The sequence below is a fragment of the Quercus lobata genome, chromosome 6 (assembly GCF_001633185.2).
Source record: "Quercus lobata isolate SW786 chromosome 6, ValleyOak3.0 Primary Assembly, whole genome shotgun sequence".
Classification (NCBI taxonomy): domain Eukaryota; kingdom Viridiplantae; phylum Streptophyta; class Magnoliopsida; order Fagales; family Fagaceae; genus Quercus; species Quercus lobata.
In genome coordinates this window covers 43,596,403-43,668,491 of record NC_044909.1, presented here as the reverse complement: position 1 = coordinate 43,668,491, position 72,089 = coordinate 43,596,403, and the positions used below count along the sequence as shown (strand labels likewise).

The window sequence follows — 72,089 nt, the reverse complement described above, 5'->3', positions numbered from 1 at the left end:
CGGTTTGGTTTCCTGGGTGATCATATCGTGTGTTATTTATTTTCCGCTGCTTTGCATGATTTGATCTTTATTATTGTGATAACCTAGACTTGTTTAATTGGACTAAGTAACAACTTGGCCAATTACCTAGGTTTAATCAATTGTTTAAGGGGTCTAAAAACTGTCAAGTGGTATCAGAGCAGGTAACTCTTTTGTTTTTGATCCTTTGATCTTTGAGCTGATCCTTGACCCCTGTTGTCATGGAACACGGACACTCTCTAGTTATTCCTCCTCACTTTGATGGGAATAATTATGCTTACTGAAAAGTAAGGATGAAAGCCTTCCTGAAATCCATTGATGAGAGGGTGTGGAACTTCGTTGAATACGGATGGGAGAAGCCCACTACTCCTGTTAGTGAGTGGCAAACTTCTCAGAAAGAAGCAGCTTCGTTTAATAGCAAGGCTATGAATGTGATTTTTAATGCTGTTTCTATGGAGGAATTTAAGAGAATATCGAATGTTGAGATCGCTCATACTGCTTGGAATATCCTCCAGACTGTGCATGAAGGCACAAAGGTTGTCAAAATAAATAAACTGCAGTAATTGACTTTTAAATTTGAATGCATTAGGATGTCTGATGATGAATCTTTTGATGAATTCTATGCAAAACTGAATGATATTGTTAATTCTGCTTTTAACTTGGGTAAAATCTATGATCAACCTAAAATTATTAGGAAGATTCTTAAATCTTTGACTGAAGACTTTAGACCCAAGGTAACTGCCATTACTGAAAGCAAGGATGTGGACTCCATCCCTGTTGATGAACTTGTAGAATCTCTTCAATCCTGTGAGTTGGATCCACCCAAAACTTCCAAATCCAAATCAATGGCTCTTAAGTCAGTTGATGATGTTGAAAGTGGTGGATTTGATGATGAGCTCTCTGCTACAGAGATTGCCTATCTTGCCAAGAATTTTAGAAATTTTCTCAGGAATAACAATAGAAAGGCAAGAAGCACAAACATTGCTGAACCTAGAAATTTTAGGAAGTATGATCCCACTAAGGTTAATAACAATGATAAACCTAGAGAGAGAGTAGGTCAATCTTCCAATAATTCTTTGGGCTCTCAATGTTTTGGATGTCAAGGGTATGGACACTTGAAATCTGAATGTCCAACCTATTTGAAGTCTATGGGTAAGGCTATGGCTGTAACCCTTAGTGATGGTGAAGTTTCTGATCATGATTCTGATTGTGATGAGGATGGAAACTTCATTGCTTTCACTGCTACTGCTGTAGTTGATGAGAGCATATCTGTTGAAGAGAACCCTTCTGACAGGGAACTCTCTGAAGATGCAGATCTTCAAAAGGCCTATAACAAACTTTGCAAAGTTACTACAAAGGATGCTATGAGTGTTGAACTTGGCCTAAAGAAAATTGAATCTCTTGAGCTTGAAAAGAAAAATTTGCTTGTTAAATTATTTTATGCTAATGACCTTTTGAACAATGTGAAAACTGAAAACATGCATTTTCTTGATAAAGTTAAATCTTTAGAACTTGATTTATCTGTTGCTAGATCTGCCAGTTCTAAACTTGATCAAATGCTGAGTGTTCAAAAGTCATCTTCTGATAAAATTGGTTTAGGTTATGTTGATAGCATCTGTGTGTTCGCTCCCCATTCCACTAAGTTTGTTCCTTCATCTTCTTCCTCTGAACCTTCTGCGAGTGAGATAGTGAGTGAAACTGTCAAACCCCCTGTGAGTGAGGTTGCTAAACCCTTAGAAGGTTCATCATCTAGGAAGATTAGGGTTGATCTGAAAGAATCTAAGCCTAAGAAGCCTACCCTATCTAAGGACAAGACACATGATAAACCTGCATGAGTTTGTCATTTTTGTGGAAAGACTGGACACATACATCCAAATTGCTACAAGCTGCAAGCTGCAAAGAGAGCAAACAAACCAAAAGTACCTGTGCCTCAAGCACTTAATCCTATGGTACTTATTGGTGATTTGGTAAAGGCTTTAAACCTTTATTCTAATCCTGGAGTTGGAAATCATTCTCAAGTGAATAAGAACTCCAATGCTCGTGGTGCATCTAAAAAGTTTTGGATGCAAAAGACTCGACCTAACTGAGTCTTTCTGACATGGTCCTTGTGCTTCATTGCTCTACCCTTTGTGACCATTGTTCTTTATTTTTTTTTTTGTCTTTAGGATTTGCATTGCATAACATTCATGCATTTCATTCTAGGTGTTTTTTATTTTTAATTAAAATAAAAAAAAAGGGAAAAATGAAGCAAATTTTGTTTTTGCACTATTCTTCTTGGTTTTTGAGAACAAGGTTGGTCAATTTATTTTCACATAACATGTTGTTTGTACCCTGTTTAGCTTTGATGAGCTTATTTATTGCACTCTACTAGTTGAAGATTTGTAGTGCATGTTGTGTGGGAAAGATGTGTATGGTTTTTGATTACTATGTCTTAATCTTGAAGTCACATGTTTTTAAATGTTGGACTTGAACTTTTAGAGAAAGGCATAAATAACCATCTCACCACTGTTCACTAGCCAATCATGAATACCTTAGTGCATATCATAAGATTTTGTGCTCGAGAAAATGTAGCACATGCACAAAAAGAACATAAGGTGAAGCCTCGGTAAAAGTGCTGAATTCTTAAAATCTAATTGGTGTGTACTATTAGGCTTGATGCCAAACTCACATAAACTTAAAATTGGAATGTATATTATGAGGCATAAATACAAGAAACTTACATGATTGCAAGCTTATGATCTAGGAGATGTGGGAGTTATATGATGTAACTCTTTAGGTGATAGTCTCTTTTAAATTCTTTGTGATGAATTTTGTAGACTTTGTGATTGATTGCTATTCACATATCACCTCACATGTATCTCATGTTTTTGATAGTCGCACACACTACACGAGTTACTCGTTGCTAAACATTGTACATGTTATAGTGTGTGTTTATGGTCTGACCAACCAAGTTTTTGCAATCACTTTGAATTATGTGCAAACTAAATTTGTTGCTTGAAAATTTGTGGAGAATGCAAAATTTTGTTTTTGGGAATATTGGGCTTAAAATTCTTGTTTGGAAAATCATATCATCTCATACTCATGCATTTTTGTTCTTAAATTTCAATGCTTTGAGTTAAATCTTTTTGTTTTTTCAAAAAAATTTTTTTTCTAGAAAAATTTGGTGAGCCTCTGCCTGATTCGATCGGTCCATCCTGTTTTTCGACCGATCGAAATTTTTAAAATTTTAAATTTATTGAGAGAGGGAGTCTCTGTCTGTTTCGACCGGTCGAGGCTGATTTTCGACCGATCGAAACTCGTGTTTCTGGTTTTTTAAAAAGGTAGAATAGGACTTTTTTCAAAGTCACTATTCAAACTTTTTCAAGTTTCTCTCTCTCTCCGTGTTGGCTCTTGGCTCCACCATCAATTTTTGTCGTTTTCCTTCAAGATTTTTGCAAGGTTTTTGTCCTTAGAAGCCGGTAAGACCCTTTTGTCCTTCTTTTTCAAGTTTATTTCTTGATTTCATGCATTTTTCATGCATTCTCATGGCTATTTTCGGCACTTTCAAAATTATTGGGGTTTTTGATGATTCAAGTCAATTCTTGTGTAATTGATCAATGGGTTTTTGTGCCATGATGTTATATTGATGTTTCCTATAGTTTAATTTGATCAATTTGGTGGTTTTTGAAAAATTGAAAATTCTATGGTTTTGAATTTGATCCGATTTGGGGATTTTGTCAAATTGGCTCAAATTGATGAAATTGGCTCCTCCAATTGATGTAATTGTTGTTATTCTATCATGTGCAATGATCAATTCGTCAATTTTTTAAAAATTGCTCAAGTGATTTCTTTATTTGGGGTTTTTATGTTAAAAACCTTTATGTGCAAGCCAATTTTGTAATTTGAATCTCTTTGACTCAATTCACTGCATTAGCACATGCGTCATTACATTTAAATTTATTCATGCATCATATAGATTTTGTTTCTATTTTTGTTGTGCTAACTTGCAGTCTGCCCTTGGTTTTGGTTTTGTAGTTTTGTTCTTTCGCTCTGTGTTTTGATCCTTATCTTAGCACCATGCCTAGGAAAACTAGAGCTAATAGGACCACTTCCACTTCCTCTGAGTCTCCACCTAGAGTAGAGCTGTTTAAGAATGATAAGTGTAGAGAAGCCTATGACACCTTGAACTGTAGGCGTAAGATCTGGTCTGAGCAAGCTGTTGTGTTAGATGCGCTTGATCCGGCCATTAGGGCCAATTTTGAGTCTAGGGGTTAGTTGCCTCTCGTACAGATAGATCATCCACCTCCGACCGCCCTGATTAGAGAGTTCTACTCGAACTTCTCTTGCCACATCTATGATTCCAACACCCTTGTTAGGAGTTGGATACAAGGTGTAGAGTTCACCATTACCCCTCGGGTGGTGGCTGAGGCTCTTGGGGTGCCGGTTGTTCGGGATGCTGTCTATCCCTATGATGAGTCACCCTCTTTAGATGTAGTCATGTCTTACATCACTGGGTCATCTATCCAGTGGGGTTCTGATCCTCGGATCACGTCCGCTGAGCTTACCGAGACTGCCTATCTCTTCTTTCGGATTGCGTGTCATTCCTTGTGGCCTATCTCTCACTTCCACACCATCCCTTTAAAGCGATGTGTGTTTTTGTTCGCCTTTGCTTCTGGAGCGTCTATCAGTTTTCCTCACTTGTTCCTTCGTTCTTTGAACGAGGTTCATAGGAGTTCTGCCGTAGGGCATGCGCTGATTCATCCTATTTTCATTTATAGGATTCTGCTCTATTTAGGTCTAGATGGTTTTCCGTCAGGTGAGCCTGTTCATGTGATAGCTCCTATAGGTGCCACATTTCTTCGTCAGCAGGCTGCTCAGTTGAGGGTCCCTCCTTCTCGTCCTAGAGGTGCGTCATCTAGTAGTGTTCCCCCTCCTCCCTCTTCTACAGGTACAGCTGCTGCTGAGCCTTCAGGTACTGCTGCTGATGCTGATGTTGCTGTTCCTCCACCGACTGCTACGGATGATTCAGACATTCGTCGCACGTTGGATCATGTCTTGACCGTTTAGGCGGCTCTAGGACAGATTTTGGTGGACGTGCTTGATGAGATCCGTGCCTTGCGTGCGGAGTTGGCGCAGTTTAGACCACCTCCCTTTTGATGATGGATATCTTGTGTGCCCTTTGGCATTCCGTCACAAAAAGGGGGAGTACTTGTAGAGTTTTTGCTTTCAAGGGGAGATTTTTTGTTTTTGGTTGGAGCTTGTGGAGTTTTAGATTGTATCTAGGTGCTTCACTGTGTACTTAACTTTTTTAGCTCTTACCTTGTTTTTGATGGGATATTCATTTTAGGGGGAGTTTTATGTTTTTGTTGGTACTTTATTTGTTTCTTGTTTCAAACTGCTTATTGATTTATATTTATGAGTTATTCATTGATATATGTCTTTATTTGTGTGTTGTTTGAAATTAAGAAGTTATTTTGTTTACTTGTATTTTTTCCACACATGCGGTTATGCATTTTGTTTAGTGTTTCAGGAAATATATAGGTTGATTCAATTGAGCTGCTGTCTACACTTGTAACTGATGGATAGTAGTTAGGATTGAATTTTTGTTTATGAGCATTATTTTGTAAAGGGCTTTTCATGTTGTAAACTTTGAGTTTATATGTTGTGTTTTGTCACGGATTGCCAAAGGGGGAGTTTGTTAGGTTCTAAAGTTTAAGACTTTATGTATTTAGAACTCTAATTTGTATTGTTGGCAAACCATGATCAAAACAATGTGTTTAGAAGTGTTTAAAGCTAGCTCAAAGTTGTATGTCAATGTAAAGTTGGAATCGGGTGTAAAGCAGAAAGCAGTATGGCTTTCAGCCTGGCTCGATCGATCGAAGCTTAGGCTCGACCGATCGAACGTCGGGCAGATTACTTTTCTGCAGATTCGTCCAACTCAGCCCTATTTGTTTTAAAACATTTTTAGGGTTTCTTATTTGTCCTAAGTATAAAAGGCAAACCCTAGCCACGTTTTAGTGTTGCTCATATTGCGGTTTGTGTAAATCTCTTGTGAGATCTAGAGGAGTTTTCCTTTACACAAACTTAGGGTTTTCAAGGAGGAGATATTCTCTACACCTTGATGATCAAAACAGTTGCTGCCATTAAAGCTTAAAGAAAACACAAGCGGGGGTGCTTGTAGCTGGTGGGAATCCAAAGAAAGAAGGAGTCCGTGGATTCAGAGCTTGCACGTGGTCGTGTCAGTAAGTTCTACTGGTTGGTAGCATTAGGAAGTCGAGCGGGGGTGCTTGTAAGTCCTTTTGTATGAACTTCGATTCTTTCTGATAGTGGATTCAAGTTTACCTTAAGGATAGCTAGGTCAAATCCTTCCCAGGTTTTTACCGGTTTGGTTTCCTGGGTGATCATATCGTGTGTAATTTATTTTCCGCTGCTTTGCATGATTTGATCTTTATTATTGTGATAACCTAGACTTGTTTAATTGGACTAAGTAACAACTTGGCCAATTACCTAGGTTTAATAAATTGTTTAAAGGGTCTAAAAACTGTCAATATTGAAGAAGGAATCCCATGTGATCTTAAGAAAATTTTAGGAACAAAATACATTTTTCTACTTCGCTTGAATGAATTCAATCTGAAGGATGGTTTTGAAAATTACACTGTTGCTAAGATTTTTGATGCACCTTCAAATGAGAAAAAGGTATGGAAGAAAAAAAAAACACAAGCCAGTATGCTATATTATTTCTTTCTCTATGCTATATTGATGTAAATAACGTGCTCAAATTTAATATGAATGTAGATATCTATGCAAAATCTTAGCGACAACAAATCTGCTAGCACAAACTTTGTAAGATCCAGCCAAGAATCTTCTAGTGCCATTTCATTAATGATCCACACAAATGATGCAACAAAAGGAGAAAATGATAAAAGCTCACAAATTGAACAAATAAGGATAGACCAAACTTCAAACGTTGAAGATGAAGAAACAGATGATGATAACATACCCCTTAACATGCTTTACAAGCGTCGACATACTTCAAAAAACAAAGCATTCAAGAAACAAAAAAACAAAATTTCGCAATAAAGCTCTTTATTACATCACAAAATAAATATCAATAATATGGAATGAATTACCATGCTTTTATCAACTTTTATAAAGCTCTTTATTACATCACAAAATAAATATCAATAATATGGAATGTTACCATGCTTTTATCAACTTTTATTATACAATATTACTCTAAAGTTGATTCTTTTTTGTTGATTACTTCAACAAAATAATTATAATGAATATGTTTCTGCAATTTATAATTGTTACTTCTTATGATAAACTTAGTACTAACAAAGTTTTATAACAAATATGTTATAATATATGTACAATATTCTTTATAAAAAATTGTATAAACTATTACAATATTATCCGTGCATCGCATGGGCAACTTACTAGTTATCCATAAATTTTAAATATGAAATTTATCTTTATTTTGTGGGCCAAATGACACGTGGCAAATTTTGATATGCCAATTTGGATGACACATGTCATCATCTAATTTGATTAATTTAATGACATTAATTTAGAATTTGCCTCTAAATTTTGATGTGGCATTTTATAATTGGCTTAAAATTTTGCCTCCTACAATGTCATAATTAACTTAATAATTAATTAAAACCTAAATATAGATGTTAAATTTAAAAAATTAGCAAAATTGACTAATATATTTATATATGTGAGGGAAATTTAATGATTTTCAAGCATATATTTAATAATTAAATAAGAAAGTTAATAAAATAAAATAATAACCATGAAAATATTAAAATTTATGATTAATTTTTGAAGTAAAGTTGAATATCTTTGAAGGATTTTAATTATAATTTTTTTATTCCTTGTAAGAGATAGATAATTTAATTAAGTAGAATAAAATTGTGTTAAGTTGTTTTTATAAAAAAAAAAAAAAAAAAAAATTGCTAAGGGGTTGAACCGCATGGTTCTTGCCACCGGTTCTGCATGAACCATGCGGTCCAACTGCGGTTTTAGGGGTTCACGGAATTGCCACATATGCCCGGTTCTCTATACTTTAAAAACCGGATTTCAATCTAGTTCCTGATTTTCACAATCCGACCTCTCGGTCCGGTCCGGGTCTGAGAACCTTGATATATATACTATTGGAGAAGTAGGTCTCTCTTGTGGAGAGTTATTATGATTTGAATTAGATTTGTGCTTGTGTTTTCCATGGGGAAAGGATTGAGTGGTAGAGAAATTTTGAAGGAGAAGGAGACCGGTGGAGCATTTGAGTTTTTGGGAAGGAGAGTATCAAGTTTTGCTTTTTGGGAGGAATAGTTTTCTATTTTTATTTTTTTTTAATATGGTTGACATAAAAAATTGTAGTTAAAAAAAGTTAAATAATTAAAAAATAATAATAATGATGTGGCAAGTTCAAGAGAGGTCAACAAAAAATCAAAAGTTTCGATTTTATATATATGTTTGAAAAAAATAATAATGATGTGGCAAGTTCTGAAAAGGTCAATAAAAAGTCAAAGGCTTTAGTTTCATATATAACTAGTCGCTAACCTGTGCGATACATGGGAAAGGTATTGGGTATGAAGGTTTAACATTCAATATTTAAAGAACAAATTATTCAATATTTCTAATTAATCATGATGAACCACAACAATAGCAAATATGTTAACCCATCCAACAACAAAAATACAACTCATAAGCTTAATAAATTATATCCAAACACAAAAAAAAAAAAAAAAAAGTCTCATATTAATACAAAGAGAGAAACAAAACAAAAGGCTAAATGTAAATTAAAATTATAAAACATTAAGTGAGTGTTTGGATAGGAATTATTATTGCGTCTGGCGTTTGCGTTTTGCTTCTTTTTTTTTCACGCTTTTCAACGTTTAGAGACAAGTTTTATTGTTCATGCACTGTTCATCACTGTTCACGCACTGTTCACACTCACGCACTGTTCATGGAACCCACAACCACTTTATTCAGAAAAAAAAAAAATTAAAAATGGGACCCATGACACTCTTCACACGTTTAAAAATTATTTTGCTACAGTGTTTTCAGTTTTCAGTTTCAGCAAAAATAAGTTGTATCCAAACGGACCTTAATAGTGGTCGATGTAAACCACAAAACATATGCACAGCTATTTAAAATCACTACTATCAAAAGAACTGTCAAAAGAGATAGCACTATTAATAAAATAAACAATCAATACTCAATATAAAATAATATAAATAATAAAATAAACAATCAATACTAAATATAAAATAATATATATGATAAAGTAAATAATGCAAGCGCACGAAGTTAACACTTGATGGACGTGGTAAAGGCATATAAACTTGAATTTGAAAGCTTCACAGGCTTGGTCAGGCAAAGGCACACAAAACAAAATAAGGTTGAGAAGACAAAAGAACGAAAGGAAAAAGAAACAAAGCAAAAAGAAAGGAGTCTTGGCGAAGAAGATGAAGAAGATGGAGGTGACAACAACTATTTGGTATCGACTTCCGTTTTTCTCTATGGGTTTTTTTGTGTGGATAATATTTAAATGATTTGAGTTTTGGGTTTTGGGGGAAGGAGATTGTAGCATGAGAATGTCAAAAGAATAATTCAAATTTAAAATATTGAGGTTTTTATTGCTTTTATAGTGTTCATGATGGGTGGTCTGAGAAAAGAGATCAATTATGTGGAAGAAGATGTTTGTTGGTGGGTATGGTGGGTTTTCAGATGCGATGCGATGCGATGATTCTTTGCTGTTGGTTTGCCATGGGTCTGATTGAGGAGGAGCTGGAAGAGAAGGCACAATATCGTTAAAGGTAAAGGCAGAGTCTTCGTGAAAGGGAAAGGCAAAGTCGGGTTTTAAAAAATTCGATTACGTTTTTTTTTTTTTTTTTAATAATATTGTGCTGACTGGAAAATTATAGGAGTTTCAGAAGATTCGGTTTTATATATAATTAGTCGCTAACCCATGCAATGCACGGGAAAACTATTGGAAAATAATAAAGCATGCATATATTAAAAGACAATTTAAGTTCATGTATGCTTGCAAGGGATACATATCTAAATAATTATTGTGGTAGAAATAGAAGCCTTATCTTTAAGATAAAGAACCAATGTAACGCTTGTGAGATCCACTATATGGCCAAACCTGTAATCCAAAACAAAGAAATGGCTAAATTTGAGACCAAAAGTTCATACAAAAAAAAAAAAAAAATTTTGAGGCAAATCCCAGTTCTTTCAAAAGCGATTTAAAATCTACTATTGAGTATATAGAATATTATTGAAGTTATGATCTCACAACTCATAGTGTCCATAGCAATAAGCTCTTGATTATTTATTATCTATGAGTTTTATTGTTCAATTTTAATTGTTTAGTACTTGATAATTGATATCCAAACCTCAAGAATAAATAACAAAGAAGCAATTGAAACATACAATAGTCGCTAACCCGTGCATAGCACGGGAATCTACCTATTTGTGAGGTAAATTAAAATAATTTTATAAAATCTTAAATTGATTAAGAAACTATACCATTGCATGATTTGCTCTTGTATGACTTCAATTTGTGTTACAATTTGATGAAGACGCCATTGCTTGAACTTGCAATGGCTTTCAAAAAATTTGTTTGTCAGACAGTTTCAGATACTGCAAAAAAATAATTCAAAAATTTAGATATTAAAACTTTTGAAAGACCAAAAAATATTAAAGAATTAGATGATTCACTGCTTAGAAATTATTGAAACAAAACAAAATATGTATGACTAAATAATGGAGAAATATAAGAGAAAGATGGATTACATTAAAAAGAATAATCCATGACTATAACTATTAAAAGGAATCAAAAGATTCAGAGCCTATATACACACACACACACACACAACAAAGAAATATAAAAGAAAGATGTGTTGTCATCAAAAGAATAATTCAGATGTTAAAACTTTTAAAAGACTAAAAAATATTAAAGAATCATAAGATTTACTTCCTATAAATTTTTGAAAAAAAAAAAGTATATGATTACACAATAGAGAAATATATAAAAAAAAAAAAAAAAATTGATTACCTTCAAAAGAATATATAATGGTATAGTCATTGAAATCTGTTAAACATGTTCAAATATTGCAAAAACTAACACAAATTCAGATGTTAAAACTTCCAAAATGTCAAAAAAGATATATAATTAAAGAATAAGTTATTGAAACAATTCAAAAGAGAAATATAAGAAAAAGAAAAAAGTATACAAACCCCTAAAACAATAAGTTTTAAATTTTATTGGGTCTAAACTTTAAACGATGAAAAACCATAAAATAATTTTTTTTTAAACAAAGTAAAGGAGAAGAAAATAAAAGAAGAAGAGCTCATACCTATACTCAGCTTAAAAAAAAAAAATATATATATATATATATTTATATATTGGGGTTTGCACTGCTTTTATAGTGTTCATGATTAACCTTGCAAATTTGGAGATAAATGATCAACTTTTGAGTTTGAATTTAAGTTTGACTCTCTCTCTCTCTCTCTCTCTCTCTCTCTCTCTCTCTCTCTCTCTCTCTCTCTCTCTCTCTCTCTCTCTTATGTATTTGTGTATAAAAGAATACACAAATTTGTATGATTCAAGGAAAAGATGTAGATTACAAAGAAAGTATCAAAATATTCTCACAAAACCCAAACTCTAAAGAGCTCTCTCACCACAAGGAGAAACCTTAATTACATTACAAAACCAATGTTGAGGCACAAAACATGTGTGTGTGTGTGTGTGTGTATATCCATGGAGCATAATTATGGAATCCAAGTAGGACTTTTTTGATAAGCATCCAATTAGGACTTGGATTGCTTAAGTCAGCAAAAGTATTTTATATGGATTTCTAATCTTATATATATATATATAAAACTGAAGTCGTGTGATGCACCATATAGTTAACAAATGTTAAATATTTTCACTTTATTCAATGTTACAATGAGTTTAAAAATAAAAAAAAAATCAGAGGATCCGGAGTTAGAAATTAATGAAACAAAACAAAAATATATATAACCATACAATAGAAATATATAAAAGAAAGATGGGCTACCCTAAAAAAAAATTTACGTGGCTATACTATATAGTTGTTGAAATCTACCAAATAGTTTTAGATATTGCAAAAAATAATCCAAAAATTTAAAAGTTTAAACTTTTGAAAGGCCAAAAAATTTAAAGATTCATAAGCAAATCTAAATATCACCCAAAAGAATGTATTAATTCTCAAAAAGATGCCAACACCAGCAAAAAAAGGACAAAAAGTTCAATTCGAAAAGGAATTTTAATTGGAAGAAATTTTTAATGATATGGGAGGAAAATATGGAAAAATAAATAAAAGCCATATGCTAAATATAAAAAATTTCAAACTCAAGCACTTAACAATTGATCACAGTTATTTAGAAATTAGAACACCCAAAGTCCTTTTCACATAATCACAAAAATCAATATCTCTGTGAAGAGAGGCCAACCCCATCACCATGAATCTGAAAAACACTGATTAAAAAGAGAAAATTACAGAGACATTGATTATCATTGTTGACTTATAAATACTTATAATCATATTCATGGTTGAGTGTTAGTATGTAGAAAGCAATAAGACTGACCATGGGAAAAAGGCTAGGAGTTGAGGATGAATCCATATACCAAGCTTGATTAATCTATATATATAAAACCTAAACCTAAACCTAAACTTGAACATAAGGACTAAATGGTTGAGAAACATTATTTAACTTACCAATTCATAAAATATATACCTTTGAACTTCTCTCCCCAGCCAATTTTGTCAGCATTTTGTGACCTGGATCCTGCTTTGCAAATATTCCATAAACCAAAGACATTAGGAAAGCAAGAGAAGGCGCATAAAACTGTGAATTTTAACAATGTTTCTCAACCATTTAGTCTTTACGTTCAAGTTTAGGTTTAGGTTTTAAAAGATTTATATATTATTACTTAGTGGCTGAATTTCCTGTGCATTAGTTTTTACGTTTTTTTTTTATTTAATTTTTTTTATATTATATTTAAAAATTGTGCTGATATGAAAAATTGTGAAAACTTCAAAAGCTACGGTTTTATATATAATAATATAATAATAATAATAATAACAATAATAATAATAATAATAATAATAAATCTCCGTTAGACTGTTGGGGTGGGTCATGCTTTTATGGTCAACTCAAAATTTCATTTTACTATTGGTGCGGGACCAAGGTTTTCAGACCCGGACCGTTTATTGAACCGTAAAAGAGGTTCAAGGTTTTTAAGGTCGAACCGAGGTTGAACCGGGGTCGAACCGTGATGATGTCTGTAGGGACACGGTTTTTAACGGCCCAAGGAAGACATTGGGCTCGTATGTAAAGGGCCCGAACAATATGATTTGTAGAGAGTGGGGTAGAAAGGCTGGCCATTGGTCGTTGGGCAACGGTTTAGTCAGGATTTACATGGAGGCACATACGAAGATGGATTTGGCCTGTATAACTAAGCCTTGCACGGATGTGGTTTGAAAGGTCTATCTCCTTGGACTTAGTCCGAGGAGCATCTCATCCTCGCCCTCCCCCCTTTCCTCCCTATGGGTTCCCCCTTTTATACTAGTATTTCCTTCCTGTTCTTCACCTACGTGTCCGTTTCTCATTGTTCGGGGTAGTTACTCGTCTTATCAATCCATACGTCAGAGTGGTTGGGAAAAGCTGGATAGTATGGTATGAGTATGGGTTTGTCAGGCGCTGGGCTCCACATTAAGGTGTTGGCAGCTTTCTTCCTTGTGCTGCTCTTGTACTGAATTTGTCCTTTTCTTCAGGCGTTTTTGTGAGATGTTGGACGTAAAGTCGTCCTCAGCCACATCCTTGGGCCTTCAAGGAGCTTTCATTGCGCGTCCTTGGTAGTAGGGCTCCTCGGCTTGGGCTTTGGGCGCTTAATACAAAGTGGGCTGGGACCTCAGATTTCGGGCCCCACATCAATATATTCATATTTTTAATCTTGATTTTCTATCTATTATGATTGTTCAATGATTTAATACATACATACATACATATATATATATATATATATATCAAACTACTTTAATTAAAGTAATATAAGAAAATAAATTACCTCCAAAGCTTGTCAATGGAAGGGTATGAGCTCAGATTCTTCGCCATAAGCACTTGAAATAGAATCTCACCAATAGATGGGATGAGGCAGACCTAAATCTAGGGTTTAAAATACTCTTGTATCTGCCCCATTTATGGGAACACTCACACAGCATTGTAAGAGACACCATTATCTCTCCTTCAACATATACTTTTTTTTTTCCTACCAAAAAATAAAAAAAGAAGAAAATAAATAATTTTGTTAAGTTGGACCAAATATCTTTATAATAATTTGGTCCAACTTAATTCATCTATAATAAAAATTATAGTGCGTATTATTCAAACAAATTAGGATAAATTACATTTTCTGCCTGTGAATTATAAGGTCAATTGTTATTTCACACAATTTTTAAAATTTCTCTAAATTAATTAAGTTATTACTAGTCTTAAAATTTGTGTGCTTTTCACAATAAGACATGATCACCTTTTATATTTCTTTTATTTTTGTTTCCCGCAATAATATCAAGATAAACATGTAAACGTTAAGTGTCTGGGTGGGAACAATTTATCTAGTTTTTTTAGTTGAAAATATTGTAGATAAAAAGTAAAAACTAAATAAAATAAATAGGAAATTTAGGAGGGACCTGTAAATAGTAGGAAAAAGAGAGAGCAATAAACTAGTTTATAATCAAGATTCAAACACACTACACTGAATATAAAAAGTATGGAAATTTTGATTGTAGTACAATGTCGCAACCAGTGGTTGAGCTAGAGTTTTTCCTTAGTGAGCAAAAATTTTAAAAAATATCTCAGTTATGTTAATAGTATTTTGAACTTTAGTCCATTGTTCAGGAAATTCAAGAAGATTTTAAAAGTAAATTTCAATACGATTTACTTTGAACTATTTTGTTCAGTGTCATGACTTATCGTTTCTTAGATAAATGATAGTTACTTTGTCTTTGGTTTACTCTTAACAATAACTTGATCAACCTCAAATCAATTATGAGGGTGTTTAGAATATAGGAATTCTAAGGCGAAATTTAACTCAGTTATAATTTGAAAATTCTCAATATGTTTTATTTATTTATTTTATTATTATTATAAATTTGTTAATTACAACAATACGGGAGGAATTGATAAGATAGGCCTGGCTCTAAGACATTCTACAAAACTATTCCTACGCAGCAAATCCGTGCACATATATACACCTATCACATTTTTCATTTTTGCAGGAAATGATGATATATTCAGTAAAACGACTGCATTACCTTGCCAAACAACATGAGAGAAAGAATGATTCTATAAAGAGCTAACATAAGATAAACAAGAAATAGAAGCACTAAAAAGGGCCAAAACCTTCTTGATTTTGGGGGGAAAATAAAATTCAAAGGCATTAAAATGGAGTATCACAAATTATTAGTGGATAACAATCCCTCGAACTTGGTGTCTTAGTAGTTTATCAATGAAATTAAAGCATGTAAACAATATTTAAGCATATCTATGTGCTATCTCCAGAAGACAACGGCAAAGTTCGTCTGACTTTGAAAACATTGGCATATTATCAGCACCTTTAATCTCCATCACGTCTTCAGGCACTCCATTTTTGATCAACCATTGCTGAAATTCCACAGTTATTACTAAGTCCTGATCGCAACCAACATAAACTCGCGGAACCGACCCACATCCATCATTTGAGAAATTCTTTGCCTTGGACAAGTCATCAAGAAACAGTGATCCTGGCCTTGCTAAAGTCTCGGTTAGTTCAAAATCCTTGAAAAATTTAAACAGATTTGAAACATATAAAAAATCTTCAAACATTTCTGTACGGCACCTAACATCCAAGTCCATTTGGGCCTTGGGCCATGAATTAATAATATGGGCCGGGGGTCCAACCTCTGCACCGCCAAGGATCCCGCCCCAAGCCCACAATAACTACGAGTCTAAGCTGGGTGTTGTTTGGATACTTGAAAAGCGGACTGCGGGTGCCTCGCTCACATACTGCTCGGAAAATCATCCCCGGACGATATACACATGCTCGGTCGTATCGCCATTTGAGTGCTCGGGAGAACCCTAGGAAACTCCGCTGCCGAACACATTTGCTACAGTGGGAACCATTTCCAAAGCCACTCGTACCTAAACATCCACTTAAATTTATCAACATTGGACCTCTCTTTGCACTAGTTAAAAAGATAATGATGATCACCCCATTAACAATGGGCTATAAATAGGAGAAACTAATGAATGGATGGGGGATGCAATTTTTGTGAGGAGAAAGGAGAGAGGAAGAGAGAGTCTGAGAGGAAGAAAACATAGAGAAAGAGAGAAAAGTGATCTCATTGGGTCCCTAAGTCTAGAACAACCCAAAGTAGGATACCCAGACCCATCATACAAATAAGTTGTGAACCCAAATAGCGGTTTGGTCCGACAAACCCGTCTTTGGTGCGTACAATTGGCGCCCACCGTGGGGCTCTCCTACGACGCCGTGGTTCTAGAGGGACTCAAGCTTGGGAAAAATGTCTGAAAGGCATTGGGGGGTCACGTGGAAAGTGGATCCGTAGGGTCTTCTTGGGGGTCTAGTTGGCGAGAGTGCAAACAGAAGGAACAAGAAGATAGTAAGCACGACTAACGGGAAGAAACATTCGGCTCAGGAGAAGGATCGTACCAAACCTAACGGACGGTCTCTAGTGCTACGAGACGTAGGCAGAGGGAGGAACAAGATGAAGAGCTTGAACGGCTGCGCAAACTAGTCAGGGGTTTAGAGCTGGAGGTAAGAGGTAGGCATCGGAGAAGAGACAAAGATGACCAACAATGGGAGGTCGGCATCGGGGGAAATAAATATGGGGAGGGATCTAATTAGTCCGGATCATGGCTACTGAGAAGTCGTTCACATTCCCAAGAATCCCATCAGTACCGAGATCGTTCACATTCACAGGGATCTCGATGATATAGGAACCGGTCTCCCTCTTGGGAGTCGGGGCAACACCAAGACCACTCACATTCTTAGGAAAATCAAGTTAGAAACTCAGTCTCCCTAGAGGAAAGGCGGCCTCGGAATGCTGCCATGGATGCTATGAGTCGTGCTTTGCGAAAAGCAGCTCGGTCCCCGTTTTCGAACGAAATCGAGTGGGCCAAAATGCCAGACAAGTTTACCCGCCCACTGTTCAATTGCTATGACGGGAAAACTAACCCAGTAGAGCATGTCAGTCATTATATTTAGATGATATCTTTGCATACTCATAACGATGCACTGATGTGTAAGGTATTTCCTTCGAGTCTGGGACCAAATGCTTTGAGGTGGTTTAACGGGTTACGGAAAGGATCCATACGTAGTTTTTCTGAGCTAATTCAGGAGTTCGGTGTTCGGTTTGTGACTTGCAACCGAGTACCTCAGCCGGTAGATGCGCTTTTGTCAATGAAAATGAGGGCGGGAGTGACCCTCCGTAGTTACGCTAGTCGGTATTGGGAGCTATACAATGAGATAGGTGGGGATAACGAAAGGGTCACAGCAAGCACTTTTAGGATGGGGTTGCCTGAGGATTCCGGGCTGCGAGAGTCGTTGACCAAGAAGCCTCCTGAAGACATGCGGCAGCTTATGAGACGCATCAAGGAATATAAACGATTAAAGGATGACCAGTTGCAGAGTAAAGGTAAAGCACCAATGATGAATCGTCCCCGACAAACTGGTTTCCAGTTTAGATCTCAGGGGGGTCTGACGATTCAAGAGCCGACTGCACAGATGGGAGAAGTGAATGTGACGTTTAAGGAACCGGTACACAGGATTCTTGACTGGATCAAACACGAGCCGTATTTTCGATGGTCGAACAAGATGGGAGGAGACCCATCCAGGAGGAATCAGAATCTGTACTGCACTTATCACCGGGACAAATGTGACACCACCGAACAGTGCCGGGTGTTGAAGGATCACCTTGGGCAATTAGTCAAGGCCAGGCATTTAAAGGATTTCGTGTTGGACTCGGGGGACAGAATTGCAAGTTAAGATACTCGACAAAGGGGAAACCCTCTCCCACCCCCTGTAGGGGTGATTGAAGTTAATCATGTTGCCCCGGAAAAGCTCATTACAGGAAGAAGAAAAGGAGTGTTGATAGTAGTACCGGTAGAGGGTAACTCGGACCTATAGTCGCCGAGTAAGAAGATGAAGTTTGCACGGGATCCCATCTCATTTGACAATGACGATTTGGAGGGGACGATCTAACCACATGATGACGCATTAGTGGTCATGGCTCGGATAAATGGCTTCTTAGTAAAAAGGGTGATGGCAGACCAAGGAAGCGGGGCTGACGTAATGTACCCGGATCTATTCAAGGGACTCGGACTGAGGAAAGAGGACCTGATGAAGCACACTTCGCCCTTGGTTGGGTTCGACGGTAAAGTAGTGATTTCTGAAGGGCAAATTTCACTTCCCGTGATTATGGGAGGGAAGGAGGTGGCAGTGACATTTACAATAGTAAGTTCATTTTCCTCGTATACGGCCATTCTGGGGAGACCGTGGATCCATTCAATGAGGGTTGTCCCGTCTACACTACTTGTAAAGATCAAGTTCCCAACCGAGCAGGGTGTCACCGTGATAAAAGGAGACCAGCAAGCAGCCAGACAGTGTCTTATTACAGTAGTTAATTGGAAGCAGGAGAATCAAGTCAATCAAGGAGAAACGACCGGAAAACTAGTAAGGGACGAGGGGACTGGGCGGTCCGAACAGGAGCAGGTTGAGTGGGAAAATGCATTCTGGCAGGTCCCTTTATAGCAATCACAGGAGCCCTGAGAAGGAATGGGGGCTGGCTGCACCGAGGAGCTAGTAAAGGTAAAGATATTACCAGACACTAATAAATATTTTCAGGTTGGAGCGAGCATGAGTAATGAGGAAAGGGTCCAAGTATTGCTGTTCCCGACTCAAAACATGGATGTCACCCCTATGAAGTTCCTAGGGTTGATCCTGGGTTTATTGTCCACAAGCTTAATGTAGACCCTTCGTATCCCCCGAAGAAGCATAAGCCAAGAAGATCAGCCAAAGACCATGTTGAGGCAGTAAGGCAGGAGGTAGAGAAGTTGAAGGAGGCCGGAGCAATAAAGGAGACCTTTTTCTCGAAGTGACTGGCAAATACCGTGGTCGTCAGGAAGAAAAACGACAAATGGAAGGTCTGTGTGGATTTCACGGACTTGAACCGAGCATGCTCAAAGGACCCGTTTCCTATGCCAAAAATTGATAAATTGGTGGACACCACTTACGGGCACCCAAGGATGAGTTTCTTGGATGCCTTTCAAGGGTACCATCATATCCCCCGACGCTAATTATCATTACACCGTGATGCCCTTTGAGCTAAAGAATGCCGGGTGACATACCAACTGATGATGACGAGGATGTTTCGGGATAAAATTGGGCATTCGGTTGAAGTGTATATTGACGACATGGTGGTGAAGAGCAAGCAAGAGGCACGACATGTAGAGGATCTCAAGGGGGTGTTTGAGGTGTTGCGGAAACATAGATTGCGCCTTAACGCAGAAAAATGTGCCTTTGGAGTGGGGGCTGGCAAATTTTTGGGGCACTTGATCACCAGCCATGGGATAGAGGTTAATCTTAACCAGATAGAGGCCGTGAAGTGTCTCAGGTCGCCGAGCAATCCGAAATAAGTACAGGTGTTGACTGGGATGTTGGCCGCTCTTAATCGGTTCATCTCAAAATTCTCAGATCGCTGCCATCCATTTTATCAGCTTTTAAAGAAGTGGAAGGAATTTCGGTGGGATGATGAATGTGAAATGGCTTTCCAGGACCTCAAGGAGTACTTAACGCGGGCGCCGATGTTGATTGCACCAGAGCCTGGAGAGGAGCTGTTTATGTACCTCTCGGTATCCGACCATACTGTAAGTGCCGTGCTTTTAAGAGACCGGGGAGTACAACAACTCGTGTATTATATTAGCAAGACCTTAGTTGACGCAGAGACCGGATATTTGCCTTTAGAGAAATTGGTGCTGGCCCTAGTACATGCCACTAGGAAGTCGCCTCAGTACTTTTAGGCTCATACCGTGTATGTGTTGACCGAATAGCCCTTACAGTCATTATTGAAAAGATCTGATTTCACGGGTTGAATAGCTAAGTAGGGGACATGGCTCGGGGCATTCGACGTAAGGTATAAGCCGAGAAGTTCAGTAAAAGGGCAGGTATTAGCTGATTTTGTGGCAGAATTCTCTCCTAAAGGGGAAATGGTCTGTCAGTTGGAACATTGCCCGTGGAAGGTGCATGTGGACGGGGCTTCCAACGCCAAAGGGGCCAGAGCCGAGATCGTCATAATTACCCCGGAAGGTATTCTCTTGGCGCATTCGTTCAGATTAGGGTTTAATGCTTCCAACAACGAGGCAGAGTATGAAGCTTTGCTTGCCGGATTGAGGGCAGTCTCAAGGTTAGAAGCTCGGGATGTGGAAGTTTATTCGGATTCACGGCTCATATTCAACCAGGTGCAGGGAAGTTTTGAGGCTCGAGATTCTCAGATGAAAGCGTACTTAGAATTGGTGAAGCAGACCATAAGTAACTTTTGTACGGTGAAGGTGATCCAAGTGGCCCGAGCACAGAATAGATATGCCGACTCTCTCGCCACTCTGGCATCGTCAATTGCCGAGGAGATTCCCCGACTAATCAGAGTGGAACTTGTCCCTGAGCCTAGCATTAAGGTGGCGGGAGATAAGGGGGCTGCAAGGGTTGAAGTCACAACAGTCGCAACACTTGGACCAAGTTGGATGGATCCCATCGTTGATTTCTTAGCCGACAATCGAATCCTGGACAATGAGAAGGAAGCCAACAAGATCCGCAGGGTAGCCGCTCGGTATTGGTTGTCCAAAGACCGGAAGCTCTATCGCAGGTCATTCGGGGGACCGTATCTTTTGTGCTTACACCCAGAGAAAGTAGGCCAACTCCTGGCCGAGCAGCATGAAGGGGTATGCGGCAGCCATGTTGGGGGACGATCATTGGCACATCGGGCAATGACTCAGGGATTCTGGTGGCCCCAAATGCAAAAGGACGCCTCGGAATACGTTCGAAAGTGTGAGCAATGTCAGAAGCATACCCCTCTAATACACCAGCCTGCTGGCCATTTGAACCCGATCAATAGTCCTTGGCCCTTAGCACAATGGGGGTTGGATATACTTGGATCATTTCCCCGAGCAATAGGCAATCGAAGATTCGTTTTGGTAGCCATCGATTACTTCACCAAATGGGCAGAGGCGGAGGCTCTGGCTAATATCCAGGACGTAGATGTGAAGAAATTCGTATGGAAGAATATAATCACCAGGTTTAGGGTTCCGGACTCCTTTATATTGAATAATGGACTGCAGTTCGACAGCCGAGCTTTTCGCGAATTTTGCTGCAACTTCGGTATTAGGAACAGGTATTCCTCTCCAGCGTATCCCCAGGGTAATGGCCAGGCTGAGGCCGTGAACAAAGTAATTGTGAATAGCTTAAAGAGAAGACTGGAAGGTGCGAAGGGCAACTGGGCTGAGGAACTACCCAATGTTTTGTGGGCATACCGAACAACTCCTCGGAGGTCTATAGGGGAGACCCCATTCTCTCTCACATACAGGGCGGAGGCCGTGATACCAGCTGAGGTCAATTTGTGTAGCGCGCGAGTTTCAGAATTCAACATGTCCTAGAATAACGGTCAGCTGATGGAACGTCTAGATTTACTTGAAGAATACCGGGATGCAGCAACTATATGACTAGCTGAGTATCAGCAAAAGCTTGCCCATCGTTATAACCAAGATGTAAGGGTGAGAGAATTCAATGCCGGAGACCTGGTACTGAGGAAAGAAGTAGGAAGCATGCGAGATACAAACGCCGAGAAGCTAGCTCAAACTTGGGAAGGACCGTACAGAATTACAGCCATTGCAGGTGTAGGAGCGTATTATCTGGAAGACATGAACGAGATACCGTTGCCCTGGCCTTGGAATGCTTATAATCTTAAGAAGTTTTATCAATGACCGTCCATACACAGAAGAATGTACTTTGTACTAACTAATATGATAACAATGTAACTAGTTCATACAGGCCCAACCAATTCTATTTTTTTTAGTACGTCCGGTTGATAAACATGGAGGAAGCTGAAGAGATTCAAGCAGTTAGTAAATTTCTAAGGACAGAAGCCTACTTCTCGGTTCGATCCTTATCACCGAGCAGGTGGAAACCTTATTCAAAAATTTCTAAGGACAAAAGCTTGCTTCTTAGTTCGATCCCTATCACCAAGCAGATGGAAACCTTATTCAAAAATTTATAAGGACAGAAACCTACTTCTTGGTTCGATCCCTATCACCGAGCAGGTGAAAACCTTATTCAAAAATTTCTAAGGACAGAAGCCTACTTCTCGGTTCAATCCCTATCACCGAACAAGTGGAAACCTCATTCAAAAATTTCTAAGGACAGAAGCCTGCTTCTCGGTTTGATCCCTATCACTGAACAGGTGGAAACCTCATTCAAAAATTTCTAAGGATAGAAGCCTGCTTCTCGATTCGATCTCTATCACCGAACAAGTGGAAACCTCATTGAAAAATTTCTAAGGACAGAAGCAGAAGCCTACTTCTCGGTTCGATCCCTATCACCGAGCAGGAGGGAACCTTATTCAAAACGTTCTAAGGTCAGAAGTATTACAAAAGAAAATATTATATTCCAAGGCGGAAACATGCCTTGTTCATTAGTGAAACATGCATGCACGACAACTCTGAAGTATTTACAAAGAGGTTAAAATATAGATGCATAATCATAAAAACCATTAAGGTAACTGGCCAGCAAATAAACCTTAGTCAAAACCAAGCATGAAAAATCAATTACTTCATCACCAAAACCAGGTGACATTAAGTTTAAACCCAGAAATTAAGTAACACGACCCCCTTCCCCTTTCTCCCATGCCCGAACACTAGCACTAGTCGGGAGGGGCGTGCCATCTAGCTCAAATGTGGGTTGCCATAACTGCGCCGGTCTAGAGGATGAGGCCATATTAGTCCTAACCTGGGCCGGGGGCTCCCAAATAGTGACAACCCGGGATGGTTGGTGGGAGGTTTGAACCTGAGCCTCTCCCAAGCTAGTGGAGGATAGGTCAGTGACCCGTTGTCTCTTACGAGTTGACCCGGAAGGAGGAGTAGGTGGAGGATGAGCGGGAGGAGCCGAGACACGCCCTTGGGGTGGCTACTGCTGAACGGCCTGACTTGCCCCAGGAATAAAACAGCTGATAGTCAAGGTCTTGCGGGTCACCATGTGTTCAGGAACAGAATGTGTCCTGGAAGATTCATTGGATTCTGTGGCTTCTTGTTCGGCTACCTGAACAGGAGCCTCAGGTTCTGCAGGTACAACTTCACGCTGAATGGCCTCGTGAGCACGTTCCTGGAGATATCTGGAGGCTGCTTCGGCTGATTCGTCCCTTATAGGCGCGAGTTCATCTGAACAGGTGTATCGCGGGCTGAGGTCTCGAGCTTCACCTACTGTAAAATTGGGAGGAAGAAAGTTCGTATGCCGAACGTCTATGTAGGAGAGGAGAGGACTGTCAACAATAAGGGCTTGGCTGAAGGGTTGCCAAGTGGAGTACACCGGATCTACGCTGAGGATGAGGTGAGACGCACGGAGTTGCCCGTCCCAGTGTACAAAAATTCGGACCTAAGCACAAAGTTCAAGTCCCGAACGTGAACCGTTCTGAGGTCTTGGGTAAACATTAAACCATCTGCAGCAAAAGAGGACGAGTCAGAGTTAGAGTAAATAAAATAGTTATGAATGAAAGGGATATAATAAATTAAAGGTTAGAATAAACCAACTTCGCGCCGAGATAAAGGGGGAGGGATATCATAGGCAAACCAATTGCCGCGCACTCAAATATACTCCTCGGCAGAGTTCCTATTAGAGTCTGGCAAACATGAAATCTGCCGTACCCTCGTGTCTCTAGTCTTTAAATAGTAATTGAATTTCTTCTTTCCACATAGGCTGTACATGTGGTTTATGTAGTGATGGTCTAATTGCAAACCAAACGTTTGGTTTAACCTACTCACACAACTCACTACCCGGTAAAAGTTGGGGGAGAAGTTGGTCGGGACTCAGTCCATAGTATCTAAGGGTATTAAGTAAAAGTGGGTCTATAGGAAATCTAACCCTGCCTTCTAGAACAGACATCAATGGGAAAAAGGCCGTGCCTGCCCCTTTGTGGAGGGCGATCTCACTTTCATGGCAATACGCCATCTCCACATCATCAGGGACACTAAAGTTTTGCCTAAAAGCGACTAAGGACGCTCCGACATTCAAAAGATAAGCAAAACCCATCCTAAAGCCTAAAAATCAGAAAGAGCTCTAGTGAAGGAAATAAAAGCAAAGGAAAGGGGAAGAAGACTTACTTTTGGCTCTAAGGGAGAGGAGGATTTTGGGTTTGTGGACTGGTACGCAGGTGAATGCTCGGCAAAGAGAAATTTCAAAGGAGCGAAGAATGAAAAGCGAGAAAATGGATTATGATGAACTATTTATAGGGACTAAGGAAAATGAGCATCGATTATTGAGCAATAATTAGTAATGATGAAGTAAAAAGGAATGGCCTTAGAAATACCTAGAGCAACCAACACATGCGCCTCGGTTTGTGAACCAACAAGTAATAATGACGGCAGAACCAGAAGGTCTGAAGCAACGCGCCTTTTGAGAAACGCATTAATGGACCACTGTAACTGCCCAAAACGCACCCGTTGGATTTCTCGGGCAAACTACTGCCTCTTTGGCTCCTTGATTCGTCCCCGGGAGCCGTGAACGAATCAAGGGGGGGCTATTGTACAGCACCTAACATCCAAGTCCATTTGGGCCTTGGGCCATGAATTAATAATATGGGCCAGGGGTCCAACCTCCGCACCGCTAAGGATCCCGCCCCAAGCCCACAATAACTATGAGTCTAAGTTGGGTGTTGTCCGGATACTTGAAAAGAAGACTGCGGGTGCCCCGCTCACATACTGCCTGGAAAATCATCCCCGGACGATATACACATGCTCGATCATATCACCATTTGAGTGCTCGACAGAAACCTAGGAAACTCCGCTGCCGAACACATTTGCTGCAGTGGGAACCATTTCCAAAGCCACTTGTACCTAAACATCCACTTAAATTTATCAACATTGGACCTCTCTTTGCACTAGTTAAAAAGATAATGATGATCACCCCATTAACAATGGGCTATAAATAGGAGAAACTAATGATTGGATGGGGGATGCAATTTTTGTGAGGAGAAAGGAGAGAGGAAGAGAGAGTCTGAGAGGAAGAAAACGTAGAGAAAGAGAGAAAAGTGATCTCATTGGGTCCCTAAGTCTAGAACAACCCAAAGTAGGATACTCAAACCCATCATACAAATAAATTGTGAGCCCAAATAGTGGTTTGGTCTGACAAACCCGTCTTTGATGCGTACAATTTCTAACTTACACAAAATAACAAATTGTATTAGAGAGAGAAAGAGGGAAGGTCAAAAGTGTACCTCGGCGGAGCTTCATTGGTAGATTCTAGAGGACATGAACTTGGGGCCAAAAAATATTGACGTTAAATGTTGGTTGACGTTTCCATATTCAGAAAACTGAGTGTCCATCCATGCTTCTGCTGGGGTCCTTTCATTATACTTTTCACATAGAAAAAGAATACAAGATTAGCTCAAATGCAATTTTCGGTTTAAACTTCTGATGTCTTTTAATTTGACAAATACCACCACCACAACTCTAGGCGGGCTGGTACCTCCCTAGGGCCTAGGCACCAAGTGCATGGGAGTAAAATAAAAAAAATAATGTCTCCCTCCAATGTTTTTTACTCTTCATTTGTTTCAATATAAAATGTTTTTCGTTGACAGTAAAATTATTTGTAAAATATTTTACCTTTAAATTTTTTATAAAACATTTTACAAAAATACACAATAGCTCTCTCCCACTCCCACCTTCCCAAAAGTTTGGTGGCTGGGTCATCGATCTAGCAAGTGACCGATTTTAGTTGTTTGTGATTGAAAAATTTTACATGTCATATAAAACATCTGAAAATATTATACTTAAAATGTTCTATTTGTAAAAAATTTACATGTAAAATATTTTACAGTAAAACGAATAGAGCATTAAGAACCTCAATTAATGTTTTCAAGAGAATTTTGTATCATTATTGACCATTAGAGGTGTCATAGATTGGGTTTAAGGGTTTTTTTCAACCCAATAGGATAAGGGATTGAGAAATTCCTAATCCAACTGGCCAACTCATCACATGTGTAGAAACTAACTTAACCCTGATTCAATCAGGTCGATGGGTTGTGCATACATGTTTTATGTTTTGTAAAAATTGACTTTTCATTTATTATTTAAATAATTTTTTAATAAATTATTACAATTCATATTATATGATTAAATTATATTCCAAATTCATCAAAACTAATTCTCAAAGTTCCAAAATCAATCAAATTTTGAATTTTAATATAAGGATAATAAATTAAACTTATATGCATGATGAGTTGAATTGGATCAAATTGGTTGAAAAAATTTTCAACTCAAACTAGATCAAGGTGTTGGGTTGGGTTGAGTTGATTTCGTCAAATTGATAGGTTTGATAAATGCCCCAATTGATCATTATGAAGAAATTTGGATCTAACCACCATTCATCAATTATCAATATAATTTCCTTAAAAAAGAAAAAGAAGAATCAACCATCAATATAAGGCAGCGTTATTAACTGCCCAAAAATATGATATTCATGACTGACATTTTTTTTTTTTTTTTTTTTGGGTTGAGGAACTCATGACTGACATGTAATGCTAAGTATTATCACAAATATTTACTAGATTGTAACCACTGTGGAAAAATTCAACCATAGTTTGTATGAGGTGGTCATTTTGACTTTTGTCTTAAATGAACAGAATTAGACAAGTAGAAACTAATATGTTTTCAGTTTAGAGTATGATTTGTCCTTCAATTTTATTTTTATTTTTGACAATCAAGGTATTTAGACCTATTTAAGTATTTGACTATTTCTTCGGGTACATATAGTCTTTCCATCCCATACACACTAAGTTATTACAGGGAGAAATCCCTTAGAATTTGCCCCAAGATGCTAACAAGATGTTTGGAATTCAAAATTTTTAAATATCATGAGACCTTGGGAATCACTAAAACACTAATATTCTTTCACGACTTTGTAAGAGGATTACCAAAAAAGTGAGACGATTTTCTTAACAATTTTCAGCTAAATATTGAAATGTTTGGAAATTCTTAATGGTGTGTTTGGCTGGTAGGATTTGGACACATGGATTTAAATTCGTGTAATTAAAATCCAAATATCTTGTTTGGATAGTTTAAAAAGGGTCAAGATTTAGATTTGACAAATCCACCAAGAATTTTAAACCTTAAAATCCTTGAATTTGAAATAACTTCTAAATTCATAGAATAACAGGTGTGTTATTCTATGAATTTGAAATATGTACATATATACTTCAATATCTATATATTTGAAATATCTTGGAATTAGATATTTCAAATTTATCATTTTAAAATTTAAATTCAAATCAAAATCCAAGTATCCAAACGCAACTTAAGAGGATTCAAAATTATCCATGCCAACCATTTGTTATTATAATTAAAAACTTAATTTTACAATAGTAGCTATTTATGTTACCTTTCGTAATGGAAATTTAAACTGCAAGAACAAGCTAAAATATCAATGTCAAACCTGGTCCACAACATATGAGGGCTTATGTATCGTATCTGGCATTACGGCCGCCATGAAAACCCCAACTGCTACCTTCTCTGGATACTTGTCCATGGCTAGTGCTATATTCAATCCTCCTAGACTGTGCCCAACAAGTACCACCTTTTCATTTGGAGGAAGAGAGGCCAAAAACTCCAACAAAGGCTCAGTGTACTCATACATGGTATGAACATCTTGAATTGCCTTCATGTTAATGCCTGAAGCCGCAAGATCAAGAGCTGTGGCCTGGTGGCCAGCGGACTCCAGCTGTGGTTTGAGCTTATACCAACTCCAGGCCCCATGACATGCCCCATGCACTAGAACAAAATGCTTTTGTACTTTGGGAGCTGCCATTTTTTTCTTTGTGGGCAGCAATGTTATTTTCTTCTTCTTCTTCTTTTTTTTTTTTTTTTTTTTTGATGGGACAATGATATTCTTCGTTGAGCTTTATACTGCTAAAATTGACAAAAAAGACAATTGGAGAATTCTAGTTTATTAATGAATACTGCTTGGATAATCTTTAGATTATTGAACGAATCAAAATGATGGGTCCATGATACCTTATGGTAGGGGTGTGCAAAAAACCGATGAATCGAACAAACTGGTCAAAACCGACTGAATCGTTGTCAAACTTTCAGTTCGGTTTCGGTTTTGAATTTTTAAAATTGAAAATATTCGGTTCGGTTTTCGATTGCAGGTTTGAATGCACCGAACCGACCGAACCGAACCAAACGATATTATAATATACTTTATATATAATATAAATTTTATAAATATTTGGACCTCCTATACATATTTGGCCTTTTCATTTTGTTTAAAAACGTTTGGGCCTTTCTTTTTTAAAATGATCCAGCCTTTACATTTCATGTTTTCAATTTTCATTTCATCATTAGATTAAGTAACTATAATTAAACTAACTAGTCGCTAACCCGTGCAATGCAAGGGAAAACTATTAGAAAATAATAAAGCTGCATATATTAAAAGACAATTTAAGTTCATGTGTGCTTGCAAGGGATACATACCTAAATAGTTCTTGCGGTAGAAATAAAAGCCTTATCTTTGAGATAAAGAACTGATGTAAACAAACTAACCTTACATAAAACAAATTAAAAAAAAAAAAAAAAACATAAAACTGATGTCACAGGAAATTCAGCCACATAGTAGTAATATATAAATCTCTTAAAACCTAAACCTAAACCTAAACCTAAACGTAAGGACTAAATATTTATGCGCCTTCTCTTGCTTTCCTGATGTATTTGGTTAAAAACATAAAACTGATGTCACGGGAAATTTAGCCACATAGTAGTAATATATAAATCTCTTAAACCTAAACCTAAACCTAAACGTAAGGACTAAATATATAAACAAACTAACCTTACAAAAGCTGAACTTTATAAGCTAAAATCTATACCGTGAGTTGTAGATCTTGAATGCTATACCGTGCGTTTAGGGCTTCCTACATCTGGAGAGAGAGAGAGTTTGCAGAAACCAAAGAAAATCTCTCTATAGCTTAAGAAACACAATATAATAAAATCAAAGAGATAAAATTTTCAGAGGACAAAATATTATAGATAATTTAAAAGAATTTTGGTTTAATTCTTGAACACCGCAACTCCATAAAATTCATACTAATAATAATATTTTATGATAGCGCAGTTAGAATTTTGGTTTAATTCTTGAACACTGAATTGGAAATTGATTATATGAGTATTCAATGGTGAACAAAGTACTATGTATTAATTAATATATAAACAAAACTAACCTTACAAAAGCTGAACTTTATAAGCTAAAATCTATACTGTGCATTGTAGATCTTGAATGCTTTAGGGCTTCCTACGTTTTGAGAGAGAGAGAGTTTGAGTTTGCAGAAACCGTGACTTTATATTTCTTAACTTGAGAGATGGGTAAGGTTGCTAGGGTTTTGAGAAGTTATAATTTTTATTTATTTTTTATTTTTTAAATATTGTGCTGACGTGGAAAATTGTGGTGCCAGCAAAGGCTTCGGTTTTATATATATATATAGATTACTAATTAGATATCTAATTAAACTTAATCTAATTAAACTATAAAAACAAAAAAAAAACCCTACAGCCCACACGTTCTCACCCTCAATCTCAGCCTCCACTCCAGTCCCTCTTAGCTCTCACAGTCTCCTCTCATAGCCTCCACTCCAATCCCTCTCACAGCCTCCACTCCACGCCGACTTCCACTTAAATCTGCCTCTATGCCACCTCCGCACGCCGACTTCCACGCAAATTTGCCTCTGTGCTGCCTCAATCTGCTGCTGCCTCTGCCGCCTCGATCTGCCGTTGCCTTTGCCGCCTCGATCTGCCGCTGCCTCGATCTGCCTCTACCGCCGCCTTCACACATTGGCCTCCACATGAATCTGCCTTTGCCGCCGCCTCGATCTACCTTTGCCACCGCCTCTACACGAATCGGCCTCTGTCGCCACCTCCACACGTTGGCTTGGTCTTTTCATTCTCAATTTCTCACGGTGACATTTCTCGATAACCCTCTCTCTTTTCTGTATTTTGGGTTTTGTTTAATACTGAATCAATTCTATTTTCTGTGAATCTTTGATTGTGATTTTGAGTTTTTATTCTCTTATTGAAAAATCGATAACCCCATGTGATGTTGAGTTGTTTTTTTCTTTTTGTGATTGTGAATCTGTGATGTTGACTGAAACTGAAAACCAACTGAAATCGACCGAAACTAAAATACAACCGAAACCGATCGGTTTCCAATTATTTCGATCGGTTTCGGTTGGGAATTTCACAAACCGAAAATTTCGGTTTCGGTTGGCCAAAACTAAAAAAACCGACCAAACCGAACCGATTACACCCGTACCTTATGGGCTGTCTTTTTGTTTTATTAAAAGTTATTTCATAGTTGGTTGGTATTGCAGGGCTGGCCCGGCTGTGTGTCTACCTAGGCATAAAGTCTCCCATTGCACACAATGTAAAAATTTTGGAATGACAATGTAAATGTGTTTGTGATTTTAGCTTAGTTAAATTTTTTTTTTAATTTTTAAATTAGGTCTACATGGAAATTCATGTGGTATAAATTAATATTTTAGTACTTGTATCTTTGCATCAGAAGCTCTTATATTTTTTTTCTAAGCACAAAACTTTCCATTTATCATAATTCAAGATTTATGCTTTAATTTTTTAATCACAAATATACTTAGAGGTGTAATGAGATTTATATATTTCTGGATGTATTTATATTTTGTGTTATATCTCATCACACACCTAGAAATTTTGGTGATTGGAAAATGCATAAATCCTAAATTTTGACGAATAAAAAGTTTTGTAATAAAGAAATAAAAAATAGAAAAGCCTCAAAACATGCACAATGCGCATGCAAAGAGGCTAGTTTCTTATGTGTGTGTTCATATTTTGGTGTCAAATCTCATTGCACTCATGTATATTTCAGCAATTGACAAACACATAAATGTTACTGGCAAACAAATAAATTCTAAACTATAATTAATGATTTTTTTAAAATCAACCAAAAAAATATAAAAGCCTTAGGACATGCGCTTTGCACGTGTAATGAGGCTAATCATGTTTAATTGACATTATTTATTTATTTGTGTAACCAATTGTTACGTATGTAATATTTACACAATTACACAAAATTTTACCATAATCTAAGATTCTTTGAATGTCTGATGAAGCAACTTTTATATGTTTCTCTACTTTTTCTATATCTTTTATATATTATTATTATTATTATTATTATTATTTTGTGAAGATTGCTTGGGTCATTTTCACGCTTACCGATCTTCTAAGGTTATTACACTTAATCAATGTATGAATTCTAGCTCTTGAAGTCTTAGTATTGATTTTCTCTTTTGAATACTGCAAATATATTTGGCATAAATTAAAAAAAAAAATTCTTCTTAAAAATTGATCCTTGACCACTTTGGTTTAAGTCTATAGAGTAGTAAAAGATTGATTGTTTCTTGAGCACTCTCTAAGATCATTACCTTAAACAATTAGGGGCTGTTTGTTAGTGTTATTTAGTGTCCGTTTGGCAAAGATTATTTTTGCCAACTTATTTTACTATTCAGCTTATTTTTGTTACTATTTATGAGTCTCACTGTACTATTTTAGTTAAATTTTATCTTTATCTATAGTACTTTCAGTAAAAGGTTTTCAGTTTCAGCAAAATAAACGAATCTCAAACAAACCTTTAAATAATAGTTTTCGTTATTTAAACAACACAACACGTATTTCCACAGTACTTTTTCACCCACACTTATTTTCACAACACTTAAACAACGTTATTAGAACAATAATACCAAACAGACCCTAATTGTTTAATTTTAGATATGAAGCATCCTTTTTAGTTCTAGTTAAAGCTTAAGATAAAAGAGCACTTTTATAAAATTTAAAAAAAAATCCATTTACAAAATTGATTTCAACCTTTAATGATTAGACAAATAATTTGAAATGAAAAAAAAATGTCATTTTTTGGGAATGAAATTGAACTTTTGAACCATGGTGATTATTATTATTATTTTTGATAGTGTATTACTTTATTGGTATAAAATAAAATGAATTAACCCTTTGAGATGAAATTGATAAGATTAAGTTTGTGTCTGCTCAGAAGCCTTTAAAAAAAAAAAAAAAAATCAATTTGTTTCAACCACAATTTTTTCAGCGGACAGAAACAAAATAATAAAGCAAAGATAAACTTTGTCACAAAAAAAAAAAAAAATATATATATATATATATATATATATATTTGAAATCTGTATATCTCACTGTAAAGATTTAGATTTAAAAAAAAAAAAAATTAACTAAAGCAATATTATTTATTAAATTCATCAACGGTCATATACACATCGGGTCAAAGAAAACATGATAGATTCTATATATATATAGACTCCATATTACAAAGTTATATTTTGAAACTATGCAAAATTTATTCAAATAAAAATAAGATAAAATCAAAGAATAACTAATAAAAGAGTATCAGTCAAAGAGATATAAGAGAATTCTATAGCAACCCAAAGTCTTCCACAAATAATCCTGAAACTCAAGCCACATGCGCGCATGTGATTCTTGAACCAACTACGGTTCACACACTGCAATTAAATCAAAATATTAAAATTTGCAAGGTGGTCAAGAGGATGTGTTGGGAGAGACCGCCGTCGGGTTGGAAGAAACTCAACACGGATGGGGCCTTCAATGGTGATGTTGGGTTGGCTGGCTGTGGAGGCATTGTTCGGGATGAGAGGGGCCGGTGGGTTAATGGCTTTAGCAAACGGATTGGGCTAACTAATAGCTTTTGAGGCTGAATTGTGGGGGCTTAGGGAGGGGCTATTGTTATGCTGTGACATAAATATTTCCCATCTTGGGATTGAACTAGATGCTAAGGTCATTGTGGATGTTTTAGGCAATCCTTCTTTTGTTAACCATGTCATTTCCCCTATCTTGGATGATTGTAGGATGTTGTTTTCTTGCTTTCGACAGATCCGGATTAAGCATTGCTATAGAGAAGTGAACAAATGTGCTAATAGTCTTGCTAGGCTGAGTTTTACTCAAGATGCTGAATTTTCTTCTTTTATTAGTCCGCCTGTGGACATTTTTAGTGTTTTTGAGGATGACCTCAATGAGTTGTATTTTGACAGGTTGTGTCCTGTTCCTTTTGTTTTTTCTTAGTTGTTAATGGAATCGTCTGTTTACCAAAAAAAAAAAAAAAAATGCAAAATGTTGGAAGAGTGATGTTTGAGAACAATATAGTCCCGCATTTACATTTCTTCATGTAATAAAATAAAAGACGTCAAACACAAATAAACTTCATAGGTTTAAAGAAGTGTTTAAAAAAAATGGCCATAGCCCAAAAAAACCTACCGAAATGCATTAGGAACCAACCATAGAAGCCTCATCTTCCTTCTAGGGAGAGCATCCAAATTTTTTTTGTTGCGTGCCTTCTTGTTTTAGTTATAGTAAATTGTTTTAGACCGTTAAGGTGGATATTGAAATGTGCATTTGTATTTGAGTAAAGTAGAATGTCATCAATCTTCTTCTTCTTCTTTAATTTTTATATATATATATATATATATATATATAAAGTAGAATTTTTTTTGATCCTTTTGAAGACATGGGTTTTGGGAGAATGGTTCTATTTTGTAGGCAAAATTTTGGATGAAGTTAGAGATATATTTTTATCAGATTGTCTCCAACGTTTATCCTTGCTTAAATGTAGGGTGTAGAGGTATTTTTGAACCATATAAAAGTATAGTCTAAAAAAGAGAATTTTATGAGGAATTTTGTGACATTAATGACCCTATTCCTAAAACATTTGTAGGAGAAAGCATTGGTTACTGAATGAGGTATTTTTGACCTCATGAAAAGTCCATATAAAAAAAGGGAATCTCGTTATAGATAGTATAGATTAACGTTAATCATGACAACTTTTTTTCATCCACCACTTGGCTATTTTGACACAATATCAAATGTTCATAACTTATTTTTTAAGAAGACAAATGTTAAGAACTAAATTGGTATATTTGAAATGTTAGATTTTGAAGCATAATACAAATGGACCAAAATGGTAATTAAATAAATAATGCACTTTTTCCATATCTTATCTTAAAAATTAAAAAATATATACTAATAAAAATTCCAACACAATCAGAACTTAAAATGTATAATAAATAAAAATATTTTTTTTATGAGAAATGTTTAAGAATATTAAAAATTTTATTGCATAAATCTTACAAATTGATGTATAACTAATCTTAAAAAAATAATTCAAACACTTAATATTTTGTTAAAATGACACTAATTACATTATTTTTTATAGTAACTAGTTTGGGTGGCACGGCAAAGCATGTGCTGCTCCTTGAATAAAAAAATTAAGATAGAAATTTTATTTGAAAAAGTATAGAACCATATACTTAAACTTAGAATCACTATTTAACATATAAATATCTATTTGCTATAATAGTTCCTTAGAACCTATTCGCTAAAAACAATATCCGCTCATTAAAAACTTATAAGAATGATGATGAATTAATAGTATCATCTTTCAACAATAAGCAATTGAGTTTTGCTAAGACATTATTACAATATTTAAATTTTCACAATTAATGATTCCATATGTTACAATTGAAGGTCTTCAACAAATACCTACAATTATCCATAATGAAGAATTTGTTTATCATTTTACATTTTATGAGTCTAACTACAATGTTTAACTTATTTAATTTTTAACAAATACCATTTTAAGTAAGAATTTTAAAAAAAGAAAAAAAAAGAAAAAGAAAAAAGATATGTATTATTGAAGTAACCATTAGATAAAGTTATAGGTCTAGAATATTTAAATCTAGTAAATCAAAGTTATCTGGGTAACAAATAGAACACCTTATATCACCATTTGAACTTTCCAAGTATGACTACCACATAAAACTCAAAATACACGAAGAAAATTTTTGTGAAATTAAAATTTAGTAGGGGTATTTTAGACATTACATAATGAAAAATTCTAGGAATCATAATATTTCATTATGGTTTAACAGAGAGAATAATAGTAGGAGTTATTTGCTTGGTTTTAAAGTTTAAAGGGGAATGAAACTACCCTAAACATAAATAGACATTTTTTTACATATATGTTTATTTTTGTTGCAAAACTCTTTTTTTATTTTATTTTATTTTTTTTTACTTTAAACGGTGCATAAAAAAATACAAAAAAAAAAGTCAACCCAAGAAAATTGTGTGTGAAACAGTGAATTTTAGCTCACAAAAATTGACTAAACTCAAAAAGAAGTCTAGGAACACAGTAAATTGTCATAATATTTTCCCAATACCTTAATTTTCAATTGTGGTGAATCTCGGTTTGATATTTGATATTTGATATTTTATTTTATTTTGATATGTAAAGAATTTACACCTTCGTAGTTAGTAGTTGTGAAAATATTGTGATAACAACAAAATGTCATGATATTTGCACAACAAAATACCTTTATTTTCAATTGTGGTGGATCATGGTCTGATATTTTATTATTTTATTTTATTTTTATCTATAACAAACTGACTCCTATGTCATAAAATTTTCCGACAATAACTTTATTTTTAGCCGCGTTTCATCTAGTCTCATATTTTATTATTTTATTTTATTTTGACTTATAAGGAGCAGCCACCTTAACAATTATGGCAATTTGTTATATCCCTATAAAAAAAATTAAAAAAAAAAATCCTAAACCAAAATAAGCATATAAATATCTTTTAAAAAAAATAAAACAAAAAAAAACTAACATACTTGAAAAAAAAAAAAAAAAAAAAAAAAAAAAAAAAAAAAAAAAAAAAAAAAAAAAAAAAAAACCATTACTTACCACCAAAACTTGACTAAACCAAAAACACTATCTTAGCCTCTTGGCTCTTTTTACATAGTTAATAGAAATAGATAAAGAACTAATACCTTAACAATTGTGACAATTTGTTCTATCCATATAAAATTAAAAAAAAAAAAAAAAAAAAAACTCCTAAACCAAAATAAGCATATAAATATTTATAAAACAAACAAAAATAAATTGATGTACTTGAGAAAAAAAAAAAAAAAAAAAAAAAAAAAAAAAAAAAAAAAAAAAAAAAAAAAAAAACCAACTCACCAAATTGACCAAACCCAAGCCTCTAAATAAGTTTGAAAAAAATGTGTTTTTTAGTAGCATTAGTGCGAGTCTAAAACTTGAATAAATCAAAAACACTATTATTTAGTCTCTTGACTCTTTTTATATTGTTAATAGATTAGAAAAAGATTTACACCTCAACAATTGTGACAATTTGTTATATCCATACAAAAAAACTCCTAAACCAAAATAAACATGTAAATATATTTTAAAAACAAAATAAAAAAAAAATAAATTGACATACCTGAAAAAGAAAAAAACCCCCAACTCACCAAATTGACCAAACCCAAGCCCCCTGAATAAGTATGAAATTTTTTGTTTTTAGTAGCATTAGCATGAATCTAAAACTTGACTAAACCAAAAACACTATTATTTAGCCTCTTGGCTCTTTTTCTATTGCTAATAGATAAAAAAAAACTGGCACCTCAACAATTGTGACAATCTGTTGTAGACGTATTTTTAAAAAAAAAAAAAAAAACATAGGTCACAAAATTGACTAAACCAAAGCCCCTTAATAAGTATAAATTAATGTGTATTTTTAGTAGCATTAGCATGAGTCTAAAACTTGACTAAACCAAAAGCACTATTTAGTCTTTTTCTTAGCCTTTTGGCTTTTTTTTATATAGTCAATAGACAAGGAACTAATGCTTCATCAATTGTGACAAATTGTTGTATCTATATATAAAAATAAAATAAAATAATTCTAAACCAATATAATCATATAAATATTAAAAAATTGACGAACTTGAAATAAATAAATAAATTTATAAATAAAGTCAGCTCACCAAATTGACCAAATCAAAGCCTTGAATAAGTATTAAACAATGTGTTTTTTTAGTAGCATTAGCATGAATCCAAATCTTGACTAAACCAAAAGCACTATTCTTTAGTCTTTTGGCTCTTTTTATATAGTTAAAAGAAATAAAAATTTATAATAACTTTAATATTTTTCTTTTTAAAAAAATTTATTTATCCCAAGACTCACTTGGGTTGGTTAATTGGTCTGTTGGGAATAGGCAGACAAAACATGAGGATGACTTAACACGGGGTCATATTATATTCCAAATCAATTGGTTGGGCCAGTACAAGTTAACTGATAAAATTTCTTATTTTTAAATAAAAGATATAAGGTTCGATCTCCGTTTACACTAAAAACCAATTGAAGGCCATTACTTGATGATAAAAAACAATTATTAAAAGTGGACGTCATAAGATGAAACTTTTTAAAAAAAAAAAACCATAAAAAAAAAGTGTCTGTATTTGGACTTGCAAAAGTACTAAGATGAAATTGGTGTATCAATGACTGTTTTAGAAAACTTGTTAATAAACTATTTTAAGAAAGTTTTGACATTACTTGTAGAGAATATAAAGGGAAATACTAACGAGTGCCCTTAGTGCATTAGTTAATAATCCATTTTAGGAAAGTTTTGACACCACTTTTATGGAAAATGAAAAAAACTGTCAAAATATTAATTGTTTTTTTTTCTTTTCCCATAAAAAACTTTCTTTAACTAGATTGTTAACCAATACTCTAAACGCACTCGTTAGTATGACTCAAATATAAAAAGACATAAAAAAAATTAATATTTTTTCTATACTACTATTTAAGGGACTTTCTCTGTTTGGATTTCTCATTTTTTTGATTAAAAAATGCCCCTACATCCCTGTACGGCACAAGGGTCCCCAGGCCCACTTGGGCCATGAACTTCAACCCTACAGTGTGGCCTATGGTTTCGACCCTTTTGTCCAAAGCTGGGCCCTAGGCCTGCTAAGGCCATGAGCCTGGGATCCATACCACTATCTTGAACTATACACTTCATGATTCGTAGCCAAAGACTTGCCCGGCCAACACATCTTAGCTAGGAACGTGATTGCTTAGGGGTACTATACTTGAGATGCCCGGTATTGCCCTAGGGAATATCGCTGCCGATCATCCCCCTTGAGGTGGGAACCAGTTCCAAAGCCACTATTACCACTCCTAACTAAACACCCACTTAAAAGCAATGGAATTGGATCCCCTCGCTCACTAACAACCTGGAGTAACCATAACCCCTCCACCCATCTTGAGCTATAAATAAGAGATGAGAATGAGGAATGGAGAATGGTTTTTTTTGGGAGGGGCGAGGGGAGGGGGATCTAAGAGTTAAAAGCATAAGGAAAGCAATACGAGCGAAAGGAGGGAAGTAAGTAAGATTCGGTCAAGTTGTTGAGTCTCCAAATTAAGAATTGCCTATAGTAGGAAATCCAAAACCCACATTACAAATAGATTGTGAGCCTAAGTGGTGGACTAGTCCATCAGTCTCATTTTCGGTGCCACAATTAGTGCCATCTATAGGAATCTCCTACATAGCTGTGGTTCGACCGAGACCCACGCCCGAGAAATGTCTGAAAGACAGTCAGGGAGTTATGCTGAAAGTGGTTTTGGGGGGTCCTCTTGGGGGTCTACCTGGCGAGAGAGAAGGCACAAAATGCATGAAGACAAGAATCATGAGGAAGAACGATCCGGCCTAGGAGAAATGTTGTATCAAACACACCGGACAATGTCGGGACCTTCGGGGCACGGACAATTTGACGAGAGAGATATGGAACTTGAGCGGTTGCACAGGCTAGTGAGAGATTTGGAGTTGGAGGCAAAAGGTAGGCATCGGAGAAGAGACCGAACCGATTGAGAAGAGGGATCTGCTAGTGGGGCAGGTCGCTATGGGGCCGAGTCCAATCAGTTTGGTTCCAATCGGCACAAGGACCATTCACGTTCACGGGAGTATATAGACTAGGACTTGGATTCCCTAGAGGAGCGACGACCCCGAAATGCTGTCATGGACGCCATGAGCCGAGCTTTACGCAAAGCTACTCGGTCTCCTTTCTCAGAAGACATTGAATAGGCCCTTATGCGGAGCATATTTACATGCCCACCATTTAATTCTTATGATGGAAAAACAGACCTGGTAGAGCACGTCAGCCACTATATTTAGATGATGTCCTTACATACTCACAATGACGTGCTAATGTGTAAGGTATTTCCCTCAAGCCTCGGGCCTACTGCTTTGAGATGGTTTAATGGGTTATGGAAGGGCTCCAATCACAGTTTTGCCGAGTTGATCCAAGAATTCGGTGTCCGGTTTGTAACTTGTAGTCAGGTTCCGCAACTAGTAGACACATTACTATCCATGAAGATGAGGGTAGGGGAGACCCTTCGCAACTATGCTAGTCGGTATTGGGAACTCTACAATGAGATCGGTGGGGGTAACGAGAAAACTGTGGTGAGCACCTTTAGAATGGGACTGCCCGAGGACTCCGAACTGCGTAAGTCATTGACGAAGAAGCCTCCTGAGGATATGAGGTAGCTTATAAGGCTCATTAAGGAGTACAAATGCTTAGAAGATGACTGGCTGCAGAACAAAGGTAAAGCCTCAGTAATGAGTCATCCTTAATAAGGCAGCTTTCAGTCAAGACCCCGAAGGGATTTAAGGATTCAAAAGCTGGAAGCACAAGTGGGGGAAGTAAATGTAACGTTCAAGGAGCCAGTGCACAGGATCATAGACCGAATCAAGAACGAGCCGTACTTTTGGTGGTCAAACAAGATGGGAGGTGACTCGTCCAAGAGGAACCAGAGCTTATACTGTACATGAGGAAAGGGGTGTTGGCTGTAGTACCAGTAGAAGATTGCTCGGACAAGCAACCATCTGAGAAGAAGATGAAGTTCACATATGCGTTTTTAGACCCCTTAAAACACAATTGGATTAACCTAGTTAATTAGCCAAGTAATTACTTAGTCCAAATTTCAGATCTAGATTAACACACAATTATATAATCATATCAATGTAAAGTGTGGAATATAAAGAATACAAATATATGATGACCTAGGAAACCACACCGGTAAAAACCTGAGGAGAATTTAACCTAGCTATCCTCAAGGTAAACCTGAATCCACTATGAAAGAATCGAAGTTTTACAATAGTGACTTAGACCACTAACATCCTATTGCTACCCACTAGTGGAAAATTTACTGACACGACCACGTGACAGCTCCGAGACCACGGACTCCTTCTTTCTTGGATTCTCTAGCAAGTACAAGCACTCTTGCATGTGTATCTTTAAGCTTTTATTGCAGCAACTGAATGATCATCAAGCTCTCAATGAAATCTCCTTCTTGATAATCCTAAGCATGTGTGAAGGCAACCACCTCTCAGATCTCACAGAAGATTCACACACATAGCAAGCAGAGCGACATAAAAAATGTGGCTAGAGTTTCCCTTTTATACCTAGTGCAAAACATAAAACCCTACACGTCATATGGGTTTAGGGCTGAGTTGGAAATTCTGTAGAGAAAAACATTCTGCCCGACTATTGATCGGTCGAGTCTAATTCTTGATCGATTGAGTCAAACAGAATTGCATAATGAATTCTGTAGCAGCTCGATTCCAACTTTACATAAAACACATACTTTGAGCAAGTCTAAAACAAGACTAAAAACCTGTTTTGATCATGGTTTGCCAACAATACAAATTAGAGTTCTAATACATTAGTTCCTAAGTACTTAGAACCTAACAAACTCCCCCTTTGCCAATCCGTGACAAAACACAAACACAATGCTCAAAGTTACAAGTAAAAGCCCTTTACAAAAATAATGCCCATTACAAAATAATCCAACCTAACTACTATCCATCAGTTGCAAGTGTAGACAACAGCATGATTGAATCAACCTGTATATTTCCTGAAATACTCAACAAACGCATAAATACATGTGTGGAAAATACAAGTAAAACAAAACTAAATTCTTGACTTCACAAAGCACAAAACAAAGACATATATCATGAATAACTCATAAATATAAATCAATGAGCAGTGAAATAAGAAACATAAATAACAATGTATCTTCCCCTAATGTGAATAGCCTAAAAACAATACACCAGGAGCCAAAAAGATACATACACAGTGAAGCACCTAGATATAATTTAAACTCCACAAGCTCCAACAAACAAAAACTCTCCCCCTAACTACAAAACCCCTCTACGAGTGTCCAAATGTACTCCCCCTTTTTGTGACGGAATGTCAAAGGGCAATCAGAATCCATCCTCAAAAGGAGGTGGCGAAGGCAAACATCAAAGATGCGCCAAATCTGACCATGAGTCGCCTGAACAATCATGACAGTCTCCAAAGTACAACGAATGTCAAAGTCATCCGAAGTAGGTGGTGGAGGAACAGCAGTAGCAGTAGCACGAACAGGATTAGCAGACGCCTTACCAGAAGTAGTACTTGTAGAAGAAGGAAGGGGTACGGTACCAGAAGGGTTAACTCGAGGGCGTTTAGAGCTCTCTCTCATCTGAGCAGCCCTCTGCCTAAGAAAAGTGGCACCTATGGGAGCAGTAATGTGTACGGGCTCAGAAGCGAGGAAGTCATCTAAACCTAAAAACAACAAAATCCTATGAATGAAAATAGGATGAAAAAGAGCATAAGCGGTAGAGGAACTCTTATAAACTTCATTAAGAAAACGAAGAAAAAGATGAGGAAAACTAATAGGAGCATTTGTAACAAGAGCATACAAAAATGCATATCGCTCCAAAGGAATGGTGTGCAGATGAGAGATAGGCCACAAGGAATGACGCACTATCCTAAAGAAAAGATAGGTAGTCTTAGTGAGCTCAGCAGAAGTGATCCAAGGATCAGAACCCCACCGGATAGAAGTACCAGTGATGTAAGACATGATGCTGTCTAGGGGAGGAGACTCATCATAAGGATAAATAGGGTTAAGGACCACGGGTACCCCAAGAGCATTAGCCACTACATGAGGAGTAATGGTGAACTCTACACCTTGTATCCAACTCTTGACTAAAGTGTTGGAATCATCGACGTGGATAGAGAGGTTTGAGTAGAACTATCTAATCAGGGTAGCAAGAGGAGGATAGTTAATATCCAAAAGTGACAACCAGCCCTAACGCTCAAAGTTTACCCTAATGGCAGGATCTAACTCATCTAACAAAACCTTACGCTCAGCCCAAATTTTTCTCTTAAGGTTTAGTGTCTCATACAGCTCTTGACATTTCTCACTCCGAAACAAAGTACCCACAAAGGAAGGAGCAAAAGAAGAGGAAGATGTCCTATGGGCTCTAGTCTTCCTAAGCATGGTGCTAGGGTAAGGACAAAGACACAAGAGAAAGAACAAAAAAAAAAAAAAAAATACCAAGGGCAGAGTGCAAGTTAGCACAAAAATATAGAAATAACAATCTATATGATCCATGAATAGAAAAATGTCATGATACATGCTCTAATGTAGTGATAACAAGTTCAATTTAAGTTTAGAATCACAAAATTGGTTTAAGCATAGAGTTTATAGCAAAAATCCCAAAATTTTGAAAAACCACTTGTTCAATTTGAACTAAATTGACCAATTGATCATCACACAAGTTAGAAAATAGTTTATGATGATCAAATTAATCAATCTAACAAGCTAATTTCATCAATTAAACTTAATTTGAACAAAATCCCCAAATCGGGTAGTTTCAAGCCCTAGAATTTTCAATTTCTCACAATACAACAAATTGATCAAATTAAACACCAAAGATCATGTTTATAACATCCCCCAACAAAAACCCATTGATCAACTGTGAAAGAAAAGGCTTAATTCATCAAAAAACCCCCAAAATTACATAGGTTCAAAATTTCCCAAATAATGCATGATTTGATGCATGAAAAGAGAAAATAAATGCAAAATGAAAGGTATAAAGGTCTTACTGGCCTTGAGAGAGAAAAACCTTGCAAAAACAATGGTGGAAAATGACAAAAAAAATGGATTGAAGCCTTGACCGTGTCATATAGAGAGAGAAAAAGTTGAAAACTTTTTGAAAAAGTGAGTTTGAACACGTGAAGATCAATTTTTAAAAAATTCTCTACACGATTTTCGATCGATTGAAAAACATATTCGATCGGTCAAAAATGCTTCGATTGATCCAACACCAATCGAGCACCGATCGAAACAGACAGAGATTCACAAACATTTTTAATTGCAATTTTGATTGGTCGAAAAACAATTTCGATCAGTCGAAATTCTGGAAAAAAAATAGTTTATTGAAAAACAAAGCAAAATAATGCAGAAACTCCTCAAAACATTGAATTTTATGAATCACATGCATGAGTACGAGATGAAATGCTTTTCAAAAAACACATGTTTTGAGCCCAGTTTTCCCAAAATTAAGATTTTCAATCCATTCTCTTAAAATCTCAACCATCAAATATGTTTTGCATGAAACTCAAGGAATTTTCAAATTTGGTTGGTCAAACCAAAAACACACACAATAACATGTACAAAATTTAGCAAAGAGTAACTTGTGTAGTGTATGCAACTAGCAAAAACTTGAGATATATGTGAGGTGATATGTGAATAGAAATCAAACACAAAGTCTACAAAATTCATCACATAGTGTTTGAAAGAGACTATCACTTAAAGAGTTACATCATATGACTCCCACATCTCCTAGATCATAAGCTTGCAATCATATAAGTTTCTTAATTTGCCTCATATTGTACACACAAATTTTAATTTAGCAGAAACTTATTAAAATAGCTAGGATAATGTACACACCAATTTTATTTGATTGATTTAACTTTAAGTCCAATAATGTACACACCAATTTTAAGCAATTTAACCGAGGCTGCACCTTATTTTCTCTTTGTGCATGTGCTATACTTTTTCGAACACAAAATCTTATGATATGCACTAAGGTATTCATGATTGGCTAGTAAACAGTGGTGAGATGGTTATTTACGCCTTTTTCCAGAGATTCAAGTCCGACAGTCAAAGACATGTGACTTCAAAATCAAGACAAAGTGATCAAAAACTATAAACATCTTTCCCACACAACATGCACTACAAAGTTTCAACTAGTAAAGTACAATAAATAAGCTCATCCAAGCTAAACAAGGTACAAAGACATGTTATGTGAAAATAAATTGACCAACCTTGTTTTCAATGCCAAGAAAATAAATGCAAAACACAATTTGCTTCCCTTTTTCCTTTTCCTTTTTTTTTATTATTTATTTTGAAAAGAAGAAACAAAAACAGTCCTAGAATGAAATGCATGAATGTTATGCAATGCAAGTCCTAGAAACAAAAAGAAAACATAGAAAAAAAAAAAAACAATGGTCACAAAGAGTAGAGCAATGAAGCACAAGGACCATGTTAGAAAGACTTAATTTGATTGAGCCTTTTGCATCCAAAAATTTTTAGATGCACCTCGAGCATTGGAGTTCTTGTTCACATTAGATTGATTTCCAACTCCAAGATTGGAATAAAGGTTAAAAGTCTTTACCAATTCACCGATAAGTACTATAGGATCTTGTGCTTGAGGCACATGTACTTTTGGTTTATTTGCTCTCTTAGCAGCTTGTAGCTTGAAACAGTTCGGATGAATGTGCCCAGACTTTCCATAAAAATGACAAATCCAAGCAGGCTTACCATGCAACTTGTCCTTAAAAAGGGTAGACTCCTTAGGTTTAGACTTTTTCAAATCAACCCTAATCTTCCTAGGAGGTGTGACTTCTACAAGTTTAACAGTCTCACTCACAACCTCACTCACAGGGGGTTTAGAGGAAGAAGAAGGAACAAAGTTTGTGGAATAGGGTGCAGGCATAGAGATGCTTTCTACAAAACCTAAGCCAATTTTGTCAGAGGGAGACTTTTGAATACTTAGCATGTGATCAAGTTTGGAACTTACAGACCTATCAGATTGTTCTCTAGCAATAGGTAGATCAAGTGCCAATTTCTTAATTTTTTCAAGCAAAAGCATATTCTCAGACTTCACATTATTCAAAAGTTCAGTAGCATCAAACAAATTCACAAGAAAAATTTTCTTATCAAGCACAAGAGATGCAATTTTCTTTAAGCCTAATTCAACACTTACAGCATCCTTTGTGGCAACTTTGCAAAGTTTATTATAGGCTTCTTGAAGATCTGCATCCTCAGAGAGTTCCCTATCAAAAGGGTTCTTTTCAACAGATAGGCTTTCATTGACTACAGCAGTAGCAGTGAAAGTAATGAAGTTTCCTTCCTCGTCACAACCAGACTCATCATCAGAAACTTCATCATCACTAAGGGTTACAGGCATAGCCTTACCCTTAGACCTCAAGTATATAGGACATTCAGATTTCATATGACCATACCCTTTACATCCAAAACATTGAGGACCCATAGAATTATTAGAAGATTAACCTACTTTTTCTCTAGGTTTTTCAGTGTTGTTAACCTTAGTGGGATCATTCTTCCTAAAGTTTCTAGGTTCAGCAGTGTTCGTACCTCTTGCCCTTTTGTTGTTGTTTCTAAGAAAATTCCTAAAGTTCTTGGCAAGGTAAGCAATCTTTATAGCAGAGAGCTCATCATTAAATCCACCAACATCAACATCATCAATTGACTTAAAAGCAATTGATTTGGATTTGCTAGTTTTAGGTAGGTCCAACTCATAAGACTGAAAAGATCCTACGAGTTCATCAACAGGGATGGAGTCCACATCCTTGCTCTCAGTGATGGCAATCACTTTGGGTCTAAAATCTTCAATTAAAGATCTAAGAATCTTCCTAACAATTTTAGGTTGATCATAGATTTCACCCAGATTATAAGCAGAATTAACAATATCATTAAGCTTAGCATAGAATTCATCAAAAGATTCATCATCAGACATCCTAATGCTTTCAAATCTAGTTGTTAATTGCCGTAACTTATTGATTTTAACTGCCTTTGTGCCTTCATGCACAGACTGGAGGATATTCCAAGCAGTGTAAGCAATCTCAATATTAGAGATTCTCTTAAATTCCTCCATAGAAACAGCATTCATAACTTTGCTATTAAAAGTGGCTACTTCTTTCTGAGAAGTTTGCCACCCACTCACAAGAGTAGTGGGCTTCTCCCATCCGTATTCAACAGAGTTCTAGACTCTTTCATCAATAGATTTTAGGAATTCTTTCATCCTTACTTTCCAATAAGCATAATTATTTCCATCAAAGTGAGGAGAAATAACCAGAGAGTGTCCGTGTTCCATGACAACAAGAGTCAAGGATCAGTTCAGAGATCAAAAGATCTAAAACAAAAGAGCTACCCGCTCTGATACCACTTGTGCGTTTTTAGACCCCTTAAAACATAATTGGATTAATCTAGTTAATTAGCCAAGTGATTACTTAGTCCATATTTCAGATCTAGGTTAACACACAATCATATAATCATATCAATGTAAAGTGTGGAATATAAAGAACACAAAGATATAATGACCTAGGAAACCACATCGGTAAAAATCTTGGGAGGATTTAACCTAGCTATCCTCAAGGTAAACCTGAATCCACTATAAAAGAATCGAAATTTTACAATAGCGACTTAGACCACTAACATCTTGTTGCTACCCACTAGTAGAAAACTTACTAACATGACCACGTGACAGTTTTGAGACCACAGATTCTTTCTTTCTTATATTCTCCAACAAGTACAAGCACTCCTGCTTGTGTATCTTTAAGCTTTTATTGCAGCAACTAAATGATCATCAAGCACTCAATGAAATCTCCTTCTTAATAATCCTAAGTATGTGTGAAGGCAACGGCCTCTCAGATCTCATAGAAGATTCACACACACAGCAAGTAGAGCGACATCAAAAACGTGGCTAGAGTTTCCCTTTTATACCTAGGGAAAAACATAAAACCCTACACGTCATATGGGTTTAGGGCTGAGTTGAAAATTTTGCAGAAAAAAACATTCTACCCGACTTTCGATCGGTCAAGTCTAATTCTCGATCGATCGAGCCAGATCGAATTGCACAATGAATTCTACAGCAGCTCGATTCTAACTTTACATAAAACACATACTTTGAGCAAGTCTAAAATAAGACTAAAAACCTGTTTTGATCATGGTTTGCCAACAATACAAATTAGAGTTCTAATACATTATTTCCTAAGTACTTAGAACCTAACATCACACGCCCATTACTTTCAACGACGACGACTTAGAAGGGACAATTCTGCCGCATGGTGATGCGTTGGTAGTGACAGCCTGAATAAATGGTTTCATAGTGAGAAAGGTGATGGTAGACCAAGGGAGTGGGGCCAATGTGATGTATTTGGACCTGTTTAAAGGGCTCGGATTGAAGATCGAAGACCTTTTAAGATACGATATGCCCTTGGTCGGGTTTGATGGTCAGGTGGTGATTCTCGAAGGGCAAATTTCCCTTCCCGTGAATATCGAAGGAAGAGAAGTAACAATAGCATTTATAGTGGTCACCTCGTTTTCTCCTTACATGGCGATTCTGGGAAGGCCGTGGATCCATGCGATGGGGACAGTCCCATCCACCCTGCACGTGAAGGTCAAGTTCCACACTGAGTAGGGCATTGTTGTAGTAAGAGGAAGCCAACAAGTGGCCAGACAATGTTTAGTGGCTGCGGTTGATTGGAAGCACAAGCAAGCCAAGCAGAAGGAAACATCCGAGAAGGTCCCTTTATAGTAATTACAGGAGCCCTAGGAAGGAATGAGGGCTAGTTGTGTTGAGGAATTAATCAGAGTAAGAATACTACCGGATGTTGACAGGTATTTTCAAGTAGGGGCAAGTATGAAGGATGAGGACAGGGTAGAAACGTTATTATTTCTTATGCAGAATGTAGATGTGTTTACTTGGAGCCCGTATGAGATGCTCGGGGTGGATCCCAAATTCATAGTTCATAAGCTTAATGTAGACCCATTATTTCCCCCTAAGAAGCAGAAGCCGTGGAGATCGGCTAAAGAACATGTTGAGGCAGTTAGGCAGGAGGTTAAAGGAGGCTGGGGCAATAAGGGAGATATTCTTCCCAGAATGGCTGATGAATACTATGGTAGTGAAGAAGAAGAATGGCAAATGGTGAGTGTGCGTAGATTTCACGGATTTGAACCGAGCATGCCCAAAGGACCCGTTTCCTATGTCGAAGATTGATCAATTGGTGGACGCCACATATGGGCACCTGAGGATGAGTTTTTTGGATGCCTTTCAAGGTTACCACCAGATTGCCCTGGCCACCGAGGATCAAGAAAAAATAACATTCATCTCCCCTGACGCCAACTACCACTATACCGTGATGCCCTTTGGGTTAAAGAATGTCGGGGCTACATATCAACGGATGATGACAAGAATGTTCCAAGATAAGATTGGGCAGACTGTGGAGGTGTACATTGACGATATGGTGATGAAAAGTAAACGAGAGGCATGACATATAGAGGATCTCCAGGGGGTGTTTGAAGTACTTCGGCAACATAAGTTGTGCCTCAATGCGGATAAGTGTGCTTTTGAGGTAGGGGTTGGCAAGTTCCTAAGATATCTGATAACCAACCGAGGGATAGAAGTAGACCGTAATCAAATTGAAGCCGTGAAGCGTCTCAAGCCGCCGAGCAATCTGAAGGAAGTACAAGTACTGACCGGCATGTTAGCTGCCCTTAACTGGTTCATTTCAAAATTTGCCAATCGTTGCCACCTGTTCTACCAACTTTTGAAGAAGTGGAGGGGATTTTAGTGGAATGAAGAGTGTCAAAAGGCTTTCCAAGACCTGAAGGAGTATTTGATGCGAGTACCTATGTTGATAACCCCAGAGCCTGGGGAGGACTTGTTCATGTATTTCTCCGTGTCAGATCATGCCGTGAGTGCCGTGCTATTAAGGGATCAAGGAGTACAACAACTCGTGTATTACATCAGCAAGACCTTGGTCGACGCAGAAACACGGTATTTGCCCCTGGAGAAATTGTTATTAGCAGTAGTGCATGCTACAAGGAAGCTGCCCCATTATTTTGAAGCTCATACCGTCTATGTCTTAACCGAATACCCTTTACAGTCATTGCTGAAGAGATTCGACTTCACGGGCTGAATAACTAAATGGGGAACTCAGCTAAGATCCTTTAATATAAGGTGCAGGCCAAGAAGTTCGGTGAAAGGCCAAGTCTTTGCTGATTTTGTTGCAGAATTTTCCCCTAGAAATGAGATGGAAATAATTTGTCATGTGGATTGTCACCCGTGGAAGGTATTCGTGGATGACGCGTCTAATGCAATGGGGGCTGGAGCTGAGATTGTTATCATCACTCCAGAAGGGATACGGTTGGAACATTCTTTTAGGTTGGGGTTCAGAGCCTCTAATAACGAGGTTGAGTATGAAGCCTTGCTCACTGGATTGAGAGCCATACTGGATATGGGTGCACGGGAAATCGAAATTTATTCAGATTCTTGACTGGTGGTTAGTCAGGTGCAGGGCAGTTTTAAGGCCTGAGACTTCTGAATGAATGAATACTTACGGGTAGTAAAGCAGGTCATAAGTCAATTTATTAAGGCCAAGGTGGTCCAAATAGCTTGAGGGCAAAACAGACATGCAAACTCTTTAGCTACATTAGCATCGTCAATGATAGAGGATGTACCTTGGATAATCAAAGTGGAGCTCATAACGCAACCGGGCATTGACCCCGCGGTAGGCGTTACAGTGGTCTCAACACTCGGGCCATGTTGGATGGACCCGATTATCAATGTTTTGGCCAAGGATCAAGTACTAGATGATGAGAAGGAAGTTAACAGGGTACATCAAGTAGCTGCTCGGTATTGGTTGTCGGCGAATCGCAAGCTGTACTAGAGATCTTTTGGGAGGCCGTTTCTTTTATGTTTGCACCCCAAGAAGGTTAATGAACTCTTGGCTGAGCTACACGATGGGGTGTAAGGCAGTTATGTAGAGGGACGCTTACTGGTGCATCGAGCGATGACCCAAGGGTTTTGGTGGCCACAAATGCAGAAGGATGCCACGGAGTATGTGTAGAAGTGTGAATAGTGCCAAAAGCATGCCCCCTTGATCCACGAGCCGATAAGGTATTTGAATCGGATTAACAGCCTTTGGCCCTTTGTGCAGTGGGGGCTAGATATTCTCGGCCCGTTTCCTCGGGCCATAGGCAATCAAATGTTTGTTTTGGTAGTTGTTGATTACTTCACCAAATGGGCAGAGGCAGATGCGTTAGCTAATATTCGGGATGTAGACGTTAAAAAGTTTGTGTGGAGAAACATAGTCATAAGATTTGGGGTGATGGACTCTCTCATATCTGATAATGGGTTGTAATTCAATAGTAGAGCCTTTCATGAATTTTGTAGTGATCTCAGCATCAAGAACAGGTATTCCACCTCGGCATATTCTCAGAGCAATAGCCAAGATGAAGCCACGAACAAGGCAATTGTGAATGGATTGAAGAAAAGGCTAGATGGTGCAAAAGGTAGGTGGGACGAGGAGCTACCCAACGTTCTGTGGGCATATCGAACAACTCTTAGGAGGTCTACGGGAGAGACTCCATTCTCCCTAACATACGAGGCAGAAGCAGTAATACCGGCTGAGTAAACCTATGTAGTGCACGAGTTGTGGAATTCACCCTTGCCGAGAATGACGGACTGATGGTGGAGCGTTTGGATTCGCTGGAAGAGTACTGAGAAGCGGTGACTATACGGTTAGCCGAGTATCAACAAAAACTCTCCGAATTTATAAATTAAAGACAAAGGAATTCGTTTTTGGGGACCTAGTGTTATGGAAAGCAGTAGGGAATATGCGAGATACGAATGCTAGGAAGGGCCTTACCGGGTTACTTCCATTGCAAGTGCAGGAGCATACTACCTGGAGGATCTAGACGAGAGACTGCTTCCCTGGCCATGGAATGTCCACAATCTAAAGAGGTTTTATCAATGAACTGTTGGCGCATATGTACATTGGGCAATGTAAAGTAATGCAAGAACGATGTTTATTCATATTGACACACTCACACTTGTGGTTTCGTTACTGTTAACTTGTTTAGAAATTCGAAGAAAATCTAACTTAAATTATCTAAGGACAGAAGCCTGTCCCTGACTCGATTCTCATCACCGAATAGGCGGAAACCTTACTCTAAATGTATCCGAAGGACAGAAACCTGTCTCCGATTCGATTCTCATCATCGAGCAGGTGGAAACCTTACACTAAATTTTCCAAGGATAGAAGCCTGTCCCCTGCTCGATTCTCGTCACCGGACAAGTGGAAATCTTACTTTAAATGTACCAAAGGACAGAAACTTGTCCCTGGTTCGATTCTCATCACTGAGTAGGTGGAAACCTTACACTAAATTTTCCAAGGACAGAAGCCTGTCCCCGGCTCGATTCTCGTCACCGGACAAGTGGAAACCTCACTCTAAATGTATCAAAGGAAAAAAACCTGTCCCTGGTTCGATTCTCATCATCGAGCAGGTGGAAACCTTACACTGAATTTTCTAAGGACAGAAGTCTGCCCTTGGTTCGATCTCCATCATCAGACAAGCAAAAACCTTAAATTTATCTGACTAAAACCTGTCCCCAGGTCAATTCTCATCACCGGGAAGGTGAAAACCTTACACTAAATTATCTAAGGACAGAAACCTATCACCGATCCGATCTAAGAGTCCCTTCCAATGGAAGATTCGGTGTACTCAGTCAAGCCTAATCATCTAGCCTTTGTTTTACTTAAATTGAGGAAAGCACGACAATTACAGTTTACAAGTACAGTTTATTTGTAAAAAGTTATTCTTCCAACGTAGACAAACTTTCGCAAGTAAATCCAGGCCATTATACATGTGGAGATATACCTGCTCTTTGGAAAAAGTTAATCCTAATCACCATACAAAGGCAAGCCGTGGTTGGATTGCCCGGCCAGTCAGAATGATGAATAAAAAATAAATGATAATAACCACAGTCAAACATATCAGAAGGAATAGCTTGGCAATAATAAAGCAATCATTCAAAAATGCTCAGTATCCATGTTCGAGTAGTAAAAGAATTAGAGCAAATTAAAGTAAATAAAATTAAATCGTTGTTTTGTCACCACAGCCCGGTGACCATAGGAGAATGAAACTTAGGAAAATAAAAGTTGAAGCTATTGTTCAATCACCACAACCCAGTGACAATGGGCAAGCCGGATAAATCCAAAAGAAAAGTAAATAAACAAACTGAAAGAGAAATAAATTATAGAAGTTAAATGGAAGGTTCGGCAGGCGGGGCTTGAATGACTTCATCGGCACGATGGGCGGGCGCACTTCCGGCTGGTTGGTCGGCTGCAGGTGATTGTCCTTGTCCTCCCTCGGCAGCATGAAGATTGCTGGTGACCTCCAAGTCCACCATTTCCATGTGAGTGTTAATGGCGTGAACCAGCTCTTTCATGCTAAGGGTCTCCTCTTCATCAGCAACGTTGACCTAACTTTGAACAGGGGGAGCAGGAGCTAGGTAAGGAATTTGCTTAGGATTCCTCAACGGGGAATCCTTTGCAACCCCCATGGCCTGTAGAGCTGCCAGCCACCCCTTGCCGAACCCATGAGTCCGAGCTTGGTGGACAACGTGCTCCACAGAATTCTCAGCATCCGCAAAGCCCAGGTTATACCCCGTTTCCTCGGAGGCATCAAGGGCCGTCTTGAGGTCAGCAATCTCGTTAGCCTGGGCCAAGGTTAGGCTTTCCGCATCCACTAGTTTAAGTTCTATGCCTTCCAGCTTGGCCACCACCTCAGCCAACTTCTTCTCAGCTACCAATCAGGCCTTTTCGACAAATTGAGCCCTCTTCTCGGTCGCATCAACTACTTTGCCCTTCTTCTTTGTCGTATCCTCTGCCACGACCTTCAGGGCCTTTTCCCTCTCCACATCCTCGGCCAACTCCTTCATTCTTTCATCCAAAATGTGAGTCAGCTGCAAGGCCTGAAAGTACAACAATAATAAGATGTCACAAGTATAGGTGAGAAGGAAATACACATACAAAAAAAATAAACGGAAAGTAAAGGGAAGGGTTACTGCTACTATGTGCCATTGAAGTTGTCTCGCCATTGACTCTTCGGTAGCCTTCGAGAAAGTGTTGACATCCTTGGGCAAAAGGAGGCCTTGCACTAGGCTCTGGGTGACCCGCTCCTTTGGCCTTGAGCCCAAATCCTTACGTTGGCTGTTGCCGGCAGAGGCTCATTGCCAAGCTTGAAGGAGGGTTGCCATCCCACCTTAGGCTTGAAGGAGGACGCGACGTTTCTACCGACCTGGGCAAGTGGCTGGGAGGCACCAGCTGGTTCTCGGATTACAATGCTGCTAGATGCTCAGAAAGGGGTTTGTGAAGGAGGAGGCGGAGGTGGGTCAGTAATGCGTTGTTTTTTCTTTGCACGGCTAGAGGGGGGAGGAGGGGTCCGGTCTTTACCGAGAGGCCGTTGGGATTGAGCGGTAGAGCGTGCACTGGGCAAGAACTGGTCGACGGTTAGGGCATGTCTGGTTACCATTTCTTCACTAACTGTTGCTTTCAAGAAGTGGGTTGGTTCAACTGCTTCTTGCTCGGTAGCCTGAGCTGGAGCGTTAGGCCCTTCAACTGGTATATGGGCTTTACGGCTTTGGGACACGCGCTCGACAGACTCGTCTCTCACTAGGGTAAGGTCCTCTGCGGTAGTATAATAGGGGTCAAGATCCCAAGCTTCACTAGTAGTCAATGAAGGCGGGAGGAAGTCTGCATGCTGAACGTCTATATATGAGAGGAGTGGGCTGTCAACTAATAATGCCTGACTGAATGATTGCCAGGTAGAATACACCGGGTCAATACTGAGTATCAAATGGGATGCTCGGAGTTTTCCGTCCTTGTGCACAAAAATTTCCGACCTAAGTACGAAGTTAAGATCTCTTACGTGCACAACTCTGAGATCTGGTTGAAATCTTCTTTCTTCTGCAACAAATCAACAGAGGGACCGGTTAGTGTATATGTAAATAACTAAGTGAAAATTTAAAACTTAAGGCAAATAATGGTTCTCGGTACCCACTAACATCGCTCGGTGAAAACGGGCAAGGGAGCTCATCGGCAAGCCAATTGCCGCTCACCCAGATGAATTCCCCCGCCATGTTTCTGTTGGAATCGAGAAGGCATGATATCAGCCGTACCCGAATATCCCCTGTCTTTAGGTAGTAATCGGTCTTTATGTTTCTGCATAGACTATACATGAAGTAAATATCATGGTGGTTTAATTGCAGACCAAATATTTGGTTTAACCTGTTTACACAACTCACCACCCGGTAAAAGTTGGGGGGGAGTTGGTTGGGACACAGGCCATAAAATCTAAAGGTGCCTATAATAAGAGGGTCCACGGGGAACCTAACCCCACCCTCGAGAATAGCCATTAAAGGGAAAAATACCATGTTTGAGCCAGTACGCCTATGGAGGTCGATATCGCCCTCGTGACAATAGGTGATATCGACATCTCCAGGGACATTATAGGCTGCTCTAAAGCTAGCCAAGGATGCTTCTGAAAATAGGAGGCGAGAATAGCCCATTCCTAAACTAAGATTAAAGGAAAACTGAAAGAAGAAGAGAGAATGATAGGAAAGGCAAAGAGAACTTATTGTGGGATCTAGGAAGAAATGGTGTTCTAGGCTAGAGGATGAGCGCACGAAAGAAGTATGCTTGGCAGAGAGGGAGTTTGAGGAATGGAGAATGTAAAAAGTGAAGAGGAGACTGAGAAGGAACTATTTATAGGGGCTCATGGAGGAATAAATAACATTTAATAAGTAAGGGGCGGGAAACTCTATGAATCCCTATTGTAACTACCACACGCGCCGCCTCGGTTCACAAACCGTCAAACAATGATGACGGCTGAACCAAACAGTCAGATACAACACACCTTTTAAGGGCGCATTAATGAGTCTTTAATTGTCCAAAATCTACCCGTTGAACTTCTCGGATAGTTTCTGTCTCTTAATGTCCTGATTCGTTCCCAGGGACCGGGCACAAATCAAGAGGGGGGGGGGGGCTAATGTACGACACAAGGGTCCCCAGGCCCATTTGGGCCATGAACTTCAACCCTGTAGTGTGGCCTATGGTTCCGACCCTTTTATTCGAAGTTGGGCCCTAGGCCTGCTAAGGCCATGGGCCTGGGATCCATACCACTATGACTTGACACAAGGCCTATTGGGCGTTCTATCTTGAACTATACACTTCATGATTCATAGCCAAAGACCTGCCTGGCCAATACATCTTAGTTGGGAACATGATTGCTCGGGGGTACTATACTTGAAATGCCCGGTATTGTCCTGGGGAATATTGCTGCTGAACATCCCCCTTGAGGTGGGAAACAGTTCCAAAGCCACTATTACCACTCTCAACTAAACACCCATTTAGAAGCAATGGAATTGGACCCCCTCGCCCATTAACAACCTGGAGTAATCATAACCTCTTCACCCATCTTGAACTATAAATAAGAGATGAGAATGAGGAATGGAGAATGGTTTTTTTGGGAGGGGGCGAGGGGAGGGGGAACTAAGAGTTAAAAGCATAAGGAAAGCAATACGAGCTAAAGGAGGGAAGTAAGTAAGATTCGATCAAGTTGTTGGGTCTCCAAATTAAGAACTGCCTATAGTAGGAAATCCAAAACCCATATTACAAATAGATTATGAGCCCAAGTGGTGGACTAGCCCATCAGCATCATTTTTGGTGCCCACAATCCCTATGTTTAAGTAAAGACAAAACTAAAGGACACTCTGGAAAAAATACAATTCTAACTACACTAAAACATTGCCTAAAAAATAGGGTCACTTTCCTGTAAATTTTCAAATCTCTTTATCCACTTATAAATTAGATTCTCAAAATAAAAATTACTAAAATAAAAACACAATTTTTTTTCTTAATTCGTTCTATTTTGATTAGGGACTTAAGTGATAAGTACGAAAGAGTGACGTGGCAATATTTTATTGGGTGGCGTAAAACCAATATTCTATTGGGTGGCGTAAAACACTGGTTTTACGCCACAGCTTGACCCAATGTTTTCTCTAAGTAAAAAGAATAAGTTAATGGTGGATTTTTTTTTTTTTTTTTGGTTAAACAGTTAATTGTGGATTAAGACCTAGGATGAAAACTAAGCTTGCCAATTTAATTATTGTAAAAATTATTATGCATTGATATGGAGAAGTCTGGAAACATGGTCAACTTTTTCTTTTTCTTCTTGTTTGTATTAAAACTTAAAACTCCATTAATTTCCACTACCTTGAGTTTAGTTGATTTTTCCTTGAATGACACCGCGCTATGAGGTGTCAATTTGCATGCTACTTCAACTTCATTTACTGCCACATGTTTGCTGAATTGCTTCCTTTTTTGACACCTAGGGAGCCCATGTGAATTGCAAATTACATTTTTTAACAAGAAACGGGAGGAGAAATAGCCAATTGAGGTAGTTTACAGTTAAATCCTGTTACATATCTGTTTAGTTTTCTACAGTTTCCTAAAAATGAGGAAAAAGGGAAGAATGCATTGCACCATTGGGCAGAAAATGTCTGCATATCCAAGTGGATGATTGAATGAAAAGCAAGAAATGCAGAAGCTAGAGAAAAAGAAGAAGAAGAAGAAGAAATAGAGGTAATGAGAGAATGAAAATGAATTTTTCTAACTATTGTGTAATCTGTACAAGTATAATATTTATACAACATGTAGGCTAACTGCACTTATCGGAGAGCTCAAACTTTATCTCTAACAAATTTGTGGGTATTTATTATCTCTATCTTTTGACGTTGATGAAAATGTCGCATGGTTCTCTAAGTAGGAGAGGAACTAAATCCTTCAACCTAGCTTTAAATACTACATTAGCATACGAATATAAATATTGTGGTAGAATAGGTTCCGTTTGGTAATGTTGTTCTTGTAATGTTGTTTAAGTACTGTGAAAATACGTGCAAGTGAAAAAGTGTTATGAAAATATGTGTTATGTCATTTAAACAGTAAGTGAAAAAGTGTTATGAAAATATGTGTTATGTCATTTAAACAATGAAAACCGTTGTTTAAACAACATAACCAAACAGGCTCTGAATTTTTTTTGGGTGATATTATAAACTAAAAAAAAAAAAAAATGTATTTGTCCAAAGTTGTTTGTACAACATAACCAAACAGGCTCTGAATTTTTTTGGGTGATATTATAAACTAAAAAAAAAAAATGTATTTGTCCAAAGTTGTTTGTATTACATGTATTTTTTTATTATAAGTTAGGTTTATGTTCAAAAATGTGTAAAGTTATGGTAGTAAAAAGTGATGGTTTTATCATTATCGGGTAAGTTACAAATTTGTTAGAGATAAGTTTGAGCTCTCGGATAAGTGCAGTAAGCCTACATTTTGTATAAATATTATACTTGTACAGATTACAAAAGAAAAAAGTTAAAAAAAAATAATAATAATCTAGTTAACCCCAAAAAAAAAAAAAAAAAAAAAAAAAAGACAGAGACAAAGAAAGGGAAGCATATCACACCCAGGAAAAAAAAAAAAAAAAAAACAAGGGAAGGAAGGAAACGAAAAATCATGCCAAATCAAATACAAAAGAATAAAGTTTTCTTTTAAATAAAAAATCCAGTTAAAACTTCTTCTTCTTTTTTGACTTTTTTTTTTTTTTGAAAATTTCTTTTTTGACTTTAAACAATAGAAAAATCCAGTTAAAATTTAAACCCAAAAAAAAGAAAAGAAAAAAAGAAGCATGTCACGCACAGGAAAGTAAAAGGAAAACAAAAGAAGGATCAGCACAAAAAAAAAAAAGAAGATCAACGGACATAAACAAATGGTAAAAAAAGATAGCGGACCAAAATAAAAAACAAAAGTTACGGTTTTGAGCCGGCTCACTCTGACATTCGGCTCTCTCTTCCTCCCTCAGCTCTCTGCTCCGCCGCGCCGCCACCTCCCACACCTCGCCACCGCCGCGCCCCAGCTCCTCTCCCTCCCTCAGCCTCGCCTCTCCTCTCCTCTCTCTCCCCTTCACCTGGCCGCACCTCTCTCTCTCTCCCTCATACTTGCATCTCCTCCGCCGCCCCAAGCCTCAGGATGGGCCCACCAGTGGACAGTTTCCTTCTTTGTAGTCGGTCTTTGGTAACTAAAAACGGTATATTAGCGTAGCGTAGTTTCTCGTCCCATTTTCCTCTGTCATTTTCCTCCCAATTTTGCCGAGAAAATTGAGGGACCCAAGCTTCCATTGTCTCAGAGGAAAAACCCATTTATCCATTCTCAATGGCTTCAGGTATTATAGTATTTCACTAAATTATTCTAATTTTCCATTCGAATAGACTGATTTTATTATCAAATTTCTGAAGCTTAGTCCTTGACAATTCACTGAAATTATGCGTGAATTTATAAAATTTTTGGGGAATATTCGTTATGCCCATTTGTTAGATTGTTAAATTTTCTTTGAATTTTGAGATTCTACGTTATGGGTATTTGTTGTATATTCACATTACATGTACTACAATTGTTATCTGGTTGTTTCGGCGATATACTGATATGGAATTTATTGTAGCATGCGATTAGGTGCTGAGAAATGCGAAAATAAATTAAATTTAGAATCTTTGTGTTTCGTTTCGTTTCAATTTTAATGAGAATCACATACTTCTCTCTCCAACTAACCTCAATTGAGTCTGGTAGTTGCAGTTTGCACGTTTTAGTTTGAATTTTTGTTTACTCAACCCCCATGGAATGAGAAACATAAAATGAGAATTGATACGTTCACTGTGTTGTTATTGGTTCTAGTTTGAACCCATTACTGAAATTATTTTTTTCCCCATCTATAACAACCTACAAGGCTACAACTAAGGGTTTGTTGTGAAAGCATTGTAAACATGTTGTGGACACAGCAATTCCCATATAAAATTCAAATATGTAATTTGGTTTGAATGCGAATTGAGTTTGAAAGGCCTGTCTTTTTTGGTTATATAAATCTCAGTTGGTTATAATGCGTTGCAGATTTTGCATTATCAGTTCCTACTGAACTTGAATCGGCTTTGCGGTTGAAGACAGTTCAATACTTTGTAACAAAAAGGCGTTGGCTTAGTAATCCACTAATCCCCAATCACTCTATTAGTTTATATCACTATTTTATTTTATTTATTTTATTTTTTTTTATACAAGATAGAATTCTATTCTAACCTAATCTAAGTGTATATGTGTGTGAAGCTCCCTCCTGGAGACTTGAACCCCGCTTCTTACCCCCTACACCTCACACCCCACAAGCACTTATACTTGTGGAGTGACCATCGCACCAAAAGTGTGTGGTGGTATTTATATCACTATTAACATATGCTATCAGTGTGATCTAAATTTGTACTTTGGGAATGTTTGGTAGACTATAATATATACTGTAATGTAATAGCTAATCTTATGGTTTAGTTATACGGTTGTTTGGTAAGGTTTTTATTACAAGGAATAATTATTCCTTATGAATAGCTATTCCTTAAAATGAGGAATAGTCATTCCTTACTAAAAGGTTTGAATTCCTATTCCTTCACCTAATAACACGCTCAGTTAAAAAAAAATCCCAAAAAATCCCCTTTTACCCGCTTTTCCAAAATTTTCATCTCCCTCTCAAAAATTTTCTGTCTCCCTCCTTTTTGAAATATTTTAGTCTCCTACTACTACTAGAGATCTCCTATTTCTACAAGTACGGCCTTTCTCTCCCCTCAGTTGTTACTCTCTGTTCTTAAGAATTTTTTTCTCCCCTACTACATCTCTGCGATTCCACAGGTACTGCCCCTCCTTTTCTCTCTCTCTACTATTTTTTGCGTTTTCAAAAACTTGTTGGTGTTCTTTAAGTGCTTTCAAAAACAAGCTTAGAAGGACAGAACAAACAAGAAACCTTATTTGCGATTGAATAGGCTGTTCTGAAATTATATATTTTTTTGTTCTGAAACTTTTGTTTTATATTTGTGATTTCAAAAACAATAAAATAGGATTTCTACAAGTGTTAACCAACCTGTCGTGTATGGATTACACAAGCAGTCACAAGCAAGTTAAAAAAAATAAAGGAGGTGATAAGATAAGAGTTTGAAAGACAGCCACAAGCAGATAAAGAGGATAGGGTTGGAAACAATTCAAAGTCTGCTAAGAAGATAAACACCAGAAGATAGATAATAGATGATATGTATAGGATTCAAACTTGTATTTAAATATGCCTATTTATCACTTGTAAATTTATTTAAACTATAGACTTATCGTAAATTGTAAAGTGCTATTTATACATTAAATAAAAATCACTTTGGTACAATAGACAAACTAAAGATTTCTACCAAATTACCTATTGTTGGGTTAAGAGCAAAACTAGATATTGAATCAAGATTGAGGACTTTGAAAAAATTGAGTATTTTACCATTGTTCAAGTAAGATTGTAGTTTGTTGGTCAAATTTTACAACTGTAGGACACTTTATTGAAGACCCACAAGAATTTTTGAAAGACCAATTGATTACTTATGTAGCTACTTCAATACAATGAAATGAAAAGCAATTTTATTTACAAAAAAGAAGAAGAAGAGAGATTGAGTTTGTTGGAGTTCATTTGTTCAAGATAGGGTTCATTAAACTAATCCTTATCAAGAGTATTTGTAATTTTATAATAAGGGTATTTTAGACAATTTAACTTAAAATACTTTTATTCCATTGTCTTCAAGGTTCTGTCACGAAACAAATAAATAGTAATAAGTATTACATTATAGCATCTTGTATTTCTTGTAATACCTATTCTTATTTTTATGTAATCACCATTACAGTCTACCAAACATGCCCTTTGGATTTTATATTTTTATGAGTTCTTATTGTTTCAGGTTTTATGTTTCAGATCTCTATGGAATTAATGTCAGGCCTGTTGCACCATATGTTGAGTCAGTGTTATTACATCGCTGTTTGTCCAATGAACTTCTCTTTGAGGTATTGTATGTTAGGTTAGAAAGCTATTAAACCTTGGCCATGACCATATATTTTAAGAGAACCTAATATGTGCTGGTAATACACCTATAGGCAATTAGGTATCAATCAAGTGTGTGAATGATGTTCCTAGTTATAGAACTTAACATGTATGGCTAGTCTATAATCTTAGCTAATTTTGACTTAATTAGGTGTTTTAGCAATCAATTTTGATTGGTTTTGTATTTGGAAACTCGTGGAGATTTCGTTACAAAACAATTCATAGGTTGGATTGATTCTTAACGGTAAATTTATTAGTATTGGATCATGTTTTTGATGTGATGTTAAGAGTATATGTTTCTTGGTAGCTTTTATTGACTTGGAATATTTTTAAGGGTTAATATTATATTTCTTTTGTTTTTCTAGTGTTATTCCTAGTTTATTTGGAAACTTTGAATATGTTATTATAACTTTGAATATATATATATATATATATATATATTTTGTTGCTTGAAATGGTTGTTATAAATTCTTGTGTTTTAGCTCCAAATAGAGTGAAGAAATACATTTTGTTGTAGTATTTCACTCTTCACTTCATTAACAAATGGGACACTTAGCTTCACATAATGAGAAAGGGGTCTCTCATCTCTCATTACTCACACATACCTGTGGCCCCTTGCTTCCATTTGTGCTTTCATTTTTCATTTTGTGGTGGAAACTTTTGGGTTAAAGGATTTTGGTAAGAAACGTTTTCACAGATCTACTTCTTACTCCTCCTAAGATTTATTCTTGCTATTTTTATTTAAGTACAAGTCTAGGGAAGATGATATTTATTTCTTTTGTTTGGTTGTGCTAAGTTACATTGGTAATTTTTAAGCTATCTATATGACAATTCTTTGAGTCGCGTGTAATCAAATTTGAACTTATAGAACTTAGATTATGTGAATGTCTCATTAGACATATACAATACTCATTGGGCCTTGAGCTTGCATTGTGTTTGCATACCACATGTTTGATAAAATGCACCAATGAACGTATTGTAGTTCTTTGAAAACTGTGGCATGAACCCTTCGCTAAAATTGTCTCTTCTTATGAGGAAAGTTTTACTCCAAAATCTAGACCATTCTTAATCATGTTAAGATTTTAAGCTTTTAAATGCTATTTTGAATGTCTATAGACACCATTGTTATATGAGCTTGTTATGAACCAATTTGCACATCTTTTGGAATTTTGGATAGTTGCTTTGTCTCACTTGGTTTTTGTTGTTTAGGGTGTGTTTGCCTTGTGTGTTTGCGTCCACGTTTTACGCATTTGGCGTTTTACCCATGAACAATGCAATCAGGCATATGAACAGTACTTTCAAGCATGAACAGTAATTTATTATAACTATTTTTTTATTGTTTTTAGTTTTCAGTTTTCAATTTTGAGCAAAATAAACAGTATCTAAACGCACACTTAGTATCAAATGATATACATATGCCTTGCTACCTCTATATTGAAGATATGTGTTTTATGTTATGCTATCATAAACAAAAGGGTTAATAATTTTGAAAAAAATTTAAGAGGGAAAAGAATAGATATAGAAAGTATTAATGTGTGATTGATGTCAAAATAATAATAATAATAATAATAATAATAATAATAATGAGATTGGAGGAAAATTATTAAAACTTCTTAAGAAAGAAAGAGAATAAATATTGAAATTATTAAAGTGTCGAGAGAAGTGTCAACTATAAGATTAGAATAACAGTGAAGGAAATTATATTTAGTAAAAGAAATAGTTTATGGTTATGGATATGGGGTTGTGAATCTTCAATTATTTTAGAATAACTTTTCTTGATATCTTGGTTCTTGATCCTTACAATAATTGCAATTGCCAGTTTCTCACCAATCACAGGATCAAGAACCAAGATATTATGGTATGGAGTGCCACGCACATTCATAACAAAATGAAAAAAGAAAATATAGGGAAAATACACAGGAAAGAATCTGACTTATATTAGGCAATAAATGTACAGTAGCTTTGACGTATATTAAGCAGTCAGCATTAAGGCAATGGCTTAGGTTCAGCCACTGAAGTGGTTGATTAGAGTCAGGAATGGACCCAGGATTTCAAGCTGGGGGGTCGAAGATAAGCAAAAAAAAAAAAAAATTCAAATATGCATCAATATAATATTAATAAACTATCAACCAAGACAAATACTCAAAAATCATTGTTTTTTGATATATTAAGATACAATCATCTATCAACAAAAACAAAAAACACAAAACACTATTGTTTCTTAATACAATCATCTATGAAAAAAGAAGTCAATGCTCTTTCAAATCTTCAAAATTATCTATGATTGAATCCAAACTAAATGTTGAAACTATATCATTTTCAATGTACAACATCCAGGCCGGCCCAACCTAATTTGGGGCCTAAGGCAAATATATATATATATATATATATATATGGGGTCTTTTATATATAAATATTAATTAAATAAAATTGTTTAATATTAATTAAATTGAGGTTAATTTGATGTATTAAATACATAATTTAATGAATAATACTAACTAAAATTAAGGTTAATTTCATATAGAGAATTGAATATCATAGTTGAAAAATTAATTTAACAAAAAGATTTTTTTTTTTAAAGAAAATTAATTTATTTTGTATATAAAACGATACATAGTTAATTACATTTATAATCTATGATATTAATTGATGGGTGGTTTTGTACTAGATTAGTTTACTAATATTAAAGTTTCAAACTATTAGGGGAGATTAATCATCATTGATGATCTAACACATTTGCAAAAAAAATTTTAAAGCCTTGTTAGAAATAAAAGAGGAAAATACTAAAGGTACTACAAAATGTTTACAATATAATGTGACAATAATAGTGAAGGATGAGTTTCAATAATGTAATTAATGAATATTTAAAATACCTTTTTGTGATTGGTAACATGTCAGTTTGTAAATTTATAATAAAATTTGTGATATCCCTAACATTACTAATAATAAAAAGTGCACAATAATTTGAAAAAATTCATATTTTTTATAACATTTTGGGCATTTTACAATGATATGGGGCCTTTTTTATAAAGGGCCTAATTTTTTTGTGGTGGGGGCCTTACATCAAAGAGTCTGTCAAAAAATCATTTTCCATTTTATTTCGAAGGTTAGTTTTGACAACTTTCATAGCTAAAAATGCTCGTTCTGCAGTAGCAGCTGAAACTGGAAGAGTAGGCACAAGTCTCACCACTTTATAAACAAGTTTGTAGTGTTCTGAGTTTCCAGTTCCCACTAACCATTGACACAACTCAGATAAACTGTTGAATTTTTTGAACTCTGGATCTTGGACTACATTATGCTCAAAATGATAAAGCTCATTCTCCAACACTTGTTTGTCATAATCTGTGAAATCTTGTGGATAAAAATTCTTTACCAACAAACAAAGATCACTACTTCTGAAAGATTTTAATGCCTCTTGAGTTTCTAAAGCTGAGCTAAACCTAAGTAACTCTATTCTATTTTCACATTATCGCTTGTATAAAAAAAAAATTAATTAAAAAGTAAATAAGAAAAAGAAAAGAAGAATAGGAAGCATTATTTTGCATGATGTGTTATAATAAAAGGAAGCTTGTAGTTTCCAACTACTCCAATGTCTCTCTGATTTGCGCCATTGTCATAAAAACTAATCACGCAAGACAGCAAGAGTCCTGCGTGATTAGTTTTTTTTTTTTTTTTTTTTTTTTTTTTTTTTTTTTTTTTTTTAAGATTTACATGGGCTCTTGAGTGTTGACTGGGCTGGCTGGTTGGGATAGGGGGGCCCAAGTCTTTTTTTTTGTTTGGGCCCAGGGGGGGCCTGGCCCCCTTAGGCCCCCACCTGGGTCCATCCGTGATTAGAATAGGGACTTACCTTATAAATCGGTCCAAATCTTCCCTCTCCAAGCTTATTATCTGGATTAAAATCTTCAGTAGCTGTTTTTAGTTCATTATCTAGTAATCAATTGCTTGAGTGGTTTCAAGCAGAAAATGCAGTAAGGTTGTACAATTCTAAATTGAGAAATTCTCATTTTCTAAGAATCAACCATCAATATGTAGTCACTACATTCCTAAGACTGGACTAGATCGTAATCAAGAAGAAATCAAAGAACTTCCACCTAGTTTAGGGTCAATTGTAACTCAACTACTTAGCAATCACATTCACCTTGGATTATAAGTAAAATGCATTTTGTCATAAGATATGTGAATTACATAAAAATATGACCCTTGCACTATCATTATTGTTACACATAATAATGAAACTTTCTCATCAAAAGTTCATTTGTAGCATTTAGTAGGAGGAGATAGTAGAGTAGTTCTAATTGAATGGTATATATTGGTTTTTTTTTTTTTTTTTTTTTTGTTATGACTTATGGTTTTGGGTACTAAAATGGTATTGTGGATGATCAAATAGAATTACACGTGCATTCCAGAAAGATGATGTATTAGTTTCTTATTAAATGTTTGTATTGTTTTTTAGAGGAAATTTTTCAATGTTTGTATTGGTCCTCCCAAGGATGCTTATCGTATATTTCGTATTCTATCTCTAAAGGTTGTGAGCCATTGACCAGAAAAGACCTTAAGATATATATATACATATATATATATATATATATATATATATGAAGATTCAGGAAACAAATAGCGGAGAATCCTTTTTCTCAAGAAAAAAACAAGTGGAGAGTCCACGAAACATGATGATGACTTCAATTACACCAACATGGTCACGTCATAGATCAATGATTTTATTTAGCGTGTGTGGTTATAACTTATAAGTTAATTGATTGTAGGCAGTTTCTGTCATCCTTAATTTCAATATAAAAATAAATGTCAGGCAAATATAAGCTGTGTCCTTGTTGATGATCAAGCACATATATCTTTACATCAAATGCTGTAAATGAAACATTGACTATTATGGTATTCACATATAAGACATATAGTTACTGAATTAATGTGTAGTGGATGTTCTCTAAATATAAATCAAATCCTCAAAAGGGTGGACGCAGCAGTAAACATTTTCGAGAGCGTTTGGATTCGGCTGAAAAAAACTGCGTTTGCGTTTTGTCTGTTTTTTTTTTTTTTTTTTTCACGCATTTTGGAGCGTTTTGGGTGTTGTGGCTACTGTTCATGCACTGTTCAATGAACAGTAGCCGCAAACTTTGACTTTTCAAATTTTTTTGGACCAATCACAGCACATCGTGTACTGTTTACGGACCCACAAATTTCACTTTTCAGCAACTTTTTCATTAAAAATGGGTCCCACGATACTATTCACACATTTAAAAATTATTTCACTACAATGTTTTTCAGTTTTCAGTTTTAGTTTTCAGTTTTCAGCTGTATCCAAACGGACCCATATCGATTAATTTATTAGAATGAAAAATTCCGAACTAGACGGAACAGAATTTAAAACTATGCTTTTGAATACAAGAAATGGGATTTATCTCCAGGGTTTATACTATTGCAGCATCTTAAGTGGAGTGATTAGGGGGGGCCTTAGAGATAGTGAATAATACTAATATTTTCTGCTGAACGACTTTAACATTGTCCTCTTATTTTTATTTTTATTTTCTTTTGTTTCCTCGGCACATTCTGATAGCAGATATTCTTAGTCATGAACATGACTTTAAAAATCAACTTTTGTTTTTTATTTTTTGTTTTTGTGCTTCACATGTAAAACAACCCTAATCAACAGTCACAAATTGGAGTCGAGGGTGGATTGACTAATTCCCGAACATCAAGAAGTGGGAGATTTGAAAAAAAATTTCCATTTATGAAGTAAGAAGTTCTAAGAACCCCTTTGATCTTCCTTTTCTTCAGACAAAAGTTTGGTAAGTACTGTCATGAAAATCTTCCTCTCGGTATCAGTGTGATTTGATTGAAGCACCTTAAACTCTATGCAGGTTTATTTGCATCCCATGATTCATGATGCACATGGGCGTAAGATGTCTAGGTCCTTGGGAAATTTCATTGATCCGCTTGAAGTAATAAATGGGATATCCTTGGAAGGTCTTCATAAAAGGCTAGAATAGGGCAACTTAGATCCCAAGGAATCGACTGTTGCAAAAGAGGGACAGGTGAAAGACTTTCCTAATAGTATTCCTGAATGTGCAGATGTTGTCCGCTTTGCACTTGTATCAGCAAGAGTCAGGTTCATTTTTTTATTCGGATTTCTATCACTCATTTGGCTATTTCCTTTAATTGAATTACTGATATGTGTAATCATTTTGTCTCAGTCTAATAAAATAAATCTGGATATTCAAAGAGTGATGGGGTATTGTCAATGGTGTGATAAATTGTGGAAACCTGTACGATTTTCTATAAGCAAGCTTAGGGATGATTATGTTCCGCCCACAAATGTAAATTTGGATGATTTGCCATTTAGTTGTCAATGGATACTCTCAGTATTAAACAGAGCCATATTCAAAACTATTACGACTTTGGAGTCGTATAAATTCTCAGATGCAGCAACTACTGTGTATTCATGGTGGCAATACCAACTGTGTGATGTTTTTATTGAAGCAATTAAGCCTTTCTTTGCTGGGAGTGATCCAAGGTTTGAGACTGATAGGAGTTTTGCTTGAGACACACTTTGGTTATATCTTGACAATGGGCTATGATTGCTTCATCCTTTTATGCCGTATGGTACGGAAGAATTATGGAAGCACCTTCCTTCATCAAGGGACCAGACAAACAAGAGAGCTCTTGGAGGAATCTATGGGGTCCTAATGTCAAGATCATTTTCTCAATCTTGAGCGAAGGAGGGACCAGGAGGTTAATGTGCATACTACCCATACTAGTAGGAGTCAATCTCGAAGTGGGAGTCATGTTTCTCATGAGGACACCAAAGCCATGTAGTTGGAGATTGAACGTTTGCGAAGGAGGTTGCGCCGTAAATGATGGAGAAGGACTCCTTCAAATTATGATGTTTCTTCTGATGATGATAGCGATGGCAATTATAGACCCAGGTCAAGGACTTCTCCCAGTGAGTCTTTCTCATGTGATGAGGACTATCATCATAAGCGCAGAAATAGGAGCTCGTCTTGCAAAGGCCTGGGAAACGATGTTATGAGCAGAGCGTTAAACCAGATTTCCGGATCACCTATCACATGCAGAATTGAAGGAGGAAGACTTCCTCGGTGGTTCATTCAGCCAACATTCACCATGTACAATGGTTGAACAGACCCTGTAGAGCATGTGAGCCACTTCAACCAGAGAATGGTTGTGCACTACAAGAATAAGGCCTTGATGTGCAAGGTATTCCCATCCAATTTAGGGCCTGTGGCAATGAGGTGGTTTGATGGCCTGGGAGCAGGTTCTATTGATTCCTTTAAGGAACTCACTCGAGTGTTTAGATCTCGCTTTATTACATGCAATAGAGTTCCTCGACCCTTAGATTTCCTGTTCTCTATGACCATGCGAGAAGGGGAGGTCCTGAAAACGTACTCAAACAAATACTGAGAGATGTTCAATGAGATAAATGAAGACTTTGATGACGTGGCCATAAGGACTTTCAAGGTTGGCCTACCTGTCAAGCATGGTTTGAGAAAGTTGTTGACCAAGAAGCCTATAAGGAGTGTGCGTCGGCTCATAGGCTATATTGACAAGTATAAGCGGGTCGAGGAGGACCAGCAACAAGGGAAAGGGAAGGCAAAGGTTATCCTTCAAGATAGGAGGGATTTCAAGTCAGATAGATACAATAATAACCGGCCTCAGAGAGATTTTGTTGAGCAGTCTGGGTCTACTGCTACTCAGGTGGTCAGCATAGTGTTCCGTGAGCCAGTACATCAAATCTTAGAAAAAATTAAGAATGAGTCATACTTTAAATGGCCAAATAAGATGGGAGGAGACCTTATGAAGTGCAATCAAAACCTTCATTTCCAATACCACCAGGAGCGAGGACACACCATAGAAGATTACAAAACCTTGTGGAATCATTTGGAACAACTGGTCAGAGAAGGGAGGTTAAAGCAATTTTTACATTAGCCTAGTGGGCAAGGGGGCCAGTCAGGATTGGGACCTCGGAGAGATGCTTCTTTGAGAGCCCCTTTAGGCACGATTAATTTTATCCTCTCTGCTCCAGGAAGGACTGGTTCTCATCCTTCCAAGGTGATGTTTATAGCTTGGCCACTTGCCAAGAACTCCAACTCTAAGCCAAAGAGGGCTAGGATAGAGATCCGACTAGCGTTGAGTTTCTCGGATGAGGACAAGGTTGGCACTATATAGCCACATGATGATGCCCTAGTGGTCACTCTCAGGATAGGATGGTATGATGTGATAAAGGTGTAGGTGGATCAGGGCAGTGGGGCAGAGATTATGTACCTTGATTTGTACAAAGGGTTAAACTTGAAACCTGAGGATTTGATAGATTATGATTCACCTTTGTTGGGCTTTGATGGGAAGGTTGTTATTCCAAGGGGCCAGATTAGACTACCCGTGCAAGCCAGTTCAGAGGCAGTGGGGGTGGATTTCATTGTGGCAGATGCTTATTCTTCCTATACTGCCATCGTGGCAAGACCTTAACTTCATGCCTTGGGGGCTGTTTCTTCCACCCTTCACTTGAAAGTGAAATATCCATCTGGAGATCAGATTGAGGAGTTGTTTAGGAGCCAGTTCGTGGCTAGACAGTGCTTGGTGGCTGTAATTATGCATCAGCCTGAAGTTAGGTCCTTGACCTCTGCTAATAGGGGTTTATAGCAATCAAGGATTCCGGTGTTACCCATGGATGTGATATCAGAAGGGATGGAGTGTGAGGAGTTAGAGAAGATTGTTGTAGATGATGATTCAAAAAAGTTTTTTCAGGTCGGAGCTTAGCTGCCTCTTCGAGAGAAGAAGGAGCTGATAGTATTTCTCTAAAAGAATATTGATGTGTTCGTATGGAGTGCTTACGAAGCTTTTAGGGTGGACTCAAACTTCATTTTCCATCATTTAAATGTCAACCTGGCTGTCGTCCCCAAGAAGTAACCATCTCGGCGTTCATCTAAAGAGTATTATGATGCTATCAAGGACAAAGTGATCAAACTTAAGCAAGCCGGGGCTATTAAAGAGGTGTTTTACCTTGAGTGGCTAGCCAATACTGTAGTGGTGAAGAAGAAGAGTGGAAAGTGGTGAGTATGTATAGACTTCACAGATTTGAAGAAGGCCTGTCCAAAGGACCCTTTCCCCATGCCTCAAATAGACCAGCTAGTGGATGCAACTGTAGGCCATCCTCGGATGAGTTTTTTGGATGCCTTCTAAGGATACCACCAAATACCATTGGCTCTGGGTGATTAAGGGAAGATAGCTTTTGTCACTCCTACTGGAAATTACCACTACAAGGTGATGCCTTTTGGATTGAAGAATGTAAGGTCTACCTATCAGAGGATGATGACTAGGATGTTTAAGCCACAATTAGGCAAAAATATTGAGGTTTATATTAATGATATGGTGGTGAAGAGTAAGGTGGTGTCCGAGCATGTGGAAGACCTTGAGAATATTTTTGAAATACTAAAGAGACACAAACTGCATCTTAATGCTTTCAAGTGCTCTTTTGGTGTGGGATCAGGTAAATTTCTAGGCTATATGGTCACTCATCATGGAATTGAGGTCAACCCTGATTAAATTAAGGCAATTAATAGTTTATAGCCACCTCAAAATCCCAAAAAGGTCCAAAGATTAACAAAAATGACTGCTGCCTTGAATCGATTTATCTCTTAGTCAGCGGATAGGTGCTGACCTTTCTTCCAGTTGTTGAATAAGTTGAAGGGATTTGAGTGGACAAAGGAGTGTGTCTTGGCCTTCCAGCAGCTTAAGGAATACCTTTCTTGGCCACCTGTTATGTCCAGGCCCGAGGTGGATGAGGTCTTGTTTGCTTACATTGCTGTGGCTTCCCATGCCGTGAGCTTGGTGTTGATACGGGTTGACAATGGCGTGCAAAGGCCGGTTTACTATGTGAGCAAGTCTTTGCATGAAGAAAAAGTTTGTTACTTACCACTAGAGAAGGCCAATTTGGCAGTAGTACATGCTACATATAAACTCCCTCATTACTTCCAATCCCACACAGTTGTTGTTTTAACCCAGCTTCTGCTTCAATCACTACTTCGGAGTGCTAATTACACAAGAAGGGTTGTCAAGTGGGGTACGATCCTAGGGGCTTTTGATATCAAGTACATGCCTTATACCTCTGTCAAGGGCTAGGTCCTCGCAGATTTGGTGGCCAAGTTTACCGAATTCCCATTAGAAGAGAAGGTAGAGAAGCAGGACATGGATGGAAAATTAGTTGGGATGGTCTCCTTGCAAGAACCTTTATCCTGGAGGGTATACGTTGATGGTGTAGCAAATCAAAGAGGATCTGGAGTGGGGCTAGTTTTAATATCTCTTGAGAAGATCACTATTGAGAAATCCTTAAGATTGAGTTTCTTGGCCACAAACAATGAGGTTGAATATTAGACTCTATTGGTAGGGATGACTATGGTTCAGAAAATGGGATGAAAAGTAGTGGAGATATTCTCAGATTTAAGGTTGGTTGTAGGCCAAGTAAAGGGAGAGTTGGAGACCATGGATGTGAGAATGCAAGAATATTTAAATTAGGTTAGGCAATTACAATCAGGGTTTGAGTCTTTCAATTTATTGCAAATTCTTAGAAGTGGAAACACACATGTTGATTCTCTAACCACTCTTGCAACCTCCTCGGCACAGGGCATACCTCGGGTTATCCTTGTTGTAGACATGTGCAAATCTACCGAGATGAAGAGAGAGATGCCCCATATTCATCAAATTAGGGTTGGTACCTAGCTAGATGGACTTTATTGTGCTATTTCTTAAGGAAGATATCTTACTCGAGGGTAAGTCCGAGGCTGACAAAGTGCGAAGAAAAGCTCCTCGATTTTGGCTGTCTAAGGACCAAAAGTTGTACAAGCGCTCTTTTTTGGGGGCCATGCATACACCCTGAGGTATCGGAGCTACTCTTAGAGGAGTTACATGAAGAG

At 37.0% G+C, this 72,089-nt stretch overlaps 1 pseudogene; it reads right to left on the bottom strand.

The window, feature by feature from the left end:
• Positions 1-15,570: 15,570 nt before the first annotated feature.
• LOC115993827 lies at positions 15,571-28,153 on the bottom strand (annotated as a pseudogene).
• Between the last annotated feature and the right edge of the window lie 43,936 nt (positions 28,154-72,089).